At 41.0% G+C, this 60756-nt stretch overlaps 1 protein-coding gene across 1 annotated transcript; it reads left to right on the top strand.

Annotated features, from left to right (window-relative positions):
* Positions 1 to 22540: 22540 nt before the first annotated feature.
* On the top strand, positions 22541 to 47247 carry LOC127677827 (disks large homolog 5-like). Its single transcript, XM_052172814.1, has 5 exons — positions 22541 to 22673; positions 40025 to 40184; positions 45443 to 45586; positions 46211 to 46391; positions 47104 to 47247. The coding sequence occupies exons 1-5, from the start codon at positions 22541 to 22543 to the stop codon at positions 47245 to 47247; spliced, it is 762 nt and encodes a 253-aa protein (XP_052028774.1).
* Positions 47248 to 60756: the final 13509 nt, after the last annotated feature.

A 60756-nucleotide genomic window follows, 5' to 3' on the forward strand; every position in this document is an offset into this window, starting at 1 on the left:
GTGTTGAAGTCTCCCACTATTATTGTATGAGGTGCAATGTGTTGTTTGAGTTTCAGTAAAGTTTCTTTTATGAATGTTGCTTCCTTTGCATTTGGAGCACAGATGTTCAGAATTGAGAGTTCATCTTGGTAGGTATTTCCTTAGACCAGTATGAACTGTCTTTCCTCCTTTTTGATAAATTTTGGATGAATGTTGATTTTAATCAATATTAGAATGGCTACTGCAGCTTGTTACTTTGGATCATTTTCTTGGAAAAATTGTTTCCCATCCTTTTATTTTGAAGTACTGTCTCTCTTTATCACTGATGTGTGTTTCCTGTAGGCAACAAAATACTGGGTTCTGTTCACATATCCTGTCTGTTAGTCTAGGTCTTTTTATGGGGAAATTGAATCCATTGATGTTAAGAGATATTAAGGAAAAATTGAGGTTTTTGTTGCTATCTTCTATCGGGTTTGTTGAATGAAGATTAATTTTTCTTTTTAAAAAAAGTATTTATTTGTAGAATGAACTTGTAAACAAAAACAAATCACAAGGCTGGATTACTTTATGCACTTGGGCAAGCATTTCATGGGATCCAATGCACCTCAATGAAGCACACACACACACACAAACACACATTTGTACACACATACATCTGTACACACATACATGCACACATTATTGCTTAGTTTATTTTATTCATTGGTGTGGTCTCTAATTTTAGCGTCAACTTGAATACACTTGGAATAAACTGAAAAACAAGCCCCTGTCTACATTGGGAGTGTTTTTTCTTTTGATTTATTTATATATTTTAATAATATATTTGAAAATTCATTTATAAGACAATTGTTTATTCATAGATCTCTTCAATTTTTATTTACCTAGACACAGGTAATCAAGATCAGGAATCATACAACATGCCACCACCATAAGTATGTGGATTTCTTCACTGTGTAGCAATTTTCTCAGAATTTAAACAGCCCATAATAAGGAAAGACTCCTGAATGCTCAGGAGTTGCTAGTTGAACTAGTGAAAATTAGTTTCACACATAAAGGAAGGATACAGCTCCTTCAATTATGGAAATGAACTCACAATTCTGAAATAATCCCGAAACTAAAAAGGTTACAGAAGGCCAGGTTATGAAAGCTACAAACACCTGCTGGGAAGAGGGACACCTGTACTTGCTTTACTGCTAAGAATGTCTACAAGTCACACTGCTGGGAGTTCTACATTGCAATTACCAGAGGGGTTCATGGGACACTTTGTAGAGTCATCTACCTTTAAGTCTTCACTGTAACTGTAAATAACCCTCACCTACACTATTTTAGTCAAAATGACTCATTGATTCTTTTTTATTAAATATATTCTTTATTTACATTTAAAATGTTTTCCACTTTTCTGGTCCCCCCACCCCACTGAAAATACACTAACCCATCCCCCCTCCCCCTGCTCACCAATCCATCCACTCTGATAACCTGTCCAGACATTCCCCTATACTGGGACATCTAGCCTCATGACCTAGGGCCTCCTCTCCCTTTTATGTGCAACAATGCCATCCTCTGCTAAATATGCATCTGGAGCCATGGGTCCTTCCATGGTTGGTGGTTTAGTCCCTGGGATCTCTGGGGGTACTGTGTAGTTCAAATTCTTGTTTCTTCTATGGCACTACAAACCCCTTCACCTCCTCTGGTCCATTCTCTAACTACAGCATTGGGGACCCTGTGCTAAGTTCAATGGTTGGCTAAGAATGTCCCCCACTGTATCATGCACTGGCAGAGCCTCCTAGGTGACAGCAATTATCAGGCTCCTGTCATCAAGCACTTATTGTGTCTGAGTTTTGTAACTGTATATGGAATGGATCCCTAGGAGGGGCAGTCTCAGGATGATTTGCTACTCTAGACTCTACTCCACACTTTGTCTCTGTTTCTCCTCTTGTGGGTATTTTGTTCCCCTCGTCTAAGAAATACCAGAGTATCCATACTTTGTTCTTCCTTCTTGAGTTTCATTTAGTCTGTGAATTATATCTTGGGTATTTCAAGTTTCTAGGCTAATATCCACTTATCAGTGAGTACATACCATGGGTGTTCTTTTGTGATTGTGTTACCTAAACTAGGGATGATATTTTCTATTTCCATCCATTTACTTGAATTTCATGATTTCATTGTTTTTAATAGCTGAGTAGTATTCCATTGTGTAAACATACCACACTTTCTGTATCCATTCCTCTTTTGAGTGACAGCTGGGTTTTTCAAGCTTCTGGCTATTATAAATAAGACTGCTATAAACATAGTGGGGTATGTGTCCTTTTTAAATGCTGGAGAATTCTCTGGGGATATGCTGGAGAAGTGATATAGAAGGGTCCTCCAGTAGTATTATGCCCAACTTTTTAAGGAACAACCAAATTGAATTCCAGAGTGGCTGTGCCACCTTGCAATACCACTAGCAGTGTAGGAGTATTTCTCTTTCTCCACATATTCATCAGCAACTGCTGTCTCATGAGTTTTTGGACAACAAAGTAGGGAAAGGCCCTTGGGCCCAGGAAGGCTCAATGGTAGGGGAATACCAGAACAGAGAAGCAGGAGTGGGTAGATTGGGGAACAAGAGTAGGAAAAATGTGTTATGGGATTTTTTTGGGGAAGGTGCCCACGAAAGGGGCAACTTTTGAAATATAAATAAAAATATATCTAATAAAAAATTAAAAGAAAATTATGTTTCCTGTAGTTCTTCATGAATTGGTGACGCTTCCTTTTATTTTCCCTATCCACTTTAGCAATTAGAACTTTAAAAATAATAAACAAAACTTTCCTTAATTTAAGTCACTCATTCACAATTGAGGTAATTATATATCCGTGACAGTTTTGCCCAGGAAAATATTAAGTAACACAATGTTAGAAATAATACCTTGTTTTCTGGAATGTCATTGTTGTCCAAAACAGATTCTAAAAAAACAAAGTTTCAACATTTTTTTAATAAAAATTTTCATTTGACATTTTTTCATTTGAGAGATTTATTAGAGGGGGTATTTTCCAATTTATCAAGTTTTTCCTCATGAATATCTCTCTGTTAAATCATTAGGGCACTGGACTGGTATGGTTTACCTCGGTCATGAACTCTGTTGACAGACCTAAAACAACCAGAAGCTCCACTTCCAGGTGCTCTAACACATCCACGTATCAGACGTGAGGAGGACAAAACATCTGACCTAACATCACTGGGCATAACTGAGTCTAGTAGGATCCAGGTACACAGGATCCCTGCATTACCAGTGGCACGGGTATCTTTCATCTAAGCTGGATTACCTTGGGTGCAGACTCTCAAGGCAGTCTGGCAACACCAAGACTCATAGGTGCTCTATCATAACCAGAATTACAGTATTCCTGGATTCCAGGATCCCAAGAGCTTGGTCATACAAGGATCACAAAATCCCAGGGGCAACTTGACTCTCAGGAGCTCTGACACATCCATGATCTCAGTATCACAAAATCTCAGAATCACAGAACCACAAAGACAGCAAGACGCTGATGAATTCTGACACAACCAGGATCACAGGCTCCAGTCACATTTAGTAAGGGAAGATAGCACTAGAGATAATCAGATGACAGGAGGCAAGCAGAAGACCATAAGCAACAGAAACCAAGGAAACTAGGCATCATTAGAACCCAATTCCCCTACCATACCAAGTCATGCATAAAGCATCACACTGGAAAAGCAAGATTCAGATCTAAAATCTATTTCCATGATGAGAATAGAGAACTTCAGAAGGACATGAAGTACTCCATAAAAAATACATGAGAACACAGGTAAACAGGCAGAAGCCCTTTAAGTGGAAACTTCAAATTCCATTAAAGAATTACAGGAAAACACAATCAAACAGGCAAACAAAATGAACAAAACCATCCAAGATCTAAAACTGGAAGTAGAAACAATAAAGAAATCAAAAAGTGAGACAATCCTGGAAAGAGAAAACCTAGGAAAGAGATCAGGAGTTGTCAACAGAATACAAGAGATAGAAGAGAGTATCTCGGGTGCAGAAGATGCCATAGAAAACATCGACCCAAAAGTCAACAAAAAGGCAAAAGGTAAAAATGCCCTAACCCAAAACACACAGGAAATTCAGGACATAATGAGAAGACCAAACCTAAGGATAATAGGGATAGAAGAGAGTGAAGATTACCAACTTAATGGACCAGTAAATACCTATCACAAAATTATAGATAAAAATTCCCTAAAGAAAGAGATGCCCAAGAACACTCAAGAAGCCTACAGTACTCCAAATAGTCTAGACTAGAACAGAAATTCCTTCTGTCAAATAATAATCAAAACACCAAATGATCTAAACAAAGAAAGAATATTAAAAGCAGTAAGGGAAAAAGATCAAGTAACATATAAAAGCAGACCTATCTGAATTAGGCCAGACTTCTCACCAGAAACTAAGAAAGCTAGAAGATCCTGTGAAGATTACATATAGAACAAAAGAGAACGTAAATGTGAGCCCAGGATACAATACCCAGCAAAGTTCTCCACTATTATATATGGGGAAAACAAGATATTCCAAGATAAAACCAAATTTACACAATAACATTACACAAACCCAGGTCTACAAAGGATAATATGACAAATACAACACTAGGAGGGCAAACTACAATGTAGAAAAAGGAAGAAGGTAATCTTTCAACAAACCCAAAAGTAGATAGCCACACAAATATAATTCCACCTCTATCAGCAAAAATAACCAGAAGTAACAATCACTTTTCCTTAATACCTCTTAACATCAATTAAAATAAAAACTTTTCCCCAATAAAAAGACATAGACCAACAGACTGGATACATAAACAGGTCTCAGCATTTTGAAACATACAGGAAATTATTTTCAGTGACAAAGACAGATACTACCTCAGTGTAAAATGTTGGAAAATAATTTTCCAAGAAAATGGTCCCAAGAAACAAGATGGAGTAGCCATTGTAATATTAAATCACATCAACTTTCAACCAAAAGTTATCAAAAATGATGGGGAAAGACACTCACTATGTATTCATCAAAGGAAAAATACACCAAGATGAACTCATTTTTAAACATCTATGCAGCAAACAGAAAGGCATTCATATTTGTAAAAAACACAAAGCAATACTGTAGTTCAATACACAAATTAAACCTCACACAATAAGAAGAGGAGTGTTCACCACCCCACTCTCAACAATTGACAAATCAGGAAAACAGAAACTAAACAGAGACACAATGAAATAAAAAGAAGTTATGAAACCAATGGATTTAATAAATATCTATAGAACACTTCACTGGAAAGTGTAGTTGGGCACAAAACAAACCTCAACAGATACAAGAACATTGAATTAATTCCACATATTCTGTTAGACCACCATGGATCATGACTGCTCTTCAATAACAACAAGAACAACATACACATGGAAGCTGAACAACTATCTACTCAATTACAACTTGGTCAGGTAAGAAATAAAGAAACAAATTCAAGATTTGTTGAAATTTAATAAAAATGAAGATACAACATATCCAAACTTATGGGACCCAATGAAAGCAGTGCTAAGAGGAAATCTCACAGTCCTGAGTGCTTCCATAAAGAAATTGGAGAAATCTAACACTAGCAGCTCAACTGCTCATCTAAAAGCTCTTGAAGAAATAGAAGAATATACATATAAGAGTACTAGATGGTAGGAAATAATCACAGGGCTGAAATCAATAAAGTAGAAGTAAAGAGAACTAGACAAAAACAAAACAAAACAAAACAAAACAAAACTAGGAGTTGGTTCTTTGAGAAAATCGACAAGATAGATAATCACTTACCCAGTCTAGCCAGATGGCACAGAGACTATATCCAAATTGAAAAAATCAGGACTGAAAAGAAAGACATTACAACAGAAAGTGAGGACATTCAAAAATAATCAGATCCTATCACAAAAGAATATATTTAAACAATTGGAAAAATCTAGATAAAATGGATGATTTTTCTAGACAGATACCAGGTGTTAAAGTAAAATCAGGATCAGTTAAACAAACTAAACAACACCATAACTCCTAGTGAAATAGAAGCAGTCATCAGAACTCTCCAAACCACACACACAAAAAAAACAAAAAACAAAAAACAAAAAAAACAAAAACAAAAACCCAAGGGCCAGATGAACAGTGCAGGATTCTATATAAAGTGCAGAATTCTATCAGACCTCAAAGACGATCTAATACCAATACTTCTCAAAGTCTTTCATAAAATAGAAACAGAAGGAACACCACTCAGCTCTATCTATGCACTCACAATTATATTGATACCTAAATCATAAATAAAACCAGCAATGAAAGAGAACCTCAGACCAAATACCCTTATATACATTGATTCAAATATATTCAATTAAATACTTGCAAACTGAATCCAAGAATGTGTTAAATCACAATGATCAAGTAGGTTTCATCCAAGAATACAGATATTGTTCAAAGTATGAAGTTCTATCATTGTAATCCACTCTATAAATAAACTCAAAGATGATAACTACATGATTATCTCATTACATGCTGAGAGAGAACTGGAAAAAGACAACACCCATTCATATTAAAAAACATCAGAGAGATTAGTAATTCAAGCTTTATACCTAAATATAAGAAAAGTAGCATACGGGCTGCGGCGGCGGCGGCGGCGGCGGCGGCGGCGGTAGCAGTGGCTGCTCCAGCTGAAGGGCCATCAGCAGTGGAACCAAGGCGACACAGGGTCCAGTTAGGCCCTGCGCCCACGACCACTGACCTTCGCTGACCAGCCGGGCGGCAAGCAACTGCGGTTCTGCGGAGCCTTTCGCTGCACGGAAGCCACTTCAGAACTCGGCTGCCCGCCAGTCAGGAGAGACTCACCGCCATTTTGATCCCGGGCTCCAGAGATCGGTCAGACTGAGGTACACAAACATAATCCTAGGCCCAACACCGCAGGGGTCTGAGCCAGACGGGCGTTGGCCTGCACCCAGGCCCTGGGCTGTTCGAGTGGCCATCGGGGCGCCAACCCAGCCAGGAGTTTTTTTTTTTTGCCCCGGCCGGTGCACGCGCCGCCATTTTGCCTACAGGAGCCAGAGTGCTCCGGAGGGCAGAGACTGCTAACAAGCGTAGCCTGAGGCTAACAAAACGGGGGTCTAGGCCCCAAAAGGCACAGGACTGACCCCAAGAACTGGGCGGCTTGGTGGGCCATCTGTGTGTCAACCAGCCCAGGAGGTTATTAGCACAACAGACTCTCCCGGTGCTTTCGCGGAGCGCGGACGCGCACGCCCGCCATCCGGGTCACCTGGCGGACCCAAATAACAGACATAGCCCTAGGGGAACTTTGCTCGGACCTTGGCCTCCCAGGCGTTTGCCTGGACTCAGGGCCCAGGCGACAAGGCTAACCTAGTGTGCGCCAGCCCGGTTGGGGAAATCGGCTGCCCAGCGGAGTGAGCGGAGCACAGGGGAGGTCACAGCAACATTCACCTTCGGAGCTCCCTGGGGGTGCACACGGGTTCCACCTGGTCCACAGACACAATCTGGGGCAAGGCCTCAGGCAGAAGCCCCCAGCTCAAATCTCTCCGCTTCAGATCAGCCTGGGTGGCCGCCACATCTCCAGGTCCCTCAAGAGGCTAGTGGGGGCTTCCGGGCGGCCAGCTGGGAAAAGTCGGTGTGCTCCGATAAATCCTGCGGGCCCCAGCGGGAGCCTTCAGGTGCCTGCTTTGGGATCTGAACAGCCTGGAAAACAGCACCCTGTCTATAGGCAGTGCAGAGTGTAAGCTGTGCACCAGAGGCCAACGGGGAAGGGGCAGCTTGCACTGGTGAGTCCAGCACTGACAAGACCAAGTAACACCAGTGAGAGCTAGATGGCAAAAGGCAAACGCAGAAACGTCACTAACAGAAATCAAGGCAATATGGCAACATCTGAACCAAATTCTCCTCTACCAGCAAGTCCTGGATACCCCATCACACCAGTAAAACAAGATTTGGATTTAAAATCACTGGTCATGATGCTGGTACAGGAACACATGAAGGTCATTGAGGAGAAAATGGATCAAAAGTTAGAAGCCCTTGCAAGGGAAACACAAAAATCATTGAAAGAAATCCAGGAGAATACAAAAGCCAACAAGGAGGAAATGCAAAAAACACTTAAAGAAATACAGGAGAACTTTGCTCAACAGGCTGAGGTCATGAAAGACGAAACACAAAAATCTCTTAAAGAAATACAGGAGAACTTTGGTCAACAGGCTGAGCTCATGAAAGAGGAAACACAAAAATCTCTTAAAGAATTACAGGAAAACACAAACATGCAAGGGAAGGAGCTAAGCAAAACCATCCAGGATCTAAAATCAGAAGTAGAAACAACTAAGAAAACTCAAAGGGAGACAACTTTGGAGATAGAAAGCCTTGGGAAGAAATCAGGGGACAGAGATGCAAATATCAACAACAGAATACAAGAGATAGAAGAAAGAATCTCAGATGCTGAAGATTCCATAGAAACCATGGACTCAACAGTTAAAGAAAATGCAAAGTGCAAAAAGCTTGTAACCCAAAATATCCAGGAAATCCAGGACACAATGAGAAAACCAAACCTAAGGATTATAGGCATAGATGAGAGTGAAGATTTACAACTTAAAGGGCCAGCAAATATCTTCAATAAAATTATGGAAGAAAACTTCCCTAACCTAAAGAGAGAGATGCCCATGAATATACAAGAAGCCTACAGAACTCCAAACAGACTGGACCAGAACAGAAATACTTCCCGTCACATAATAATCAAAACACCAAATGTTCTAAACAAAGAAAGAATACTAAAGGCAGTAAGAGAAAAAGGCCAAGTAACATATAAAGGAAGACCTATCAGAATCACAGCAGACTTTTCACCTGAGACTATGAAGGCTAGAAGGTCCTGGGCAGATCTCATGCAGACTCTAAGAGAACACAAATGCCAACCAAAACTACTATATCCAGCAAAACTCTCAATCACCATAGATGGAGAAACTAAGATATTTCACGACAAAACCAAGTTCACCCAATATCTATCCACAAACCCAGCCCTAAAAAGGATAATAGGAGGACAACACCAATACAAGGAGGGAAACTCCACCCTGAAAAAAGCAAGATAGTAACCTTTCATCAAACCCAAATAAGTTAAGCAATCAAATTTAAAAAATAACGTCAAAAATGATAGGAAGTAACAATCACTATTCCTTAATATCTCTTAACATCAATGGACTCAATGCCCCAATAAAAAGACACAGACTAACTGACTGGATACGTAAACAGGACCCTACATTTTGCTGCTTACAGGAAACACACCTAAGGGTCAAAGACAAACACTACCTTAGAGTAAAAGGCTGGAAGACAATTTTACAAGCAAATGGTCTCAGGAAACAAGCTGGAGTAGCCATTTTAATATCAGATAAAATTGACTTTCAACCCAAAGTCATCAAAAGAGACTCTGAGGGACACTTCTTGCTGGTCAAAGGAAAAATACAACAAGAAGAACTCTCAATCCTGAACATCTATGCTCCAAATGCAAGGGCACCCTCTTTCATAAAAGAAACTTTATTAAAACTCAAAGCACACATTGCACCTAACACAATAATTGTTGGTGACTTCAACACTGCACTTTCCTCAATGGACCGATCAGGAAAACAGAAACTAAACAAGGACACAATGAAACTAATTGAAGCTTTGGACCAATTAGATTTAACTGATATATATAGAACATTCTATCCTAAAACAAAAGAATATACCTTTTTTTCAGCACCTCATGGTACCTTCTCCAAAATCGACCATATAATTGGTCACAAGACAGACCTCAACAAATATAAAAAGATAGAACTAATCCCATGCCTCCTATCTGATCACTATGGAATAAAAGTGGTCTTCAATAGCAACAGAAGCAACAGAAAACCCACAAACACGTGGAGATTGAACAATACTCTACTCAATGACACCTTGGTCAAGGAAGAAATAAAGAAAGAAATTAAAGACTTTTTAGAACACAATGAAAATGAAAACACAACATACCCAAATCTATGGGACACAATGAAAGCAGTGCTAAGAGGAAAACTCATAGCCCTGAGTGCCTCCAAAAAGAAAATGGAGAGAGCATACATTACCAACTTAATGACACACCTGAAAGCCCTAGAACAAAAAGAAGCTATTTCACCCAGGAGGAGTAGAAGGCAGGAAATCATCAAACTCAGGGCCGAAATCAATCAAGTAGAAACAAAGAGAACCATACAAAAAATCAACAAAACTAGGAGCTGGTTCTTTGAGAAAATCAACAAGATAGATAAACCCTTAGCCAGACTGACCAAAGGGCACAGAGAAAGTATCCAAATTAACAAACTTAGAAATGAAAAGGGAGACATAACAACGGAAACTGAGGAAATCCAAAAAATCATCAGATCCTACTAAAGAGCCTGTACTCAACACAACTGGAGAATCTGGAGGAAATGGACAATTTCCTTGACAGATACCAAATACCAAAATTAAATCAGGACCAACTAGACCATCTAAACAGTCCCATAAAGCCTAAAGAAATAGAAGGAGTCATAGAAAGTCTTCCAACCAAAAAAAGCACAGGACCAGATGGTTTCAGTGCAGAATTCTACCAGACCTTCAAAGAAGAGTTAACACCAATACTCTTCAAACTATTCCACAAAATAGAAACAGAAGGAACACTACCCAATTCCTTCTACGAAGCCACAATTACGCTGATACCAAAGCCACACAAAGATCCAACAAAGAAAGAGAACTTCAGACCAATTTCCCTTATGAACATCGATGCAAAAATACTCAACAAAATTCTTGCCAACCGAATCCAAGAACACATCAAAACGATCATCCACCATGATCAAGTAGGCTTTATCCCGGGAATGCAGGGTTGGTTCAATATACGGAAATCCATCAATACAATCCACTACATAAACAAACTCAAAGAACAAAATCATATGGTCATTTCATTGGATGCTGAAAAAGCATTTGACAAAATTCAGCATCCTTTCATGCTTAAAGTCTTGGAGAGAACAGGAATTCAAGGCCCATACCTAAACATAGTAAAAGCAATATACAGCAAACCGGTAGCCAGCATCAAACTAAACGGAGAGAAACTTGAAGCAATCCCACTGAAATCAGGGACCAGACAAGGCTGCCCCCTTTCTCCTTATCTTTTCAATATTGTACTTGAGGTACTAGCTCGGGCAATTCGACAACATAAGGAGGTCAAAGGGATACAAATTGGAAAGGAGGAAGTCAAACTATCATTATTTGCAGACGACATGATCGTCTACCTAAGTGACCCAAAGAACTCCACTAGAGAGCTCCTACAGCTGATAAACAACTTCAGCAAAGTGGCAGGTTACAAAATCAACTCAAGCAAATCAGTGGCCTTCCTATACTCAAAGGATAAGCAGGCTGAGAAAGAAATTAGGGAAATGACCCCCTTCACAATAGCCACAAACAGTATAAAGTATCTTGGGGTGACTCTTACCAAACATGCGAAAGATCTGTATGGCAAGAACTTCAAGACTCTGAAGAAGGAAATGGAAGAAGACCTCAAAAAATGGGAAAACCTCCCATGCTCATGGATCGGTAGAATCAATATAGTTAAAATGGCCATTTTGCCTAAAGCACTATACAGATTCAATGCAATACCCATCAAAATCCCAACTCAATTCTTCACAGAGTTAGAAAGAGCAATTATCAAATTCATCTGGAACAACAAAAAACCCAGGATAGCTAAAACTATTCTCAGCAACAAAAGAAAATCTGGGGGAATCAGTATCCCTGACCTCAAGCAATACTACAGAGCAATAGTGTTAAAAACTGCATGGTATTGGTACAGTGACAGGCAGGAGGATCAGTGGAACAGGATTGAAGATCCAGAAATGAACCCACACACCTATGGCCACTTGATCCTCGACAAAGAGGCTGAAAACATCCAATGGAAAAAAGATAGCCTTTTCAACAAATGGTGCTGGTTCAACTGGAGGTCAGCATGCAGAAGAATGCGAATTGATCCATCCTTGTCTCCTTGTACTAAGCTCAAATCCAAATGGATCAAGGACCTCCACATAAAGCCAGACACTCTGAAGCTAATAGAAAAGAAACTGGGGAAGACCCTTGAGGACATCGGTACAGGGAGAAAGTTTCTGAACAGAACACCAATAGCGTATGCTCTAAGAGCAAGAATTGACAAATGGGACCTCATAAGGTTACAGAGTTTCTGTAAGGCAAAGGACACCGTCAAGAGGACAGATCGGCAACCAACAAATTGGGAAAAGATCTTCACCAATCCTACATCAGATAGAGGGCTAATATCCAATATATATAAAGAACTCAAGAAGTTAGACTCCAGAAAACCGAACAACCCTATTAAAAAATGGGGTACAGAGTTAAACAAAGAATTCTCACCTGAAGAACTTCGGATGGCGGAGAAGCATCTTAAAAAATGCTCCACTTCATTAGTCATTAGGGAAATGCAAATCAAAACAACCCTAAGATTTCATCTTACACCAGTCAGAATGGCTAAGATTAAAAATTCAGGAGACAGCAGGTGTTGGAGAGGGTGCGGAGAAAGAGGAACACTCCTCCACTGCTGGTGGGGTTGCAAATTGGTACAACCACTCTGGAAAGCAGTCTGGCGGTTCCTCCGAAAACTGGGCACCTCACTTCCAGAAGATCCTGCTATACCACTCCTGGGCATATACCCAGAGGATTCCCCACCATGTAATAAGGATACATGCTCTACTATGTTCATAGCAGCCCTATTTATAATTGCCAGATGCTGGAAAGAACCCAGGTATCCCTCAACAGAAGAGTGGATACAAAAAATGTGGTATATCTACACAATGGAGTACTATTCAGCCATTAGAAACAATGAATTCATGAAATTCTTAGGCAAATGGATGGAGCTAGAGAACATCATACTAAGTGAGGTAACCCAGACTCAAAAGGTGAATCATGGTATGCACTCACTAATAAGTGGTTATTAACCTAGAAAACTGGAATACCCAAAACATAATCCACACATCAAATGAGATACAAGAAGAAAGCAGGAGTGGTCCCTGGTTCTGGAAAGACTCAGTGAAACAGTATTTGGCAAAACCAGAACGGGGAACTGGGAAGGGGTGGGAGGGAGGACAGGGGAAGAGAAGGGGGCTTACGGGACTTTCGGGGAGTGGGGGGGGGCTAGAAAAGGGGAAATCATTTGAAATGTAAATAAATTATATCAAATAAAAAAAAAAGACAAAAAAAAAAAAAAAAAAAAAAAGAAAAGTAGCATACAGCAAAACAATACTCCACATCAAACTAAATGGAGAGAAACTCAAAGCAATCCTGTTAAAAGACATGGACCTACCTACTTAAAATAGTACTCGAAGTGCTACCTAGAACAATAAGACTGTTGTTAAGACCTTTTGTTAAAGGATGACAAAAAGATACTAAAAGAAAGGAAGAAGTCAAAATATCACTATTTTCAGATCATGATAGTATATGTAAGCGACCACAAAAATTCAACCACAAAGCTCCTACAACTGATAAACATGATGAGCAAAGTAGCTAGATGTAAAATTAATTTATCAAATCAATATCCTATTTATACTCTACTCAAGGTATAAATGTGCTGAAATTGAAATAAGGGAAACACCCTTCACAATAGTCACAAATATTATAAAATATATTGATGTGACACTAACCAAGCAACTGAAAAATGTATATGACAAGAATTTCAAATCGCTGAAGAAAGAAATAGAACACAGAAGATGAAAAAAATCTCCAAAGCTCAGGGATCAGCATGATTAACAGAGTAAAAATGGCCATCTTACAATCTTACAGTCGAAAAATTCAATGCAATCCCCATCAAAATTCCAACAAAATGAAATTAGAAAAAGCTATTGACAAATTAATTTGAAATAAAAAATCCACCCAATATAGCAAAAAATACTCTCAACAATAAAGGAACTTCTAACTGAATCGCCGTCCTTGACCTTGATCAATATTGAAAAACCTGCATTGGTATTGGTACAGGGACACTCAGGTAGATCAATGGAATAGAACTGAAGACCCAGAATGAACCCACACATCTGTGTTCACTTGATCTTTGGCAAAGAAGCTAAAACCATTCAGTGGAAAAAGACAGCATTTTCAACATAATGGTGCTGGTTCAACTGTCAGTCAGCATGTAGAAGAATGCAGATTGATCCATTCTTTTCTCCTTGTGCAAAGCTCGTGTGCAAGTGGATCAAGTACATCCACATAAAAATCAGATATGTTGAATCTAATCAGGGAGAAAGTGGGGAAGAGCATCTCAAACTAGAGTACAGGGCAAACTTCCAGAACAGAATACCCATGATTTATGTTCTCAGATCAACTATCAACAAATGGAACCTCATAAAATTACAAAGCTTCTGTAAGCAAAGGACATTGTCAATAGGACAAAACAGTAATCTAAAGATTGGGAAAAGATCTTTACTAATCCCACATTTAATAGAGGGCTCACATCTAAAGTATACTAAGAAAACAAGAAGTTAGACTCCAGAGAACCAAAAAACCCTATTAAAAACTCAGAGACTTTTTAGAATTTAATGAAAATGAAGGCACAACATACCCAAATCTTTGGGACACAATGAAAGCAGTGCTAAGAGGAAAACTCATAGATCTGAGTGCCTCCAAAAAGAAAATGGAGAGAGCATACACTACCAGCTTAATGACACACCTGAAAGCCCTGGAACAAAAAGAAGCTATTTCACCCAGGAGGAGTAGAAGACAGGAAATCATCAAACTCAGGGCTGAAATCAATCAAGTGGAAACAAAGAAAACCATACAAAGAATCAACCAGTCCAGGAGCTGGTTCTTTGAGAAAATCAACAAGATAAATAAACCCTTAGCCAGACTGACCAAAGGGCATAGAGAAAGTATCCAAATTAACAAATTTAGAAATGAAGAGGGAGATATTACAACAGAAAATGAGGAAATCCAAAAAATCATCAGATCCTACTACAAAAAAATTATACTCAACACAACTGGAGAATCTGGAGGAAATGGACAATTTCCTAGACAGATACCAAACACCAAAATTAAATCAGGACCAAATAGATCATCTAAACAGTCCCATAACCCCTAAAGAAATAGAAGGGGTCATAGAAAGTCTTCCAACCAAAAAAAGCACAGGACCAGATGGTTTCAGTGCAAAATTCTATCAGACCTTCAAAAAAGACCTAACACCAATACTCTTCAAACTATTCCACAAAATAGAAACAGAAGGAACCCTACCCAATTCCTTCTATGAAGCCACAATTACGCTGATACCAAAACCACACAAAGATCCAACAAAGAAAGAAAACTTCAGACCAATCTTCCTTATGAACATCGATGCAAAAATACTCAATAAAATTCTTGCCAACCGAATCCAAGAACACATCAAAACGATCATCCACCATGATCAAGTAGGCTTTATCCCAGGGATGCAGGGTTGGTTCAATATACGGAAATCCATCAATGCAATCCACTACATAAACAAATTCAAAGAAAAAAAACCACATGGTCATTTCATTGGATGCTGAAAAGGCATTTGACAAAATTCAGCATCCTTTCATGCTTAAAGTCTTGGAATGAACAGGAATTCAAGGCCCATACCTAAACATCGTTAAAGCAATACACAGCAAACTGGTAGCCAGCATCAAACTAAATGGAGAGAAACTCGAAGCAATCCCACTAAAATCAGGGACTAGACAGGGCTGCCCCCTTTCTCCTTATCTTTTCAATATTGTACTTGAGGTACTAGCTCAGGCAAGTCGACAACATAAGGAGGTCAAAGGGATACAAATTGGAAAGGAAGAAGTCAAACTATCATTATTTGCAGATGACATGATAGTCTACCTAAGTGACCCAAAAAACTCCACTAGAGAACTCCTACAGCTGATAAACAACTTCAGCAAAGTGGCAGGTTATAAAATCAACTCAAGCAAATCAGTGGCCTTCCTATACTCAAAGGATAAGCAGGCTGAGAAAGAAATTAGGGAAATGGCCCCCTTCACAATAGCAAAAAACAGTATAAAGTATCTTGGGGTGACTCTTACCAAACATGTGAAAGATCTGTATGAGAAGTACTTCAAGACCCTGAAGAAGGAAATGGAAGAAGACCTCAAAAAATGGGAAAAGCTCCCATGCTCATGGATCAGCAGGATCAATATAGTTAAAATGGCCATTTTGCCAAAAGCAATATACAGATTCAATGCAATACCCATGAAAATCCCAACTCAATTCTTCACAGAGTTAGAAAGAGCAATTCACAAATTCATCTGAAATAACAAAAAACCCAGGATAGCTAAAACTATTCTCAGCAACAAAAGAAATTCTGGGGGAATCAGTATCCCTGACCTCAAGCAATACTACAGAGCAATAGTGTTAAAAACTGCATGGTATTGGTACAGTGACAGTCAGGGGGATCAATGGAACAGGATTGAAGATCCAGAAATGAACCCACACACCTATGGCCACTTGATCCTCGACAAAGGGGCTGAAAACATTCAATGGAAAAAAGATAGCCTTTTCATCAAATGGTGCTGGTTCATCTGGAGGTCAGTATGCAAGAATGCGAATTGATCCATCCTTGTCTCCTTGTACTAAGCTCAAATCCAAATGGATCAAGGACCTGCACATAAAGCCAAACACTCTGAAGCTAATACAAAAGAAACTGGGGAAGACCCTTGAGGACATCGGTACAGGGTGAAAGTTTCTGAACAGAACACCAATAGCGTATGCTCTAAGATCAAAAACTGACAAATGGGACAAAGAATTCTCACCTGAAGAACTTCGGATGGCGGAGAAACATCTTAATAAATGCTCAACTTCATTAGTCATTAGGGAAATGCAAATCAAAACAACCCTGAGATTTCACCTTACACCAGTCAGAATGGCTAAGATTAAAAATTCAGTAGATAGCAGGTGTTGGCGAGGATGTGGAGAAAGAGGAACACTCCTCCACTGCTGGTGGGGTTGCAAATTGGTACAACCACTCTGGAAATCAATCTGGCGGTTCCTCCGAAAACTGGGCACCTCACTTCCAGAAGATCCTGCTATATCACTCCTGGGCATATACCCAGAGGATTCCCCACCAAGTAATAAGGATACATGCTCTACTATGTTCATAGCAGCCCTATTTATAATTGCCAGATGCTAGAAAGAACCCACTCCTGGGCATATACCCAAAAGATTCCCCAGCATGTAATAAGGAGGTTTATGTAATAACTATGTTCATAGCAGCCCTGTTTATAATTGCTAGAAGTTGGAAAGAACCCAAGTATCCCTTAACAGAAAAGTGGATGCAAAAAATGTGGTATATCTACACAATGGAGTACTATTCAGCCATTAGAAACAATGAATTCATGAAATTCTTTTGCAAATGGAAGTAGCTGGAGAACATCATACTAAGTGAGGTAACCCAGACTCAAAAGATGAATCATGGTATGCACTCACTAATAAGCGATATTAACCTGGAAAACTGGAATACCCAAAACATAATCCACACATCAAATGAGGTACAAGAAGAAAGGAAGAGTGGCCCCTTGTTCTGGAAAGACTCAGTGAAGCAGTATAGAACAAAATCAGAACAGGGAAGTGGGAAGGGTTGAGTGGGAAAACAGGGGGAGGGAAGGGGACTGATGGGACTTTCGGGGAGTGGGGGCCCCGAAAAGGGGAAATCATTTGAAATGTAAATAAATATATCAATTTAAAAAAAGAGAGAAAAAAATATTAAGGAGAAAAAAAAGAAAAAGTAAATATCCTGAGTGAGGTAACCCAGACACAAAAGAACACACATGGTATGTGTTTACTGAAAAGTTGATATTTGCCCTAAAGTTCACAAAATCCATGATACAACCCACAGACACTATGGACCTTAGAAGGAAGGGAGACCAGAGCATGGCTGCTTCAGTCCTGCATTGAGAGGATATCAGGATGATGGTGGGAAGTTGAGGTAGAGGAGTCCTGGGAGAGAGAGAAGTGAGGGAGGAAATAAGGGGCAGTATCAGGTACTGGAGAGGATAGGAGAGAAGTAAAGAGTAAATAAAAAGTAAAACAACCATGAGTCCCCCCCCTTAAAGGGATGATACCACACACTCATTTTGAAATTTTAACGCATAAATGTTCCTCATCAAAGGAAGAAAAGGGACAACAAATGGAGCAGAGACAGAAGGAAGGGACATCCAGGGACTGCCTTACCTGGGGATCCATCAAAATTGCAGACACCAAACCAGACACTGATGGTGTTGTCAAGAGGTGTTTGCTGACAGGAACCTCTTGTGAAGGTTCTTAGGGAAGTCGAGCAGGCAACTTACCCTTGATGTCACCCATTAGACTGAGGTCAGGGAAACTGGTGGGAAAGCTAGGGAAAAAGCTGAAGGGCCAAGAAGAATTGCAAACCCACTGGAAGAACAACATCAATTACAAGGATCACCCAATGTTCCCAGTGAGTAGACCATAAACAGAGGAGTGTACAGGGAGGGATCTTTAGCTCCAGATATATTGTAGCAGAGAATGACCCTGCCTGACAGCAATGGGAGGAGAGGCCCTTAGTCCTGTGGAGGATTGATGCCCCAGGGTAGCGAGATGCTGAATCTGTAGGGCAGGAAAGGGTAAGTGGGGGAGGCCCTCATATACGCAAAGGGGAGGGGGGAAGGTAAGATGTGGTTTGAGGGGTTGTAGGAGGCATAACCAGGAAGTGGTGTATCATTTGAGATGTATTCAAATGGAATAATTAATAAATACATTTAAAACAATACACATATGCCAGTCATTTAATTTTCACAATGAAGACTCAGGAGCCAGATGCTGGGGTGAAAACCTGCCAGGTCAGAGAGTCCAGGAAAGCCCTCAGCTGACTTTGCTACCTGCTGACCTCCCAGAAGGAAAGCATTCTTTATCCCTCTGCACACTGTTTTTGTTTAGTTATAATGATTCCATTTCAACTGGTTCCTTGGTCTGCCTCTTGCCCAGGAGTTGACATTTGTTTGCCCTGCAATAAAGGTGTGTACTTGGACTAAGCCAAAGGACAATAAAGTACTTGTTTACAGTAAACAGAAAGCTCTTGGGTTAAAGGTCTGTGCTAGGTCTGAGCTACACCATAAAAAAAAATGTATTCTGTAAATAACACAATCTGGGGCTTTACAATGTAAACGAATACACTGCAACACAAGTTAGCAATGTTCTCTCTGCTATAGAAATCATGATGTGAACACCATGATCCCAAAGAAAATCAAAACTGTAATCTTGAAGCTGGTGCATATGACCAACAAGGACCTAAACAGTACCAAGGAGACTCTTGATCCTTATCACAAGGGATAAATTACCCATCCCTCTTGTCACATATTTTAGGCCAAGATATCACCATTCCTGGCCTTGGCTCATTGTCCTAGGTGCTGCTGAAGGGAAGGGTTGGTGTCCAGGGGTCACCCAACAAACCACAGGAACACTGAATTAAGTTAAACAGGGAAGGTTTGATGAATACACACTCCACAATGGAACGAGGGCAAAAGCTCAAACCTGAGCAGGAGACATTATAGCAGGAAATGGCCTTGCCTCAACAGGTAGGAGGCCCTTAGTCCCATGGAAGATTGATGCCCCAGTGGAGTGGAGTGCTGAAGCAATAGGGGAGGAGAAGGTGCATGGGGTGGGGGGGGGTAGCACCATCATACAAGCAAAGGGCCCTGACTCAAGCCATTTTAGACATAATAGTGCATAGTGACCTTGAATTTGATGGGTACTAGGTGAAGGATATAGATGTGAAATTTCCTGATTAAAATGCTCACAACATACAGTACATAACATAGTACATGGACAGCACGACCCTGATCTGAAACAAGATTTTTTTCTTTGGTTTTACATGAAGGACTTGGAAACATCAGTATGAAATAGATGGCTAGCAAGTGACAAAGTTGCTACAGTTGCAATGGCACAAATAATTATCAAAAAAAATGTATCATTAGGAAAAATTTCTGCATGACCTTATCATGTTTAGACAAGTTCTGTGGCCTCAAGAGGAGATCCTTAGGAGTAAAACAGGAAAGGTGTTTGTTGCCTGAAAGGAGGGGCCTGAGCAGTGTTGCTCAGCCTTCTCAGTGACAATTGCACCTCACTCTGTCCCTGCAGGGGATCTCAAAGTGTCCTTCCAACTTCCCTGTGAACCAGTCTAGGCACACAAAGGCCAGGAACCAGTGCTGGTGTCCCACTCCTCACTTATGCTCCATTTTCAACAATGTACATGTAGAAGCAAATACAGCATGGCCACTTGACATTCATACTCTTCACATCTTACTGAGGGCAGCAATTGCTTGACTACACCCAAATCTATAAAATATGTGGGCACTGGGGAAGTATATCAAGATAAAGCTAGGAGAGAGGTGCATGAACTCTGCCCTGGATTGAATGCAGAAATGTGGGGGTGGAAGACACATGTATGGTTAAATATCCCACTAAGTTCACATTTTGTCTGCTTGATTTACTCTCAGGGCAAGGAAGGGTAGTATCTCTGATGGTGTCTGTCAAGTCCCTCGAAAAGTTCACTGGGTTTTGGCCTCAGCACTTGATATGTGGTGATGTGGCAGTGGCACTCAGGAAAGCTAGAGATTGTAACTGGCACAGTACCATGCTAGCAGCAGTGGATAATACTCAGTTGTCCAGATGGTGATAACCACTCTCATTATTTCTTTTTTTAAAATATTTTTATTTTCTATATTCTTTTTTACATTCCAAATGATGTCCCCTTTCCCAGAACCCCCCTCCCCATTGGTCTCAAAAACCTTCTTCATTTCTTAATGTGAACCCACAGAAAAAGAGAACAAAATCCTTAGAAAAGAAAGAACATTTCCCCTTCTCCATCTTCCCAGGTAGAAACACTTGCAGAGAGAAAATGGTAAGTTCATTAAAATAGACAAAGATTGGTAGGTGAGGCCTTGAATGGAGGGTGTGTTTCAGTGTTCTCTCTGAAACCGAGTTTTAAAACTTCCATTTCATCCTCTACCTGGCCTCCCAGGCTAACCTTCACCTCACATAATCCTGCTTCCATTATAATGTTGTTAGGCTTACAAGTGGGGCTCCTAGGAATGGTAGGACAGGACTAGTCACTAACAGAGACCTGGGTTTTCTAATGCTGAGGTGTGTACCCACCAGTGTAGCTACAGACATTTTGTTCTATGTCAGCTCCCTAGTTCGATTACTGCTATAATGTGCCTGCCAAATCACTGACACAGAAAAGTAACTTGTCTCAGAGGAAGGTCATGTTGACACATACTCTTATGTTATTTATGACATTTGTTACACTTATGTTCAACAAAATTTACATAGGACCCATCAAATTAATGATCAATATACACCCTTATATCTAAAATGACCTAATCAGAAATGAGCACTGGACACTTCGTACAACTTCATAGAAGCTACCTGTATTTTGGGTTGTTTGTTTGTTTGTTTGTTTGTTTTTGTTTTTTGCTTTAGAAGATGATGAATTTAGATGTTTGTAGCCATGGCTCAGCTCCCAAAATCTGATATGTGGTCCTGTTCAATCAGTATTATGGTCTACATTCATTAATCCATCCCTATTTATTTGAGAAAGGTGTTTTTCTGGTTTGTGGGGCCGATCATGAACCCAAGCACAAGACGTTAGGCCCTTGCTCTGTGCACTAACATACATCTATTATATTTTCATACACCCTTACCAATTTTGACTATTTTATTTTGTTCTGACATAATCTCATTTTATAGATTATAGAGGGCTATTAGCAATCCTCCTTTGGTGACACTGGTGCAGAAATGAGACTCTGCCTGGGGGCCTTTCCATTGGTGGCTCCAATATTTTACTTTCCTCTGCCAACTGATCTCCAGACTCTTGCCAGAACCATGAGGACTGAAACACACACACACTCTCTCTCTCTCTCTCTCTCTCTCTCTCTCTCTCTCTCTCTCTCTCTCTCTCTCTCTCTCTCTCTGTTAAGTCATCTTGGGGCAGCTTTAAAAAAGCTAAGCACAAGATATCATGAGTGTAGCTCCTAAAACACATCCACATATTAACCTGCCCTGCAGGCTCTGCCTGGATATAATTTCATGCACCTGTACCAAAGACAGGAGAACTTTTGACTGCATTTTAGAACTGGAGTTATTTCTCAGTACATTTTAAAGGTTCATATTGCTGATTGAGGAAAATTTGAGATAGGATGAGACATTTCTGAGAAGGGTTTGAAAAGGAAACCCTCAGTTAGAAACACAGGGATTACTGAGGTGATGGCAATTAAGCCCAGAGTAAACCATGGCCTTGGAAGGAAGATGGGCTCAGTGGCTATGCCCCAGGAGAGTCTTCAGGAAAGAGCACTTAAGCTTCATGTTCAGTACAGGGAGAACATTAGCAGGGAGCCAAGGGCTGTATGTAACCCATGACATCAGCAGTCCCTTCTTGAACATTCTATAATCTTCTGGAGAGTTCTTGGCATGAGCTGTGATGTCACCAGTGTTGTAACAACAGCAGAGCATTGAGGTTTCTCAGTCTGTGTCTAGAGGATACACTGATAGACATGTTTGCCCGGCTCAGAAAACTATTTCGGAGAACCAATGTGGATGGAAGAGAGACTAGAGAGAGGAGGAAGGGAGCTGGCCTTTCATCTGAGAGTAATGAAGGACAAAGGAGGTGGTCATGGAGAATGTGGAGTAAGTACTGGGAAGTGGATATTCAGCTTCCTGGCAGGGTGGCCGGAGCTGGCCTTTCTAGCAAATTCTAATTCTTCACTTTCACTGAGTATTGTGGTTGTTACTTGGGGACAGAATGAGAGCATCAGGAGTCACAGAGGATCTAAGCTACACCAATTTAGGGAAGGGCATCACTGCCTTCACTACCATGCTTCTAGCTTCAGCTTCTCTGACAATAGTACCAGGGAGAGATTTGTGCTCCTGCTGATAACCTCTTGTTCTCAGAACTACTCTGACTTCCTCTCCCTCAAAGTTCCCACCTTAGCTTTCCCACTGGTTGTGGGTGGCAGGAATTATTGTACTGTAACCAAAGACCTGTCAGAGTTGATAAACCCAGCAGAGATTCCATCCTGTGGCTGCTTCTGGAGTGCTTGTTGTTTCAATAGAGGAAATAAATCAGTGTATTCTCCTGCAATAGAAATGAAGAAAGCTTTTTTATTTTTTTTTTATCACACATGGTTTTTTTTAATTTATTTATTTATTTTTATTTACATTGCAAATGATTTCCCCTTTTCTGGGTCCCCACTCCCCGCAAGTCCCATAAACCCTCTTCCGTCCCCCTGTTCTTCCATCTACCCCTTCCCACTTCCCTGTTCTGGAATTCCCCTATACTCTTGCACTGAGTCTTTCCAGAACCAGGGCCCACTCCTCCATTCTTTTTGGACATCATTTAATTTGTGGATTATATCCTGGGTATTCAAAGTTTCTAGGCTAATATCCACTTTTCAGTGAGTGCATACCATGATTGATCTTTTGAGACTGGGTTACCTCACTTAGTATGATGTTCTCCAGCTCCATCCATTTGTCTAAGCTTAACTCCAAATGGATCAAGGACCTCCACATAAAACCTGACACACTGAAACTAATTGAAAAAAAACTGGGGAAGACCCTGGAGGACATGGGCACAGGGGAAAAGTTCCTGAATAGAACACCAATAGCTTATGCTCTAAGATCAAGAATTGACAAATGGGACCTCATAAAACTACAAAGTTTCTGTAAGGCAAAGGACACCGTCAAAAGGACAAAAGGTCAACCAACAGACTGGGAAGGAATCTTCTCCAACCCTAAATCCGACAGAGGGCTAATATCTAATATATACAAAGAACTCAAGAAAGTAGAACCCAGAGATCCAAATAACCCCATTAAAAAGTGGGGTATGGAGCTAAACAAAGAATTTTCACAAGAAGAACTTCGGAGAGCTGAGAAACACATTAAGAAATGTTCAACATCATTAATTATTAGGGAAATGCAAATCAAAACAACCCTGAGATTTCAACTCACACCAGTCAGAATGGCTAAGGTCAAAAATTCAGGAGACAGCAGGTGTTGGCAAGGATGTGGAGAAAGAGGAACACTCCTCCACTGCTGGTGGGATTGCAAGATGGTGCAACTACTTTGGAAATCAGCCTGGCGGTTCCTCAGAAAACTGGGCCTGTCACTTCCTGAGGACCCTGTTATACCACTACTGGGCATATATCCAGAGGATTCTTCAGCATGCAATAAGGACACATGCTCCACTATGTTCATAGCAGCCCTATTTGTAATAGCCAGAAGCTGGAAAGAACCTAGATGTCCTTCAACAGAGGAATGGATACAAAAAATGTGGGATATTTATACAATGGAGTACTATTCAGCCATTAGAAACAATGAATTCATGAAATTCTTAGACAAATGAAAGCTTTTTTAAATGTTGCAGCTGGACTCTGGGAATTTAAGAATCTTCTTTCAATAAATAATGAATGAGAAAAAAATCAAAAGATGTAAATTACAGGCATCTAAAAGCACAAGATATATACCACCATTTAAAAAATGTCATACTGAGAAAGTCCCAGATTCAAGCAAGACAAAAACACAGCTTCTCACTCGGGACGCTTTCTTCCTTTACGACTCCACCTTTCAGACTTGAAAACTGAGCAGGGAGTGCCATTCTTTATGCCCAGAATGGATCTTTGTTTCATTTATTTTATCCTCTATGTCAGAAACACTGCACAGAACAATAACTTTGAGTTTTGTTTATTTTTAAGATTCAAGCTAATTATAGGTTCGTTTATCCCCCTTCCTCTTTTCCTCCCCTTTCTTCAGAGCATCATCAAAAACTGAAAGACAAAATTGCCAACAACCATGTTAAATTCTATATCATTTGATCCTCCAAATTCAGGAACTCTAAAACACTATGGAACTCTGTTCTGAAGTTTAGTCAGAATAAAAGCCAATATTTTCTTTCCTCATCCAGAAAAAAAAAAAAAAAACACAGCTTCTCAAACTGCAACTCTAAGTTTCTCTAGGTGAACATCTATGTTACAAATGAATAGGCACCCACATTCATAAAATAAACTTTACTAACGCTCAAATCATGCATTGCATCTCACACAATAATAGTGGGAGACTTCAACACCACATCCTCATCATTGGACATATCATGGAAACCCAAACTAAATAGATACAGAATGAAACTAACAGCAGTTATTGACCAAATTATAACAGATACCAAAAGAATATTTTATCATAAACCAGAAGAATATATCTTCTCAGCACCTCATGGTACCTGCTCCTAAGTTGACCATCCTCTCGATAACAAAACAAGCTATACCTAATACAAGAAAATTGAAATAAATCCATGTATCCTATTGGATCACCACAGTCTAAGGCTGGTCTTCAATGGCAACAAAAACAACAGAAATCCCACATACACATGTAAGCTGAACTATACCCTATTCAATGATAACTTGGTCCAGGAAGAAATAAGAAAACATTTTAGAATTTAATGAAGATGAAGACATAACATCTCCAAACTTATGGGACACAATGAATGCAGTGCTAAGATGAACACTCAAAGCTCTGAGTGCATCCATAAAGGAACATGAAGAGAACATACACTAAAAGCTTGACAGTACACCTAAAAGCTCTAAAACATAAAGAAGCAAATATATCCAAGAGGAGTAAATGGCAAAATCACACTTGAATTAGCAAAAGGCTCATTATGCTCTAAGATCAAGAATTGACAAATGGGACCTCATAAAATTACAAAGTTTCTGTAAGGCAAAGGACACCATCAAAAGGACAAATCAGCAACCAACATATTGGGAAAAGATCTTCACCAATCCTACATCAGATAGAGGGCTAATATCCAATATATATAAAGAACTCAAGAAGTTAGACTCCAGAAAACCAAACAACCCTATTAAAATGGGGTACAGAGTTAAACAAAGAATTCTCACCTGAAGAACTTTGGATGGCGGAGAAACATCTTAAAAACTGCTCAACTTCATTAGTCATTAGGGAAATGCAAATCAAAACAACCCTGAGATTTCACCTTACACCAGTCAGAATGGCTAAGATTAAAAATTCAGGAGACAGTAGATGTTGGCGAGGATGTGGAGAAAGAGGAACACTCCTCCACTGCTGGTGGGGTTGCAAATTGGTACAACCACTCTGGAAATCAGTCTGGCGGTTCCTCCGAAAACTGGGCACCTCACTTCCAGAAGATCCTGCTATACCACTCCTGGGCATATACCCAAAAGATTCCCCAGCATGTAATAAGGATACATGTTCCACTATGTTCATAGCAGCCCTATTTATAATTGCCAGAAGTTGGAAAGAACCCAGGTATCCCTCAACAGAAGAGTGGATGCAAAAAATGTGGTATGTATACACATTGGAGTACTATTCAGCCATTAGAAACAATGAATTCATGAAATTCTTAGGGAAATGAATGGAGCTGGAGAACATTATACTAAGTGAGGTAACCCAGACTCAAAAGATGAATCATGGTATGCACTCACTAATAAGTGGATATTAACCTAGAAAACTGGAATACCCAAAACATAATCCACACATCAAATGAGGTACAAGAAGAATGGAGGAGTGGCCCCTTGTTCTGGAAAGACTCAGTGAAGCAGTATAGAACAAAATCAGAACAGGGAGGTGGGAAGGGTTGGGTGGGAAAACAGGGGGAGGGAAGGGAACTGATGGGACTTTCGGGGAGTGGGGGTCCAGAAAGGGGGAAATCATTTGAAATGTAAATAAATATATCAATAAATTTTAAAAAAGAAAATAAAAATATAAAAAACAAACAAACAAAAAAGATCAATCCTACATCCGATAGAGGGCTAATATCCAATATATACAAAAACTCAAGAAATTATACTCTAGACAATCAAACAACCCTATTAAAAATAGGGTACAGAGCTAAACAAAAAATTCTCAAATGAGGAAACCGGAATGGTCAAAAAGCTCCTAAAGAGATATTCAACATCCTTAGTCATGAGGGAAATACATATCAAAACAACCCTGAGATTCCACCTCACACCAGTCAAAATGACTAAAATCAAAAACTCAGGGAACATATGCTAGCGAGGGTGTGGAAAAAGAGGAAGACTTCTCCATTGCTGGTGGGATTGTAAACTGGTACAACCACTCTGGAAATCAGTTTGGCGGTTCCTCAGAAAATTGGACATAGTATTACCTGAGGACCCAGCTATACCACTCAAATGATGCTCCAACCTGTAAGAAGGACACATGATCCACTATGTTCATAGCAGCCTTATTTATAATAGCCACAAGCTGGAAAGAACCCAGATGTCCTTCAATAGAAGAATGGATACAGAAAATGTAGTATATTTATACAATGAAATACTACTCAGCTATTAAAAACAATGAATTCATAAAATTCTTAGGCAAATGGATAGAACTTGAAAATATCATCCTGAATGAGGTAACCCAATCACAAAAGAACACACATGGTATGCACTCATTGATAAGTAAATATTAGCCCAAAAGCACAGAATACCCACAATACAATTCACAGACCACATGAAGCTCAAGAAGAAGGAAGACCAAAGTGTGGGTGCTTTGGTTCTTTGGAGAAGGGGAACAAAATACTCACAGAAGTAAATATGAAGATAAAGTATGGGCCAAAGACTGAAGGACACAACATCCAGGGACTGCTCTACCTGGGGATTCATCACATATACAGTCACCAAACCCCAGCACTATTGTGGATGCTAGGAAATGCTTGCTGAAAGGAGCCTGATATGGAGGTCTCCTGAGAGGCCCTGCTAGAGCCTTACAAATACAGAGGCAGATTCTTGCAGCCAACCATTGGACTGAGCACATGTTCCCCAATCACAAAAGAACACACATGGTATGCACTCATTGATAAGTAAATATTAGCCCAAAAGCACAGAATACCCACAATACAATTCACAGACCACATGAAGCTCAAGAAGAAGGAAGACCAAAGTGTGGAGGAGTTAGAGAAAGGACTGAAGGAGCTGAAGGGGTTTGCAACCTTATAGGAAAAACAACAATATCAACCAACCAGACCCCCCCCCCCCGCAGGGCTCCCAGAGACTAAGCCATCAACCAAGGAGTACACATGGCTCCAGATGCTAGTGGGGTGAGTGGAGAAACACCCTCATAGAAGCAGGGTAGGGAGGATGGGATAGGGGGTTTCCAGGAGGGGGAGAATAAGGAAATGGGGTAAAATTAGAAATGTAAGGAGAGAAACTATGCAATAAAAAATCAGTAAGCAGTTGGAAATAAAAAAAAAGAACAAAATCAGAACAGGGAAGTGGGAAGGGTTGGGTGGGAAAACAGGGGGAGGGAAGGGGACTGATGGGACTTTCGGGGAGTGGGGGTCCAGTAAAGGGGAAATCTTTTGAAATGTAAATAAATATATCAATAAATTTAAAAAAATAAAAAAATAAAAAAAATAAAAAAGGTGATGTTAAAAGGTAAAAAAAAAAAAAAACCTACACACCTATGCTCACTTGATCTTTGACAAAGAAGATAAAACCATCCAGTGGAAAAAAAGACAGCATGTTTATGAAATAATGCTGCTTCAAGTGGAGGTCAGCATGTAGTAGAATGCAAATTGATCCTTTTTTTTTGTTTATTTTGTTCCCAATGGAGATATTTTGTAAACATAAATTACTTGGTCAAGAGTTTGAATAATTAACTGCTCAGACCAGTCCAACCTGTAGCTGAGGGTCAAACACAAAACTGTAAAATCATAACTTTCTTTATGCGATTTTATTCTCCAGGGTGAAGTTAGTAGTTGACAATGGCAAAGCTTGCACCAAGCATCCTCTGCCTCCTCAATGCCCAGGGCCTTGAAGGGACAGGGAGGAGCCTGGAAGCAGCAGGGAGCTAGGCTAGGGTCTGGAAGCAGTGACTGATGGTGCCTTCCTGACCTTCTGGCACTAGGGCAATGGAACTGGGGACAGGGAAGAATAAAGAGGACCAGATCTGTGTCTTCCTCCAAGGAGGCCTGCTGTTGCCTACTTCACTGCACAGTGTACCCTGCTGTGGAGGTGCAGGGCTCCAGAGGTCCAGTCTACAGAGTAGGATGCACAGGGTGCTCACCCACTGGAAGCTGAGATCCTGGCAGTGGCGCAGGAGCCTGGGCATGAGTCATGCCCCTGTAGCTTCCACAGAGCTCCAGAACCCGCACAAGTTGCAGGAACCAAAGAGTCACTTAAAAACTGAAGTACTATGCTATATAATAAAAGAAGAGGAAGGAAAATATGGTTGTTATATACACACAGATGCACATTGATACACACTGACATATATCATATGTATACATGTACAAACATATCCTTAACAAATGGGACAAAATCACTCATGACATTTACACGCCTCATTTCTCTTACAGGTCATATGGCCACAGCTGGTATTATCTGCCTATGGCCTGGGTTTTGCTTTCTGTTCTTTTTTTTTTTCTTTTTTGTGAATGTGAGTGTTGGCACACATATGCCATTACACACATGTGGTAGAAAGAAGACACAACTTTGGGACACAACCTCTGTCTCATCTTCTAGCTTCTTGAGACAGGTCCTCTTGTCATCTGCTGCTCTATGTGCCAGGCTACTTGGTTTTTAAGTTTTCATGGGAGCTCCTGTCTCTGCCTGCTTCCTTTCTGAAGGAGCTCTGGGGCTGCAGATGCCCACAAGCACATTCAAGCCTTTGTGGCTTCTGGGATCTGAGGTTCAAGCCCTCATGCTTGTATGCAATTCTCTTTCCTCACATCCATTTTTTTCTTTTTTTCTATATTCTTTGTTTACATTCCAAATGATTTTCCCTTTCCCAGTCCCCCCCATAAGTCCCATAAGCCCTCTTTCCTCTCCCTGTTTCCCAATCAGCCCCCGCCACTTCTCTTTCCTGGTAATCCCCTACATTGCTGCATCAAGCCTTTCCAGGACCACGGCCCTCTCCTTCCTTCTTCATGGGAATCATTTGATATGTGAATTGTGTCTTGAATATTGAGCGCTTCTGGGCTAATATCCACTTATCAGTGACTGTATTCCTTGTGTGTTCATTTGTAATTGGGTTACCTCACTTAGGATGATATTTTCCAGTTCCAACCATTTGCCTAAGAATTTCATGAATTCTTTGTTTTTCATTGCTGAGTAGTATTCCATTGTGTAAATATACCACATTTTCTGTATCCATTCATCCATTGAAGGACATCTGGATTCTTTCAAGCTTCTGACTATTATAAATAAGGCTGCTATGAAAATAGTGGAGCATGTTGCCCTGTTATATCACTCACAGGCATATACCCAGAGGATTCCCTGTCATGCAATAAGGACACATGCTTCATTTTTAAGCATTTGCATCAAGTCCTGCTGTTTTGGAATGGTCAACTCGTAGTGTCCTTTATGCAAGTCTAAACATTTCCTTCAAGTATGTTTCAGGTGTTACTTAAACACAGATGGCTTTCCTGTAATGGCCTCTCATTTCTGTGAATATCTGAATTTAATCTGCAAATGAACAACACCTCCACAGAAACTAAGATTAATGATAGAGCGAAGTGTTGAACCTGAGATGTTTGAGGGAATTCTACATATCTAATAGACAATACCATGTCTCAAACATAGGAGAAAAACCTGGCCTGTTTAGGTGATTGAAGCTATGGTGGCTAGTAAAACCGTTCAGGCCAATGCACAGAGGAAGAAGACAGGAGGAAGACATGGGTCACAGATGTAAAGAAACTCACCAACATGAGAAATAAGGACAGGCAGTCTCTTTACTAGTTCTATCATGATAATATTTGTTTAATGTGTATTTCAAAGTATTAAACAGGTATCTCTGGGAGCTTGGGAGCTACTAATTTTTAAAGGGCTGTCGAGTCCACAGCTGTTCACATGCAGGCGTTTTAAGGGTTGACCGCAGCCACTTTTGAATTTATTCTAGGCTACTTGGAATGCTCCTACATTCAGAATTCCACCAGCCCATCTTAACTGCTCTCACAGCAACCAAAAACTTTGTGTACTTTTAGTCTTTACAGTTTTCCTTTTTTTACTTTTCATTTACATTTCAAATGTTGTCCCCTTTCCTGGCCCCCCAAAAGTCTCATAACCCATCTCCCCTCCGACTGTTCCATGATCATCCCTCTCCTGTTTCCCTGTCCCAGCATTCCCCCATACTGCTGCATCCAGCCTTTCCAGGCCCAAAGGCCTCTCCTTGCTTTGATGTCCAACAAGGACATCCTCTACTGCCTAAGTGCTTGGGGCCATGGGTAACTCCATGTGTACTCTCTGGTTGATGATTTTGTCCCTGGGAGCTCTGGGAGTACTGGGTGGCTCATAATGTTGTTCCTCCTATGGTGCTGCAAAACCCTTCAGCTCCTTTGATCCTTTTTCTAGCTCCCACATTGAAGACCCTGTGCTCAGTTCAATGGTTGGTCATGAATTAGCAGAGCCTCCTAGATGACAGCTATATCCAGCTCTGGTCATCAAGTACTTGTTGGTATCAATAATAATGTCTGTATATGGGATGGAATCACTAGGTGGGGTAGTCTCTGGAAGGTCTTTCCCTCAATCTCTGCTCAACACTGTTTCTGTATCTCCTTCTGTGGGTATTTTGTTCCCCCCTTCTAAGAAGGAACAGAATATCCATATTTTGTTCTTCCTTCTTCTTAGGCATCATTTTATATGTCAACTGTGTCTTGGGCATTCAAAGTTTCTGGGCTAATATCCACTTATCAGTGAGTGCATACCATGTGTCTTCTTTTGTTATTGGATTACCTCACTCATGATGATATTTTCCAGTTTTATCCATTTGGCCAAGAATTTCATGAATTCATTGTTTTAATTGCTAATTAGTATTCCATTGTGTAAATTTACCACAATTTCTGTGTCTATTCCTCTACTGAGGAACATCTGGGTTCTTTCCAGCTTCTGGCTATTATAAATAAGGCTGTGGTAAACATACTGGAGCATGTCTCCTGATTATGTGCTGGAGAATCCTCTGAATAGATGCCCAGCAGTGGTATAACAGGGTCCTCTGGTAGTAGAATGCCCAGTTTTCTGAGGAACTGCCAAACAGATTTCTAGAGTGGTTTTACCAGGTTGCAATCCTGCCAGCAGTGGTGGAGTGTTCCTCTTCCTCCACATCCTGGCCAGCACCTGCTGTCTCCTGAGTTTTTGATCATAGCCATTTTGACTGGTGTGAGGTAAAATCTCAGGATTATTTTGATTTGCATTTCCCTGATGACTAAATATGTTGAACATTTCTTTAGGTGCTTCTCAACCATTCATTATTCCTCAGGTGAAAATTCTTGGTTTAGCTCTGTATCCCTTTTTTAATAGGGTTATTTGGTTCTCTGAAGTCTAACTTCTTGAGTCCTTCGTATATTAGCCTCTGTCAGATGTAGGGTTGGTAAAAATATTTTCCCAATTTGTTGCTTGCCATTTTGTCCTATTGACAGTGTCTTTTGCCTTACAGAAACTTTGTTTTTCTTTGAGGTCCCATTTGTCAATATTTGATCTTACAGCATAAGATACTGGTGTTCTGTTCAGGAAATTTTCCCCTGTGCCCATGTGTTCAGCTTCTTTTCTCTTACTTTCAGTGTGCCTGGTTTCATGTAGAGGTCCTTGATCCACCTGGACTTGATTTTTGTACTAGGAGATAAAAATGGTTCAAATTGCATTCTTCTACATGGTAGCCTACAGTTGAACCAGCACCATTTGTTAAAAAGGCTATCATTTTTTCACTGGATGGTTTTAGCTCCTTTGTCAAAGATCAAGTGACCATAGGAGTGGGTTCATTTCTGGGTCTTCAATTTTATTCCATTGATCTACCTGCCATTGATCTACTCTACAAACCTCAAGTCCTAGTGATCCAAGCAACTCAACATTAAAATACATACACTGCATCTAATAGCAGAGAAAGTGAGGAAGATCCTTGAACACATAGGAAAAAGGAAAACCTTCCTGGACAGAAACCCAATGGCTTATGCTTTAAGATCAACTATAGACAAATGGAACCTCACAAAATTGCAAAGCTTCTGTAAGGAAATGAAACTGTCAATAGGACAAAATGGCCATCTACAGATTGTGTAATTTTTTTTTTACCAACCCTATATCTGATGGGGGCACATATCTAAAATATACAGAGAACTCAACAAGTTAGACTCCAGAGAACCAAATAGCCCTATTAAAAGCAGTACTGAGGTAAACAGAGAATTCTCAGAGAATGCCTGAGAAATACTTAAATGTTCAAAATCCTTAGTCAACAGGGAAATACAAATCAAAACAACGTTCAGATTCCACCTCACAGGTGACAGCAGATGATAGCCAGGCTGTGGGTATAAAGGAAAAATCCTCCATTGTTGGTGGGACTGCAAGCGGATAAAACTTTAGAAATCAATCTGGCAGTTCCTAAGAAAAATTGAAATAGTTTTACCTGAAGACCTGGGCATAAATCCAAAAAATATTCCAACACATAAAAAGGACACATCTACTATGTTCATAGTAGCCTTATTTATAATAGCCAGAAGCTAGAAAGAACCCAGATGTCCCTCTACAGAAGCAGGGCTACAGAAAATTTTGTTACAAAATGGAATACTACTAAGCAAATAAGAACAATGACTTCATACAATTTGAAGGCAAATGGAATATCTAGAAAATATCATCCTGAGTGAGGTGGCCCAGATACAAAGGAACATACAAGATATGTGTTTACTGAAAAGTAGATATTTGCTCTAAAGTTCCCAATGCCCATGATATAACCCACAGACATTAAGTACCTTAGAAGGAAGGGAGACCAGGCCATGGCTGCTGCGGGAACAGGATGAATGTGGGAGGTGGAGATAGAGGAGACCTGGGAGGGAGAGAGTACGGGAGGAAATAAGGGGGCAGTATTATGTACTGCTGAGGATAGGAGGGAGGTACAGAGGAGGGAGGTACAGAGGGTCTGGAAATAGAACAAAAATATATAGCAGGGAGGGTGAGGAACTGGGGATAGCCACCTGAGGGACACAGACAGCAGGTAAACATGAGGCTCCCAGGACCCAAAGGGGATGACTTTAGCTGAAATTCACAGAAAAGGGAGAGATAGAACCTGTAGAGACCACCTCCAGTGGATAGGTACACACACACACACACACACACACACACACACGGGACTGCCCTCCTTCAAGAGATAGTGCCACCAACTCATTTCAAAATTTCTAACCCAGAAATATACCACTTCCTGCTTACCCCTCCAACAACCCCTCAAAAACCATCTGCCCTTTCCCACTCCCCTTTGCCTGTATGAGAGCGCTTCCCCACTCAAACATCCTCTCCTGACCTACTGCTTCTGCATCATACCCTAGGGCATCAAACTTCCACAGTACTAAGTGCCTCTCCTCCATTCCTGACAGGCAAGGCCATCCTCTGCTACAATGTATCTAGAGGTATAGATCACTCCTGTACACTCCTCCATGTGATAAAAAGAAGAGCAGGGACTACAAATAGTCCAGAGACTGAAGGAAGGGCCATCCAGGCACTGACGCACCTAGGGATACATCATGTCTGCAGACACCAAACCAGACACTGTTGGTGTGGTAAAGAGGTGCTTGCTGACAGTAACAGCTTGTGAAGGTTCTTAGGGAAGTCTGGCCAGCAACTGACCATTGGAAGCAACCATTAGACTGAGCTCTGGTAACCTGGTGGGGAGCTGGCAGAAAAGCTGGAGTAGCAGATGGGGAATGAAACTTTGGAAGAACAACATCAGCTGCCAGGCCCACCCAGCGTTCCCAGTGACTAGACCACAAAAGGTGATGTGTTGAGGGAGGAATCTATTCCTCTAGATACACTGGAGCAGAGGATGGCCTTGCCTGAGAGCAATAAAGGAGAGGCACTTAGTCCTGTGGAGTTTTGATGCCCTAGAGAAGGATGCCAAACCAGTAGTAGGTCAGGAGAGGGTGGGAGAGTGGGGAAGCACCTTCATACAGGCAAAGGGGAGTGGGAAAGGGCAGATGTTGTTTGAGGGGTTGTTGGAGGGGAAAGCAGCAAGTGGTATATCATTTGAGATGTTAACAAATGGAATGATTAATAAATAAGTTTTAAAAAATATACATATGCCAGCCATTTAATTTTAACAGTGAAGACTCAGGAGCCAGATGCTGGGGTGAAAACCTGCCAGCTCAGAGAGACAGGGAAAGCACCCAGCTGACCATCCTAATCCACTCTGTCCTCAATATCTTTCAACTTAAAGACTTTTCTTTGGTTTATTCCTTTTCAAGGGTTACTTTCTCTGCCTCTTGACTTGGAGTTGACCTTCTTTTCCTTTGCAATACATGTGTGTGCTAGGGCTGAGCCACAGGACAAGAAAGTAAAATAAATGGAAAGCTCTTGGGTTGAAGGTCTGTGCTAGGGCTGGGCTAAACTGTAAAATAATTTGTTTGTTCATTTGTTTGTTTGTTTTCAGTAAATAACACACTCGTGTAGTTTACCGTCTGAACAAATATCCTGCAACATAAGTTAGCAATGTTACCTTCATTATAGAAATCTAGCTCTCTGTCAATTGTTCTAGTTGTTCCCAGGCACGTCTGAGTGCATCATCATGGGAACACAATGATTCCCAAGGAAGATCAGAACTGGGCTCTTGAAGGTGTTGCACATGGCCAATAGGCACCAAGGATACCCCTGATCCTTATCACAAGGGGTAACTTACCCATCCTCCTGTCACTTAATTTATTGCAAGATATCACCATTTGAGACGTTGGCTCATTGTCCTAAGTGCTGCTAAATGGAAGGATTCATGTGTAGGGGTCACTCAACAAACTGAACACTGAATTCAGTTAAACATGGATGCTTATTGAATGCATACCTCAGGACTGAACAATCAGGGCAACAGATCAATAATATATACTACCTATTTCTCATGGCGAGCTCCTTGTAAAAACCACAACGAGCTCTTGCACAAGGGCAGGAATGCTGCCCTTTGTGGGCCCCGACTCAAACTATTTAGACATAATAGCAATACGGACCTTGAATTTGATGGGTCTATGGGAAGTATATAGATGTGGAAATTATTATGATTAACAAACCTCACAAAATTCAGAACATTCTATTGTACGTGGTCAGTATGACCCTGCTCTGAATCAAGAAGTTTTTTTTTTCTTTTGTTTTTCATTCATGAGTGGGAGGCATATTACTGCAACATTATGAAATAGATGGCTGGGATGTGACAAGTTTGCTACAGATTTGCAAGGGGGAAAGCCTTATCAGGAAGAAGTGTATCATTAGGAAAAATGACTGCATGTCCTTATCATGTTTAGATAAGTTCTGTGGCCTCAACAGGAACTCTTTGGAAGGAGAACAGAGAATGTGTTTGTTACCTGAAAGGAGGGGCCTGAGCAGTGTTGCTCAGCCTTCTCAGTGCCCATTCCACCTCACTCTGTCCCTGCAGGGGATCCCCCGAAGTCCTTCCACATTTCCTGTGAACCGGGTCTAAGGACACAAATTCCAGGACACAGTGTTGGTGACCCAGTCCTCACTTATGCTCCATTGTCCATGATTGTACATGTGTAAGCACATACAGTGTGTTCACTAGTTATTGATACCCTTCACATCTTACTGAGGGCAGAAATTGCTTGACTACACCCAATTCTATAAAAAAAAATCAGCCAGGTGGTGGTGGTACATGCCTGTAATCCCAGCACTCAGGGAGGCAGAGGCAGGCAGATTTCTGAATTTGAAGCCAGCCTGGTCTACAGAGTGAGTTCCAGGACAGCCAGGGCTATACAGAGGAATCCTGCCTCAAAAAAACCAAATCCAAAAACAAACAAACAAAAAATCGGGACCCAGGGGAAATATATCAAGGAAAATCAGGGACAGAGGTACATGAACTCTGTGGGGACAGAGGTATATGAACTATGCCCTGTACTGAACTAAGAAACTTGGGGATGGGAGAAAAATGTATGGTTAAATAGCCTACTAGATTCACACTGTATCTGCTTGATTTAATCTCAGGACAAGTGGAGTATCTCTGATGGCTTCTTTCTAGCTCCTTAAAAGGTTCACTGAGCTTTAGCCTCAGCACTTAATACTTCATAACGGGGCACCAGCACTCAGGGAAGCTAGAGATTGGCATTGGCACAGTATCATGCTAGCAGCAGTGGATAATAATCAGTTGTTCAGAAGGTGATACCCACTTTCATTTGTTATTAATGTGGACCCAGGGAAAGATAGAAGAAGATCTTTAGAAAAGATATATCATTTCTACTTCTCCATCTTCCCAGAATGAAAGACTGGTAAGGGGAGAATGGTAAGTTCTTTATAATAGACAAGGATTTGTGGCTGAGGCCTTGGATGTATGGTATTTTTCAATGTTGTTTCCTGAAACAGGGTCTCAAGTATTCCATGTTGTTCTCTACCTGGTTTGCCAGGTTAATCTTCCGCTCAGACATTCCTTCTTCCACTTTCTAATAGCTACGCTTACAAGTGGGATTCCGAGGACTTTTAGGTCAGTACTACTCACTGAAAGAGACCTGGGTTTTCTGATGCTAAGGCCTGTACCCACCAATATAGCTACAGGCATTTTTCCATGTCTGCTCCCTATTTCAGATTGTTGCTGTAATATTCTAGTCAATCATTGACACAGGAAAAAAGTAACTTGTCTCAGAGCAAGGTCATGGAGATCACATCCTGTTATGTTTAGTATGATGTTTGTTACGCTTACAATGTTCCAAAACCTTTACATGGAACCCATCAAATTAAGATCCAATATGCACTCTTAAATATGAAATGGCCTGATCAGAACTGACCACTTCGTATGAGCTACTTATGTATTTTGTTCTGTTTTCTTTTGTTTTGTTTTGAATTTATAACTTGACAAAGACAGACGATTGGGGTAATTGCTTAGCAACCAAAACCAGAGCTATCATTACCATCTATCAATATTAAGGTCTGAATTCAATAAACCTTCCCTGTCTGACTGAGATAAGTGTTTGTGTGGTTGATGGGGCCAATCAATGAACCCAAACAGAGATGCTAGGCACTTGTTCTGTGCTCTAACATATATCTATTGTATTTTCCTACACCTTCTGCCTGCATGCCCTTATTGCTATTGACTATTTTGGGGGACAGAATCTCATTTTATAGTTACAGAGGGCTGTAAGCAATCCTCCTTTGGTGACACTGGTGAAGTCATGAGAGCCTCATACTCAGCCTTAGGGCCTTTCCATTGCTGGCTCCAATATTCTAGTTTCCCCTACCAACAGATCTCAAAACTATTGCCAGCACTATGATGACTACATCTCTCTCTCAATCTCTCTCTCTCTCTCTCTCTCTCTCTCTCTCTCTCTCTCTCTCTCTCTCTCTCTCTCTCTCTCGGCATCTTGGGGCAATTTTGAAATGCTAAGCACAAGACTTCATGATTGTTATCTCTAACACATACCCACATTGCAAATTGCCCTGTATGCTCTGCCTGGATGTCATTTCGTGAACCTGCGCATGATGAGATAGGAGAAATTTTGACTGCATATTAAAACTGGAGTGATTTCTCAGTAGATTTTAATGGCTCATATTGTTGATTGGAAAATTTTTGAGGAAGGATGAGACATTTCTGAGAAGTATTTGAAAAGTAAACACTCAGAGAGATACATAGGGATGACTTAAGTGTTGCCAATCAAGCCTAAAACAAACCCTGGCTTTGGAAGGAGGATGGGCTCAATGGCTATGCCCCAGAAGAGTCTTCAGGAAAGGGCACCTCAGTTTCCTGTCAGTATAGGGAGAACATTAGCAGGGAGCCAAAGGCCTGTACCCCATGACATCAGCAGTCCCTTCTTGAACATTCCATTGTTTCCTAGAGAGTTTTTGGAATCCTCTGTGATGTCACCAGTGTTGTAGAAACAACACATGCACTAAGGTTTCTCAGTCAGTGTCTAGAGGATAAGCCTATAGACATGTTTGCCCGACTCAGAAACCTTTTTTGGAGAGCAACAGTAGATAGGAGAGAGACTAGAGAGAAGAAGGAAACTGCCCTTTCTTCTGAGAGTAACGAAGTACGAAGGAGATGGTCTTGGAGAAGACAGAGTAAGTTTGGGGAAGTGGATGTGCAGGGGTTGCCTGAGCTGGCCTTTCTAACAATGGGGCAAGGAGCTAGAGCCTCTGGGAAGCAAAAGAACTTTCATAATTATCATAATTCTTGAAAATTGAAGAATTCACATTACTTTCTCTATTCCTTAAGGTAGGAGATTGCAAACCCAAAGTTGTAATGCTGTGAACTCCAAGTCTTTTCTTTCAATGAGTATTGTGGGTGTTACAGGGGACAGAATGAGACCATCAAGAGTCACAAGAGGTCTAACCTTTGCCAATTTAGGGGAGGGCATCACTGCACTTCACTCTCATGGCTTCTTTTAGCATCAGTGGCTATCTCACAGTAGTACCAGGGAGAGAATTGTGTTCCTGGCCATGACCTTATATTCTCCTCTTTCTGACAATTCCCATCCCAACTTTTTTTTATCACCAGTTGTGGGTGGCAGGCATTTCTGTACTATATACAAAAATCTGTCACAGGATACACCCAGAGATGTGATCCAATTGATACTTCCGGGCTCTTTGGTGTTTCAGTAGGGGGAACTGATCACTGTGTTCACTGTGTTCTCTCAGAGCATGAAGTTTTAATCCCATGTCCTGGGCCTAGAGTAACAAGGGTAGAAGATCTGAACATCTCCAAGCACTCATGTACTTCTGGACCATGAATGTATCATATTACTTGTGAAACCACAGGACTAAGGGCTCTGAAAACAAGATGCACACTGTGCAGACATTAATAAGCCAGGAAAGCCATCTCTGTGGTCATCATAAGCATGTGTAGGGAGACAGAGGACACAACAATCTGCTTACATCTCCAGGTCTCTATACGGTGATGGGAGAGCTGAGAATCACTGAGGAGGCATCTCAAGCCTGGACCAAACTCTGTGTGGTGTCACTGGGTTCTAGGCCGGTTGTCCTTCTGTATGTGTGTCAGGATCATCTGTCTACACTCTGTGTCCCCACCATGCAAGTTCACCTGTGTTATTCTACCTACAGGGGCTGCCAGGCAGACATCATCCCCTGAAACTGTCCTAAGCAAGAAGAAGGCCAAGAAGGAAGAGGAGAAGCTGACCACAGAGCTGCAGCTCATTACCCAGGAGAGAAACGAGGTGAATGATCGCCTGATCTCCATGACAGAGGGAGCCATGAACAAGAGGTATGCATTGCTCAAACAAAGTGGTGTCAATCTGGGGTCAGCAATAATCTTACCCTTTTAACGTGGGGTTTTCTAGGAAGCTGTACCACCAGAATGTCCCTGTGCCCAATGTCAGGTCCCAAAATACTTCTTAGAGGCAGAAGCTTGCTCAGGAGTGAGACGGGAAATAGACTCTTTTGATCCCTCCAATGGAAAAGAGGGACTTGTTGGAATGAAGAATTCAGGGATAGAAATAGTGGAAAATTAGTTCCCATAGTGCATTTGGAAAGCCCTTGACATGAGGTGGCTTTGTGAGTTTGTAGGAGCTGTGAGTTTGTGTTGAGTATTTGTAATTGCCTAGCAGATGACTGAGTGCTGGAAGCTCCTGGAAGCAGCTGGAGAGGCCTGGTCCTACATTGTTCATCTCAGTGCTTGACTAGACACCTGAGGCTCTGCCTGTTCCTCTTTGTGTGCCTTATACTCTGAGACAGTAATGCTGCATGCATTTCTTCTGTATCTCATTATGCTCTTTCAGTTTCTATCTCTTTCGCTCTTTCTCTGACTCTGTTTCCTTTTCTCCTTGTATGTGTGTCCAATTCTGTGTGTCTGTGTGTGTGCACATGCATCTACATTTGCATACATTTTGTATGTTTATAATTCCCTTCACACATTGGAATCTAGGAGTCTGTGTTTGTCTTCAGGATTTACATGTAAGACAGTTTCAAGGTGATGTTTGTGCTGAAATCTGGGTGCCTCCACCTTAACATGGTTCTTTAGCTATTTGATCACAATTGTTCATACATTTGTATCCCTTGGGCAGATTATAAAGATGTGGTGATGTCTGGTCTCATCTCCACAATTATGTGTGATGTCTGTCTCTAAGGTATATGTTATTCAGGATTTAGAATCCCTGTTGGGAAACAGGAAATATATCATCATAGGTCTCTGGAGGACAAAGATCTGTGCCCTTGGCTCATGACATTATAACTGGTTACACTGCACCTCCAGCCATACTGAGTGAACACAGAGAGCTATGGCATCTTCCACCTGGATGCCTAGCTTCTGCTGCCTGGTTACAGGATAATAAGTTTCCAAAGCTGAAGAAGATCCATGCATATAGAATCTAGAATGTGTGCCCTTTGGTCAGTCTGGCTAAGGGTTTATCTATCTTGTTGATTTTCTCAAAGAACCAGCTCCTGGATTCGTTGATTCTTTGTATGGTTCTCTTTGTTTCCACTTGATTGATTTCAGCCCTGAGTTTGATGATTTCCTGTCTTCTACTCCTCCTGGGTGAAATAGCTTCTTTTTGTTCCAGGGCTTTCAGGTGTGTCATTAAGCTGCTAGTATATGCTCTCTCCATTTTCTTTTTGGAGGCACTCAGGGCTATGAGTTTTCCTCTTAGCACTGCTTTCATTGTGTCCCAGAGATTTGGGTATGTTGTGCCTTCATTTTCACTAAATTCTAAAAAGTCTCTTATTTCTTTGTTTATTTCTTCTTAGGCCAAGGTGTCATTGAGTAGGGTATTGCTCAGCCTCCATGTGTATGTGGGCTATCTGTTGTTTTTGTTGCTATTGAAAACCACTCTTACACCATAGTGACCTGATAGGAGGCATGGGATTAGTTCCATCTTCTTGTATTTGTTGAGGTCTGTCTTGTGACCAATTATATGGTCGATTTTGGTGAAGGTACCATGAGGTGCTGAGAAAAAGGTATATTCTTTTGCTTTAGGGTGAAATATTCTATAAATATCGGTCAAACCCAGTTGGTCCAAAGCTTCAATTAGTTTTACTGTGTCCCTGTTTAGTTTCTGTTTTCCTGATCGGTCCATTGAGGAGAGTGGATTGTTGAAGTCCCCCACAATTATTGTGTTAGGTACAACGTGTGCTTTGAGCTTTAGTAAAGTTTCTTTTATGAATGAGGGTGCCCTTGCATTTGGAGCATAGATGTTCAGAACTGAAAGTTCTTCTTGGTGGATTTTTCCTTTGACCAGCAAGAAGTGTCCCTCAGTGTCTCTTTTGATGACTTTAGGTTGAAAGTCAGTTTTATCTGATATTAGAATAGCTACTATGGCTCTTTTCCCGAGACCATTGGCTTGTGAAATTGTCTTCCAGCCTTTTACTCTAAGGTAGTTTTTGGCTTTGACATTTAGGTGTGTTTCCTGTATGCAGCAAAATGTAGGGTCCTGTTTCCTTATCCAGTCTGTTAGTCTATGGCTTTTTATTGGGGAATTGAGTCCATTGATGTTAAGAGATATTAAGGAATAGAGATTATTACTTTCAAAGGGCACAGAGAAAGTATCCAAATTAACAAAATTAGAAATGAAAAGGGAGATATTACAACAGAAAATGAGGAAATCCAAAAAATCAACAGATCCTACTACAAAAGCCTGGACACAACTGGAGAATCTGGAGGAAATGGACAATTTCCTAGGCAGATACCAAATACCAAAATTAAATCAGGACCAAATAGATCATCTGAACTGTCCCATAACCCCTAAAGAAATAGAAGGGGTCATAGAAAGTCTTCCAACCAAAAAAAGCACAGGACCAGATGGTTTCAGTGCAGAATTCTATCAGACCTTCAAAGAAGACCTAACACCAATACTCTTCAAACTATTCCACAAAATAGAAACAGAAGGAACCCTACCCAATTCCTTCTACAAAGCCACAATTACGCTGATACCAAAACCACACAAAGATCCAACAAAGAAAGTGAACTTCAGACCAATCTCCCTTATGAATATCGATGCAGAAATACTCAATAAAATTCTTGCCAACCGAATCCAAGAACACATCAAAATGATCATCCATCATGATCAAGTAGGCTTTATCCCGGGAATGCAGGGTTGGTTCAATATACGGAAATACATCAATACAATCCAATACATAAACAAACTCAAAGAAAAAAACCACATGGTCATTTCATTGGATGCTGAAAAAGCATTTGACAAAATTCAGCATCCTTTCATGCTTAAAGTCTTGGAAAGAACAGGAATTCAAGGCCCATACCTAAACATTGTTAAAGCAATATACAGCAAACCAGTAGCCAGCATCAAACTAAATGGAGAGAAACTTGAAGCAATCCTACTAAAATCAGGGACTAGACAGGGCTACCCCCTTTCTCCTTATCTTTTCAATAATGTACTTGAGGTACTAGCTCAGGCAATTAGACAACATAAGGAGGTCAAAGGGATACAAATTTGAAAGGAATAAGTCAAACTATCATTATTTGCAGATGGCATGATAGTCTACCTAAGTGACTCAAAAAACTCCACTAGAGAACTCCTACAGCTGATAAACAACTTCAGCAAAGTAGCAGGTTATAAAAGCAACTCAAGCAAATCAGTGGCCTTCCTATACTCAAAGGATAAGCAGGCTGAGAAAGATATTAGGGAAATGACCCCCTTCACAATAGCCACAAACAGTATAAAGTACCTTGGGGTGACTCTTACCAAACATGTGAAAGATCTGTATGACAAGAACTTCAAGACTCTGAAGAAGGAAATGGAAGAAGACCTCAAAAAATGGGAAAACCTCCCATGCTCATGGATTGGTAGAATCAATATAGTTAAAATGGCCATTTTGCCAAAAGCAATATACAGATTCAATGTAATAACCGTCAAAATCCCAACTCAATTCTTCACAGAGTTAGAAAGAGCAATAATTATCGAATTCATCTGGAATAACAAAAAACCCAAGATAGCTAAAACTATTCTCAGTAACAAAAGAAAGTCTGGGGGAATCAGTATCCCTGACCTCAAGCAATACTACAGAGCAATAGTGTTAAAAACTGCATGGTATTGGTACAGTGATAGGCAGGAGGATCAGTGGAATAGGATTGAAGATCCAGAAATGAACCAACACACCTATGGCCACTTGATCCTCGACAAAGAGGCTGAAAACATCCAATGGAAAAAAGATAGCCTTTTCAACAAATGGTGCTGGTTCAACTGGAGGTCAGCATGCAGAAGAATGCGAATAGATCCATCCTTGTCTCCTTGTACTAAGCTCAAATCCAAATGGACCAAGGACCTCCACATAAAGCCAGACACTCTGAAGCTAATAGAAAAGAAACTGGGGAAGACCCTTGAGGACATCGGTACAGGGAGAAAGTTTCTGAACAGAACACCAATAGCATATGTTCTAAGAGCAAGAATTGACAAATGGGACCTCATAAAATTACAAAGTTTCTGTAAGGCAAAGGACACCATCAAGAGGACAAATCGGCAACCAACAAATTTGGAAAAGATCTTCACCAATCCTACATCAGATAGAGGGCTAATATCCAATATATATAAAGAACTCAAGAAGTTAGACTCCAGAAAACCAAACAACCCTATTAAAAATGGGGTACAGAGTTAAACAAAGAATTCTCACCTGAAGAGCTTCGGATGGTGGAGAAACATCTTAAAAAATGCTCAACTTCATTAGTCATTAGGGAAATGCAAATCAAAACCCTGAGATTTCACCTTACACCAGTCAGAATGGCTAAGATTAAAAATTCAGGAGATAGCAGGTGTTGGCGAGGATGTGGAGAAAGTGGAATACTCCTCCACTGCTGATGGGGTTGCAAATTGGTACAACCACTCTGGAAATCAGTCTGGTGGTTCCTCCGAAAACTGGGCACCTCACTTCCAGAAGATCCTGCTATACCACTCCTGGGCATATACCCAAACAATTCCCCAGCATGTAATAAGGATACATGTTCCACTATGTTCATAGCAGCCCTATTTATAATTGCCAGAAGTTGGAAAGAACCCAGGTATCCCTAAACAGAAGAGTGGATGCAAAAAATGTGGTATATATATACAATGGAGTACTATTCAGCCATTAGAAACAATGAATTCATGAAATTCTTAGGCAAATGGATGGAGCTGGAGAACATTATACTAAGTGAGGTAACCCAGACTCAAAAGGTGAATCATGGTATGCACTCACTAATAAGTGGATATTAACCTAGAAAACTGGAATACCCAAAACATAATCCAAACATCAAATGAGGTACAAGAAGAACGGAGGAGTGGCCCCTTGTTCTGGAATGACTCAGTGAAGCAGTATAGAGCAAAATCAGAACAGGGAGGTGGGAAGGGCTGGGTGGGAAACAGGGGGAGGGAAGGGAACTGATGGGGAGTGGGGGTCCAGAAAAGGGGAAATCATTTGAAATGTAAATAAATATATCAATAAAATAAAAAAAAAGAATCTAGAATGTGGTTTTTCTGGGCCTTAGATGATGTATTCTTAAAAGACCACGTTAATTGAGTTCTGTCTTCCTGGGGACAGGCCCTTCCAGAGGCTGAATCCAATGTATGAACAACTGAAGTTAAAGGAGAAGGAGGTCATGACATTTCTGCACAACTTAGAGATGGAGAAGATTGAGGCCCAAGAGAACATCCAGGAGCTCAAGAAGGAGATTAACTTCTATAGGTAAGTACCAGTGAGGGAGGCCACCAGCGGTGGAAAGCCGATGTCTGCCTTCCTTTCTTTCTGGACTGGAGAGTCTGCAGGTCTGGTTCTATCCCTTCTAATGTTTAGTCAACAGTGTGCCTTGGGATTTTGGACTCACCTTTTATTAGTCTGTAAGAGACTGTTACCCATCCCAGTATTATGAGAGCATACTCAGAAGTCTCTAGATAGAAAAGTGATTTAGTTCATGAGAGGATTATTATGTAGTACTAGGCCTCTGTTACTCAGGCAGGGTTTTACAGACCTGAGTGTGATATAATACAAGGACAGAATGCCTTCCTCTTGATTCTACTGGCCTTCTTTGATGGTATTTGCCCCCTACTAATAGATGTTGCCCCATTGCATTGGGTTGTCATGGAGAGTTTGAGGTCCCCTTTCTTTTGGAGAGACATGGATCCTTATTGGTATTTGGGCTGAAGCAATCCTTATTTCTTCCCTCAAGCTGTTGTTTGCTGTTTGTGCAGCTGTGATGGATGTATTGAGATGTACTGTATTAGGTCTTCATGGGAACCTGGGTCTTAGTGGGCTTAAGTAGGAATGGGAGGCAGAGGCTGCAGGATCTTACTTTGCAGAGTGTACTTCCAGCAACCTGCATAGCCGGCTCCTCATAGAGAAGATGCTTGTGAAGAAGAGAAGGGTCATGCTGATGCGGGAGAGCAAGGAAGTACTTCTTGACTGGTCTCTCATAGAGAAATACTTGGTTGGCTTGAACATGAATGGTAAAGACGAACAGGAGAAGACCAGCAACCTCCAGACCCAACATCAGGTAGGGACAAGCAGCTCAATCAGGCTAATACTGTTTTATACTATTTTTCCATTGGATCCATCTTTGCTTTCACCTAGCACCTTTCTAATCCACATGCTCAAGCAGTCACTGACCTCATGGAGTGTAGTTGTTCATTGCTCTGTCTATGTGCAAGTATTCTGGGATGTTAGGATCTTGTGAGATACTGAATTATTGGCAAGTGTACCTTGCTCCTCTGCTTAAACTACAGTCTAATATGAGTGACAGATGAATAACCTGTCACATTCCTGCATTTGCTCATTATAGGTGGGATGCCTTGCAGAGATTTGAGCAATTTCTAAGTCCTGTGACAGAGATCATGCAAGGGACATGTGACGTCCCAGGTGGGGAACAATTTGCAGGAATAAAAACCAAATGCAAATATTAAGTACTTCTCATTTTCATTGATCTGGGTGGCATGTGGCCTTCTGCTTTCTTTGGGAAACCCAATGAAGTCTCTTCCCACTGCCCATTTATTGGTTTGCACTGATAGAAGTCTGAGTGGCAGCTTGTCAGGCCATGTATTTGGTGAATGTTGCCAGATATTTTGCCCTGCCTGCAGTTATAACAGCAATGGTGTCAGTTCAAAGGTCAATGATAACTTTCCTGTTGACTTGGTGGGAGGCAGCAGCCTAATAGCTGATATTTAGGTCCTCAACAAGCCTCTATCTTAATATCTGCCTTCCTCTTCCAGGTCCCAGAAACTGTACCAAGAGCTGAAATTTCCACGGCCCAGGAAGAGGGCCTCCTGCAGAATGATTTTCCACCTCAGGAGCCCCCTGCTGAGCTCCATCCTCAAAAGCCACAAAATTCCTTGGATGAATCTTCTTCTACATAATTCAATTGCTCAGGGCGAATGGGCCCTAACTACCCAGCCAATGAGCCAGCTGATTCAGGATGTCATTCCCTTTCCTGTTCTGACAACACCCCTTGAGAGAGAACTGAGGACTGCTCTGCCACCAAGTGTCCAAGAGGAGAAACAGGATGTACCTCTGAGTTCCTAAGAGTACAGTGAGAGAACTGTGCTTCATATAATTTACTGTTAGATTTTTGGTTGAAGTTTTGTTTTTTGTTGTTTTGCTATGTTATTTGCTATGTTATTTGTTATGTTATTGGGATGTTACATGTTCTTGTTATTACTTTACATTTTTGCTAATGCTTTTTACTATTTTTATTAACTGTCATTTTAAAGCCTGGTTTTTTAATTTACTTATGAATGAAAAATTGATTTATTACTCTTGACTCCTTTTTCTTTGAAACAACTTTGTACATTTTTTTAATTAATGAGTTATTTTTATACACTCCATATTTTATTCCCCACCCCTCCACCGCTGTCCACTCTCCAACTGATCCATATCCCATTCCTCCTCCTCTTCCCCATCTCCATGTGGATGTTCCCAACCCCCATGCCACCTGAGCTCTAAACTCCCTGGAACCTCTTGGCTCTTGAGGGTTAGGTACATCATTCCTAAATGAACACAGGCCTGGCAGACATCTAATGTATGTGTGCTGGGGGCCTCATATCAGGTGGTGCATGGTGCCTGTTTGGTGGGCCAGTGTTTGAGAGATCCTGGGGGTTCAGAGTAATTGAGACTGCTGGTCCTCCTGGATTGCCCTCAGCTTCTTTCAGCCTTCCCTAGCTCATCAACAGGGATCAGGTGCTTCTGTCATTGATTGGGTTCACATATCTGCATCTACAGTTTCTGCTGTTTGTTGGGTCTTTCAGAGTATTGTCATGCTAGGTTCTTTTATGTGAGTGCTCCAGAGACTCAGTAATAGTGTCAGTCAGGCCTTGGAGCCTCCCCTTGATCTAGATTCTACTTTGCACCTGTCACTGAACCTTCTTTTCCTTGGGTCCTCCTGTTTTCATGCCTATAATTCTACTTTTTTTCTTTTTTATTAAATATAATCTTTATATACATTTCAGTTGTTGTCCTCTTTCCTGGTCTCCTTGCCCCGCAAAGTCTCATAGTTCATCTCCCCTCCTCCTGTTCCCCAATCAACCCTCTACCACTTCCCCGTCCCAGCATTCCCCAACCCTGCACTGCAGCATTGAGTCTTTCCAGGGCCTCTCATCCGTTTTATATCCAAAAAGGCCATCTTGTGCTGACTATGTGTCTGGAGCAATGGGAAACTGCATGTACACTCTTTGGTTGATGGTTTTGTCCCAGAAAGAACTGGGTGTCTCATATTGTTGTTCCTCCTATGGTGCTGTAAAACCCTTAAGATCCTCTAGCTCAACAAATGGAGATCCTGTTCTCAGTTCAGTGGCTTGCTGAGAGTGTCCCCCTTTGTATTTGTCATGTACTAGCAGAGCCTCCCAGGTGACATCTATATCCTATATCAGGCTTCAGTCAGCAAGTACTTGTGAGCATAAATAATAGTGTCTGGGTTTTGTAACTGTATATGGGATGGATCCCTAGGTGGGGTAGTCTCTGGATGGTCTTCCCTCACTCTCTGCTCCACACTTTGTCTCTGTATCTCCTTCTGTAGGGTATTTTGTTCCTCCTTCTAAGAAGGACCAGAGTATCCATACTTTGTTCTTCCTTCTTCTTGAGCATTATTTGATATGTGAATTGTGTCTTGGGTATTCCTGGAAACCAAGACAGAAAATCGCTGTGCTGTCAATACAATGAAGTGCTTTTGCAGGTAATATTGTTTCACAATATTTACTGATAGTAAAACAGAAACTAATCTAAATTATATTATCAATGATGGAAGTTTATGACATAAAATTTTCCTTGCCTAATTATCTTCCTTGGTCAAGCTCTACTGCCAGCTGCAGTAACCACATGATAATTGGTCCCAGAGACAATGGGTGCTTTCTTCAGAGCACTTCAAGTCACATGACACATTACATCTTAACAGAATTACTTATCATGAGCTCAAATCACTGACAAAATATAGCAAGACATATGCATTCTATCCCCCAGTCATGCCAACAGGAGTTCTTAGGATCTTCAGCTGCATTCAGCAGCAGGAGTGCAATGGGCCCATGCTCCTTTCTTCATAGCACTAACCACATGTCAGCTCATGGATACTTCATCCTGACATGTTTCCAAATTTTTAATATCTAAGAAGTGTTCATGAAAATAATCCCATGACTTTGATCAATTTCATAGCAGTAGGAGGTTGGTCTGGTGCTGCTTGTTACCAAATGCTAAAGTTTATACTTCAAGATCTGGTTGCCTCATGAGGAGATTCTCACTTACACCAAGGGATGCTACATAGCCTTGCTCCACAAGTTAATTGGTCAATAAAAGGCTAAGCCTCGGATTGGGCAATAGATAGAGGTAGCTGGGTTTTTAGTTATCTGACTTGGGGCTACAAGTATAAACAGGAGAGAGAGAAGAGAGGAGACCAAAGGAGGAGGGAGCCGCCATGAGAGGAGATGGACCATGAGCACTTGGCCAGGAGAAACAGCAAGTAACAAGGGACATAGGACTGGGATGTAAGTCAGAATAGCTTCAAAACCTGCGCAATCTAGGCTGACAGTGTGTAAATAAACAAGAAAAAGAGTGGAGTCTAGCCTCACTTGAAATAACTAAGTATCTATTGGCAGGAGAGTGAGCAGAGTTCATGTACTCAAAAATCATAAAGCATATGCCTGCCTGAAGAAATGGCTTAGCAGTTCAGAATGTTTGCTGCTCTTTCAGAGGACCTGAGTTCAGTTCCCAGCAACAACATGGCTGACTCACAATGAAATAGAACTCTGAGGACCCTGACGCCCTCCTCTGAACTCCATGTACACATGTGGCAAATGCACACAGGGAAACACACAGGTGTGCACACAAACACAGACACACACATACATGAGCTAAAAGTGATCCACCAGAGATGTATGAAGCAACATGAATATCACACCCAATAGTAACACAATGCTGTTTCCTGTTTGCTAAAAACAAATAGGAAGCAGCAAAACTATTGAGATAAAGTTTCTGACAAGAGAATGCAGAATTTTTAAAACAAGCATGAATTTAACATGGCATCCATGATGATGACATCTCCAAGGAAGAAAAGAAACTGTGGATACCAAGGGCTCGCTGGCTAGCCAGTCTAGCCAAATTAGCAAGTTATAGCTCCAAAGGTAGACCCTGTGTCAAAGGGGGAAATTACAGGAAATAGAGGGAACCCAACGTGGACTCTACATCCACGTGTGTGTGCACATATGCATATGACACAGAAACAGACAGAGACCCAACAAATTCTTTCCTGAAACAATCGATAAAAGGGAAATTGATAGTGGATAAATGATACTTGAGGGCAGGGCCAGTCACTGTAAATATGGGGGCAAAAATGTCAGCACAGTAAAGCAATGAATCAAAGTTAAAGAGGACAAGTCTATGTCACTGATGTCAGAAAAATAAAGTCAGGAATAAAGGAAGCTTATGAGAAGGTAGAGCACCCTAATATTTAAACTTGCCATGTTAGATTGAAATTTACACACTCACATAAATATAAAATGAAAAATAGTAAGTTCATCAAGTGCCCACAGAACTGTGACAAAAAAAAAAAAACTTCAAAAGGAAGTTTTAATAAATTCCAAAGTGATTTATCACTGGGATCACAATCTGTCACCAAGATGAAATTCAATTGGTAAACAAAATATGAAAGGATACTGTCTAAACACTAGCATCTGTCTGATAGTCTCTCATTGGCTCTCGTTGGTAACCTCTGATTGGTTCCTAAAGCAGGAAGAATGGACTCTCCCCTTTCCAGGGCTGCCTGTTTATGGAGCCTGGGATCAGAGCACAGCCTCAAATGGTGGCGGTGAGATTTAGTGGCCAAGAGATGGCAATGACACCTCATATTTCTCTTCATTTGCCAGCATCATAGAGTGTCCATCAATCCATAAGCAACATAAAGACTTGCTTTTCAAATTCAATTCTGGGCCCTTCAGGGTTTTTCTCACATAGCTAATAATGAGAAAATAATATTATTTATGGCCAATCATTTATTTTCCCATAAACATAATTTTTCATGTTTATTTCTTATTTTGCTAAAGCATTTTGGATCCTTTAAGAGATAAGGGCAAGACATTTGCTGTATGCTAAGTGGTTGGGGGGGAAATTGAAGCTTTCTAAGTTGTCTCTAATTTGAATATGCAATAAACTGTCTCCTCTTAAGAACACAAGCATATAAATTCATGAAAAGAGTCTTGAGAAAAATCTATCCTGGGTATTTTCTTTCTGTTCTTTTGTTTTGTTTTTGTTTTTGTTTTGCTTTTTTGAGACAGGGTTTCTCTGTATAGCTCTGGCTGTCCTGGAACTCACTCTAAGCCAGGCTGAGCTCGAACTCAAAAATCTGCCTGCCTCTGCCTCCAAAGTGCTGGGATAAAAGGTGTGTGCCACCACCACCGGTTTTGTATTTTCATTCAATTAAAGATAAACAGAAACAAAAACTGACAATTAGGAAGCAACTCTGTTTTTAAAGATTCTATGGGGGGAAACCTTCAGTCAAGAAGTTGCTCCTGTTCCAAATCCCTCTGGTGAAGTGAAATCCCATTTCCTTTAGGACAGGCTTCTAGGGAGGATGAAGGCCATCTGCAGATGTGGACTGTAACACCCTGGCATCCTGGGGTGTGCATCTGAGGTTCCCAGTCAGAGATGCAAGTCTCCAATAGAACAGTTCCTGTGCTGTCAGAGAAAGAAGCTCTCAAATAAAAGACTGATGCACAGAGGTGTGAGCATGTGTATGTTCTCATGCCTGTGCATGAACATGTACATATGAGTGTGAGTGCATAGACATATGTACATGCATACATACATACAAACATACATGCATACATATATACATACACACAGATAGACATATGAAGAGATCCAACCTTGATAGAACCTTAAGGAAAAGAGATAAAGGTCCTGAAAAGAGCTAACAGCAGATGTTCTGGAATCTACTACTCTGTCTTTCAAAATAAATACTAATGAACATTAAGGGAGGCAGGATGCAGAAGTCAAGGCCTGGACCAGACAGTTCCTTGTGCCCAGGCCTATGGTGCACTTTCAAGATTAGGACTGTGATCTTGCAGGCCTTTCCGGCTGGCCCCTCCCCTCCTCTCTCTCTCTTCTTCCCAACCCATCCCATCTCTTCCTCCCTATCCCTAAGCAACATTCCCAGACCTTCCCTCCTTCCTTTTTCCTGCTGTTTCTATCCATCTTTTTCTTCGTTCCTTCCTTCCTTTTCTTCATTCTTGCTCTCTTCTTGTCCTTTTTTTTTAACATTACAATCCTTCCTTCCTTCCTCGAGAAACAAAGATCAAGCAATGCTTGTCTAACAAAGTGAAAAGGTTAAAACCTTGCCACTGGCTCTGGCTAGGCAGCAACTATGGGCACCAAAATGGCTGTTTCCTGTGTCTCCTTTGAGACCTTTCCACAGATCCTCAGAGATAATGGAAAGACAGGAGCAGAGAAGGAAAGAGAAGAAAGTTGCCGCCACAGGCATGGGTCAGTTCTGCATGCTCTGCCCTGTGGTCTGATTCTCAAACTAAAGCATGTTTTAACCTTTTCACTGTTTGTGAGACCAGCATCCCAGGGACTGAATGTGTTTTCACCTAACTGCTCTTTGTACTTCATGAACACAGACATGCTCCCATGTCTGTAATCCCAGCAACAGGATTGCCAAGAGTTTGGGGCTAGCCTTGACTACACAGAGAGATCCTGCCTAAAAAACAAAAAGAAAGCAAACATTTCTGAGAGATATTTGTGGAGGTTCTATACGATTGGTTGAAATTTTTCCCCTGAGAGCTGTTTAAACTGTCCCACTGGGAACTCAGAACAACCTTGCATTGAATCCAGTTAAGAGAAAGCCACATGACACATGGCCAGCAGGCAAGGCCAGCACAATCACAATCTCATGGATGAGTACACTAATCAATGGAGGGATTTCAGGAAAAAGAATTCAGTGACTTGAGAAGTTCAAGGTGTTTCTCTGTGGGTTGTGGTTTGGAGATTTCTGGTTGGAATGGCCCATACCTTAGAGTTCTAAGTGGGCTCCATGTCACATAGAAAACAAGTGTAGCCTTCCCTGGGCACTGATATATTCAGTGTGCACTGGAAAGCTTTCTCAGCACACATTCTGCAGGATGTCACTCCCCTCACTACAGTGAGGTCTTTGCCTGCTCCTGCTCACATGTCATATGTCTTCTGCTAAGTGGACTCCACACCAGGTTGTCTTGAGTCTCAAGGACAATCTACAATCAATTCTAAAATCATCTAATTAGCTTTTATATGGTGATATCACATGAGGTAGGAACCAAGTCTCATACACATTTTACTTCTTTTTTTCAGAAATACATGCCTATGTGTACACTGGTATATCAAAGTTAGAGATCTGCCTCAAGGGTTGTTCCTGAGGTACCAGACACATTACTCTGTTTGGTTAGTTGGTTTAATGTTTGTTTTGTTACTTCATAGGACATCTTTTCCTGCCCTTTGCTAGCTGATTAGGCTAGGCTGCCTGGCAAGTAAACCACATGGATGTTCCTGTCTCTGCCTCCCAATGCTGGGATTACAGGCTCATGGTACCATCCCTCACTTCTTTATATGGACTCTGGGAATCAAACTCAAGTTCTCCTGCTGGCCCAGCAATCACTTTACCAACTAAATGAGCCAGGACAGTGTGATTTACCATATACATGGTAAATAACCCCTAAAAACCTCCCATATCATTTATGGAAATGAGAGCAATCGTGATTGTTTTCATTTTGGTGAGCACTGAAATAATCAAGGGAAAGAATGCCAAATGAAAAATTCAGTCACATGAGGAGTCAGAGGTATTTATTCTGTAGGCTGTGGTTAGGAGACTGACTCCTGGATGGAATCCCCCATACCTTAGAATTCTGGGTGAACACAATACCAGAAAAAAATTGTGGCCTGCCCTGGGAGTGAGGTAGAGAGTTCACATATTCAGTGTGCATTCTGATGCTTCATCAGCACACCTTCTGCAGGGCCTGACCTCTCTGCTGGGCCACTGACCTTCACAAGTGCACAGTCATGGCCACTGCCTGACAGGCATGAAAAGAAGACTATGTCAAAGAAGGGGACATGCACAGGGGGAGAAAATGCACTCATTCAAGAAATTTACTGGTCAGGGATGTCTGCCTTATGTCCAATTCCAGGATGCATGGTTGTGTTTAAGCCATGCATATTCAACAGAATAAAGGTAAGGAATGGCGGTTATCAACTTGTGGGCATGAACATATCCCTAAGAATCAATGGCTGTTTGGTGGCAGAGCCTAACAGTGTACAAAGATGTTCTTTGCTATGAAGTTTTAAATCATCTTTTATAAGCTTTAGATCATTAAAATTGGTTAGAATGTCTTGAGACTAATTTCAAAGGCCGTACATACTCTGGAGATAACAGACCCACACAGGTGTCTTGCAGTCAGGAGATGAATGAACCCGGGTCCTGAGTTCTTCCCAAAGTGGTCGGGGAACCTTTGGCCTCTCAAAAGTGGCACCACCTCAATTTGTTGTTATTGTTGTTGTTGTTGTTGTTGTTGTTTTGGGGAGAAGAAGGTACTTCTCCAGATGAACAGTGGCTAAAGGAAGGTAATGACATTTCAACTGTAACCAGTCACACTATGATTATGGACCTAGGACAGAAGAAAGAATAATCATACGATATGTTTTAAAGCCAACAAAAACTTGTTTCTAGTATTGGTCATCCTAGTAATCTTTCCCACTAGTTCCTTCTGTGCAGCATATGCATGCTTCTCTAAATCATGAGGATCCTTCTAAAGTTGACTGCAGCTTCTACTTCCAAATATGGTAGTAGTAATAATTAGGCAATTTCATAAAAGTCTTAACCATCAACCAAAGAGTAAACATGGAGGGACCCATGATTCAGACGCATATGCAGCAGAGGATGGACTTGTTGCACATCAAAGTGAGGAGAAGACCTTGGTCCTGAGAATGTCCAATGCCCCAGTATAGGGGAATGCCAGGACAGGGAAGCTGGGGTGGTTTGATTGAGGAGCAGGAGGAGGGGAATGGGTTAGGGGATTTGCAGGGGAAATCAGGAAAATGGACAACATTTAAAATGTAAATAAAGAATATATCTAATAAATAATAAATTGATGAAATTCTTAGGCAAATGGTTGGAACTAGAAAATATCATCCTAAGTGAGGTAACTCATTCACAAAAGAACACACATGGAATGCAGTCAGTGATAAGTGGATATTAGCCTAGAAGCTCTGAATACCCAAGACAGAATTCACATATCAAATCATTCCCAAGAAGGAAGGAAGGAGAGGGCCCTGGTCCTGGAAAGGCTTGATCCAGCATTATAGGGGATTACCAGGACAGAGAAGTGGGATGGGGTTGACTGGGGATCGGGTGGAGGGAAGAGGGCTTATGGGACTTATGGAGAAGGGGAACCAGGAAAGGGAAAATCATTTGGAATGTAAACAACGAATATAGAAAATAATATAAATAAATAAATAAATAAATAAATAAATAAATACGAAAAAAATGAAAGAAAAAAGAACCAACTCTATGTTGCATATATCCAAAAACTGTTCTGACATATAAAAAGGACACATATTCCACTATGTTCACAGCAGACTTAATGATAATAGTCAGAAGCTAGAAAGAACCCAGATGTCCTTCTACAGAAGAATGGATACAGAAAATATGGTTACAGAATGAAATACTACTAAGCAATTAAAAACAATAACTTCTTAAAATTTGCAGGCAAATGGTTGGAACCAGAAAATATCATCCTGAGTGAGGTAACACAGACAAAAAGAGCATACATGTTGTGTGTTTACTGATATGGGGATATTTGCCCTAAAGTTCACAATGCACATGATACAACCTGCAGACGTTACAGAGCTCCTAAGAAAGGGAGACCTGGTTATGATCAATGTTTCAGTCCTGCATTGAGGGGCAGACAGGATGATCTTGGGAGTGAGAGAGGAGGGGGAGGATATATGCAGCAGTATCAGGTACTGGAGAGGATGGAAGAGAGGTACAGAGGGTCTGGAAATTGAACAAAAATATGTAATGGAGGGGATGAGGAACTGGGGATAGCCATGTAAGGGACATAGGCACCAGGGAAACCAGAGGACACAAAGGGAATGACTTTAGCCGAATTGTGCAGAGAAGGGGAAAATAGAAACTGTAGAGACCACATCCGGTACACCTCCACCCACACCCACACCCAACCCTCTGGACACCCCTCAGTCAAGGGATGGTACCACCCACCCATCATAAATTTTGTAAACCAGAAAATTTTCTAAGCAAAGTAAGAGCAGAGACAACAAATGGAGCAGAGACTGAAGGAAGGGCCATCCAGGGACTGCCTATGTTGGGATCCATCATGTCTGAAGACACCAAACCAGACACTGTTGGTGTAGTAAAGATGTGCTTCCTCCAGACACAAACTTCTTCAGAAGGTTCTTTGGGAAATCCTTTCAGAAACTGACCCTTGAAGCCGAACATTAGACTGAGATTAGGGAACCTGGTGGGGGAGATTGGGGAAAATGTGGAACAGCAGAGAGGATTGCAACCCCATTAGAAGAACATCTGCTGCCAGTTCCCAGTGACTAGACCACAATCCCAGGAGTGTAAAGGGAGGGGATCTACAGCTGCAGATACGTTGTAGCAGATGAGGGCCTTGCCTGACAGAAATGGGAGGGAAGGCCCTTAGTCCTGTGGAGTTTGGATGCCCCAGTGTAGTGGGATGCAGAAGGGGTAGGGAAAGAGAAGGTGGATGGGTGGGGAAGCACCCTCATACAGGCAAAGGAGAAAGGAAACGGCAGATATTGTTTGAGAGGTTGTTGGAAAGATATCCAGGAAGTGGTATATCATTTGAGATGTAATTGAATGGAATCATTAATAAATACATTTAAAACAATAGAGATATGCCAGGCATTTAATTTTAACAATGAAGACTCAGGAGCCAGATGCTGGTGTGACAACCTGGAAGGTTAGAGAGTCAGGGAAAGCCTTCAGCTGACCTTCCTATTCCTCTGATCTCCCAGAAAGAAAATATTCTTTATCCCTCTCCATATTTTTATCCCTAAGAGCGCCTTGATTCAACCCATCTTAGACATAATAGTGCATATTGACCTTGAATTTGATGGATCCTTGGTGAAGCTTATAGATGTGGAATTTTATAAATTTAAAATCCTGACAACATAAAGAACATAACATGGGACAATGGTCAGCATAACCCTGATGTGAATCAAGATTTTTCTTTTATTTTACATTTTTTACTGGGAGCCAAATCACATCAACAGTAGGAAATAGAGAGCTAGCAAGACCTGGGCCCTGAAGAAGTATATCGAGATAAATCTGGGGTAGAGGTACGTGAACTCTCCTGGATTGAACTCAGAAATGTAAGGTGGGAGAAAGATGTATTGTTAAATAGCCCACTAAGTTCACATTGTGTCTGCTTGATTTAATCTCGGGACAAGGAAGTGGAGTATCTCTGATGGCTTCTTTCTAGCCCACTGAAAGGTTCACTAGGCTGTAGTCTCAGCACTTGATACTTCATGATGTGGCAAAGCACTCAGTGAAACTAGAGATTGTCATTGGCACAGTATCATGCTAGCAGCATTGGGTATTACTCAGTTATTCAGACGGTGATACCCATTCTCATTTGTTCTCAATATGAACCCAAGTAAAGGTAGAACAAGGTCTGTAGGACAGAAAGAACATTTGCACTTCTCTGTCTTCCCAGCAAGAAATACTTGTAGAGAAGAATGGTAATTTCTTCATTATAGACAAAAATTGGTAGGTAAGGCCTTGGATGTAGGGTGAGTTTCAGTGTTGTTTTCTGAAACAGAGTCTCAAATATTCCATGTTGTCTTCTACCTGGCTTCCCAGGTTAACCTTCACCTCAGATAAACCTATTTCCCCTTCCCTATTACTAGGCTTACAAATGGGGTTCCTAAGAATGTTAGGACAGCACTAGTCAGTGACAGAGACCTGGGTTTTCTAAAGCTGAGGTGTGTACCCACCAGTGTAGTTACAGCCGGTTTGTTCTATGTCTGCTCCATAGTTCAGCTTGTTGCTGTAATGTGCTTGCCAATCACTGGCACAGAAAAATAACTTGTCTCAGAGCAAGGTCATGTTGATCACATATTCTTATGTTCTTTATGACATTTGTTAATCTAACAATGCTCCACAAAGGTTTACCTAGGACCCATCAATTTAACAGTCAATATACACTGTTATATCTAAAATGACCTGATCAGAACTGAGTACTGGACACTTCCTGCAACTTCATATGAGCTTCTGGTACTTTTTCTTTCTTTCTTCCTTTCTTCCTTTCTTCCTTTCTTCCTTTCTTCCTTCCTTCCTTCCTTTCTTTTTCTTTCTTTCTTTCTTTCTTTCTTTGTTTCTTTCTTTCTTTCTTTCTTTCTTTCTTTGTAATGTTTTTGTTTTTTGCTTTATAAATTGAGAAAAATATATTTCTCGGGCCATGGATCACCTCCCAAAATCAGAGCTATGGTTTTATTCAATCAGTATAAGGATATGCATTCATTAAACCATCCAAATTAGACAGAGAGAGCTGTTTATCTGGTTTTGTGGGGCAATCATAAGCCCAAACACAAGATGTAAGGCCCTTGATCTGTTCACTTACCCAAATCGATTGTGTTTTTATACAGCCTTAACTCTGCTGACCATATTTTTTTCTGACAAAATCTCACTTTATAGATGATAAAGTACTGTAAGCAATCCTCCTTTGGTGACACTGGTGCAGAGATGACAGCCTCATACTCAGCATGAGGGCCTTTATATTGTTTTTTTTCCAATATTTTAGTTTCCTCTGCCAACAGATCTCAAGACAGTACACCCCACCAGAATGACTACAACTCTCTCTCTCTACTAAGGTATCTTGGGACAACTTTCAAATGCTAAGCACAATACTTCAAGAATATAACCTCTAACATACACTCACATTGCAACTTGCCCTGCAGGCTCTGCCTGGATGAGATTTCATGCAACTGTACTTGATAAGACAGGAGACATTTTTGGCTTCATATTCAAGCTGTTATGAAATCTCAGTAGATTTTACTGTCTCATTTTGCTGATTGAGGGAAATTTGAGGTAGGATGAGACATTTCTGAGAAGGGTTTGAAAAAGAAACAGGCAAATACACAGGGATGAATTAGGTGTTGCCAATCAAGCCTACAGCAAACCCTGTCTTTAGAAAGTGGATATGCAGTTTTTATCACTATTGCCCGGTAGTAATATTTGGGATCTGGGATACTGATTCCCCCAGTATTGGTATTGGTACAATTACAGGCAAGTGGATCAATTGAATAGGATTGAAGACCCAGAAATGAACCCACACACCTATGGTTACTTGATCTTCGACAAAGGAGCTGAAAACATCCAGTGGAAAATAGATAGCCTTTTCAACAAATGGTGCTGGTTCAATTGGAGGGCAACATGCAGAAGAATTCGAATTGATACATTCTTGTCCCCTTATACTAGGCTCAAAACCAAGTGGATCAAGGACCTCCAATAAAACCTGACACACTGAAACTAATAGAAAAGAAACTGGGGAAGACCCTTGAGGACTTGGGCACAGGGAAAAAATTCCTGAACAGAACACCAATCGCTTATGCTCTAAGATCAAGAATTTACAAACGGGACCTCATAAAATTACAAAGTTTCTGTAAGGTAAAGGACACCGTCAAAAGGACAAAACGGAAACCAACAGATTGGGAAAAGATCTTCACCAACCCTAAATCCAACAGAGGGCTAATATCCAATATATACAAAGAACTCAAGAAGTTAGACCCCAGAGAAACAAACAACCCTATTAAAAAATGGGGTACAGAGTTAAACAAAGATTTTTCACCTGAAGAACTTCGAATGGCTGAGAAGCACCTTAAGAAATGTTCAGCATCACTAATCATTAGGGAAATCATTAGGGAAATACAAATCAAAACAACCTGAGACTTCACCTCACACCAGTCAGAATGGCTAAGGGTAAAAACTCAGGAGACAGCAGGTGTTGGTGAGGATGTGGAGAAAGATGAACACTCCTCCACTGCTGCTGGGATTGCAAGATGGTACAACCACTATGGAAATCAGTCTGGCGAAGGTTCCTCAGAAAACTGGACATGACACTTCTAGAGGACCCTACTATACCTCTCTTGGGCATATACCCAGAGGAGTCCCCAACATGCAATAAGGACACACGCTCCACTATATTCATAGCAGCCTTATTTATAATGGCCAGAAGTTGGAAAGAACCCAGATGTGCCTCAATGGAGGAATGGATACAGAAAATGAGGTATATTTACACAGTGGAAAACTACTCAGCAATTAAAAACAATGAATTCATGAAATTCATAGGCAAATGTTTGGAACTGGAAAATATCAT

This window comes from Apodemus sylvaticus, chromosome 2 (genome assembly GCF_947179515.1).
Source record: "Apodemus sylvaticus chromosome 2, mApoSyl1.1, whole genome shotgun sequence".
In the NCBI taxonomy this organism is placed as follows: domain Eukaryota; kingdom Metazoa; phylum Chordata; class Mammalia; order Rodentia; family Muridae; genus Apodemus; species Apodemus sylvaticus.

Excerpts from the sequence above, each read along its gene's own strand:
- LOC127677827 (XM_052172814.1), top strand. The coding sequence starts at position 22,541 with ATGTTTGCCCGGCTCAGAAAACTATTTCGGAGAACCAATGTGGATGGA. Across the intron at positions 22,674-40,024 it reads GTGGTCATGGAGAATGTGGA|GGGCTGCCAGGCAGACATCA; the intron begins GTAAGTACTGGG and ends TTCTACCTACAG. Across the intron at positions 45,587-46,210 it reads AAGGAGATTAACTTCTATAG|CAACCTGCATAGCCGGCTCC; the intron begins GTAAGTACCAGT and ends GTGTACTTCCAG.